Here is a 72,089-nt window from a genome sequence, read left to right as displayed (position 1 = left end):
AATATAAAAATAGAAAATAAATTGCTTGGTTTAAGATTTGATTTCCTGTTATGCACAGGTGACTCATACTTGCAATCCCTGCTAATCAGGAGGTTGAGATCTGAGGATCAAGGTTTAAAGCTAGCCTGAGCAAGAAAAGCTATGAGACTCTTATCCACAAATAACTACCAAAAATCCAAAAGTTGAGCTGAGGTCAAAGGCACAGAGTGCTAGCTTTGAGCAAAAATGAAGATCAAAGACACCTTCCAGGATATATGTGAAGACAGATAAATAAGATATTGACATATGTGTATATGTATATGAATATATAGATATAGGTATATATAAACATTCATGTATATATTTATATATTATAACTATATATATGTATATGAATACACACATATGCATATATATTTATTTGTATATATATATATATATATATATATATATTTCCTTAGGATTATGCAGAAGCATTTTAGTTTGAAGTGTTTCCCATTGTCATTTCTTGCCCCATATCCAACAGGATTCCTGTTTATAATTACCTGTGACCTTATCTTCAAGTATTTTTCCTTGATTTCCTAGGGTTGTTTTAAACTTTCATGTCTCACACTAATATCTGATCCACCTGGGATTTTATTTTGAAATTGTGAGATCAAGGAAATATATACTATATTCAATATGTAGATACCCAGTTTTCCCATCCCCAATTTTTGAAGACACATTCTTTTTTTTTAATTGTGAAAATACCATATAGAGGGGTTACAATTACATGGGCAAGATAATGAGTACGTTTATCAAGCATTGGTGCCGCTCCTTTGTTTCCCCTTCCCATTCCTCCAAAACTCCTCCCCCTGTGGCCCCCCGTAAACACTGCCCCCACCTGCACAAGTTGTATAGCTCATTTTTTTTTTTTTTAGATTTTACTTTATTTTATTTGTGAACATGTTGTACAGAGGGGTTACAATTGCATGGGCAGGATAATGTATACATTTCTTACCAAGCACTGCAGCCTCCTCCTTTGTTTACCCTTCACAACACTTCCCAGCCTCCCCCCTCCCCCCTCAATCCCCATCCTTCTCCTTCTCCCCTTCCTGCCTCCCCGACTCCGACTTTGTAAAGCTCATTTTGGACATGACAACTTGTACTTCTCACTGTTGCAACAGGTCCACCTGTATCCCTAAACAACTGGTTTTTCCCCATCTCCTCAACAAGTTATACTGACATCAAATATAGTGAAAGCAGGGATTATAGTATGGGGGAGGGACATACAAAGCAACAAAGAGATAATCTTATAGATGCATTAGAAACACATGCATGAAAGAAAAAAAACATTAAAATACATATCTAAGGGTTTATTTTCCTAACATCACATTATCTGACCTTTTCTGCTTATTCATACATATACTAGATATTGAAAATAAGGGAAACCATGGGACCTATGTTTCTTTGGGGCTGGCTTACTTCACTTAATATAATTTTTTTCCAAGTTTTTCCATTTCCTCACAAATGGGGCAATGTCATTCTTTCTGATGGAGGTATAGAATTCCATTGTGTATATATACCACATTTTCTTGATCCATTCATCTACTGAGGGGCATCTGGGTTGGTTCCATATCTTAGCTATGGTAAATAAAGCTGCAACAAACATAGTTGTGCTAGTAGCTTTAGTGTCGTCTTGTTTGTAAACATTTGGGTAAATGCCCAAAAGTGGGATTGCTGGGTAATAGGGGAGTTCTATGGGAAGTCTTTTGAGGAACCTCCATACTGCTTTCCAAAGTGGTTGAACAAGTTTACATTCCCACCAACAATGAAGTAAAGTTCCTTTCTGTCCACATTCCCTCCAGCATCATTTGTTAGAATTCTTGATTTTTGCCGTTCTAACTGGAGTGAGGTGATATCTCAATGTTGTTTTGATTTGCATTTCTTTTATGGCTAGGGATGTTGAACATTTCTTCATGTGTCTATTGGCCATCCTTCTTTCTTCTTCAGAGAAGTTTCTCTTTAAGTCTTTCGCCCACTTATTTATTGGGCAGTTGTTTCTTTGCGGATTTGTTGTTGGGGGCTTTAATTTTTTGAGTTCCAAGTATATTTTAGATATGAGACCCTTGTCCATTGTATGGCTAGTAAAGATCTTCTTCCAATCCGTAGGCTTTCTATTGATCTTGCTAAATATGTCATTTGCCCTGCAGAAGCTCTGCAACTTCATGCAATCCCATTTGTTCAACCTTTCTTTGATTAGTTGTGTTTCCGGGTCTCTATTCAGAAAATTTCGGCCTGAGCCAAGGAGACCTAGGGTTTCTCCTATTCCATCCTGTAATGTTTTCAGAGTGTCTGCTTTGAGTTCAAGGTCTTTGATCCATTTGGAGTTGATTCTGGTGCAGGGTGATATATAAGGATCTAGCTTTAGTTTTCTACATGTAGTTAACCAATTTTGCCAGCACCATTTACTGAAGAGGCTGTCTTTCTTCCATTCTATTTTTTTAGCTCCCTTATCGAAGATTAGATGACTATAGGTCTGTAGGTTCATTTCTTTGTTTTCAATTCTATTCCATTGATCCTGAGGTCTGTTCTTATGCCAATACCAAGCTGTTTTGATTACTATGGCTTTATAGTAGAGTTTGAAATTTGGTATTGATATTCCTCCAGCAGTGTTCTTTCCGTTGAGGAGCGTTTTTGCTATTTTGGGTCTTTATTGTTCCATATGAATTTTTGGTTTGCCTCTTCTATTTCCTTGAAAAATGAGGTTGGAATTTTGATAGGTATTGCATTGAATTTGTAGATAGCCTTGGGAAGTATTGCCATTTTCACGATGTTAATCCTTCCAATCCAGGAGCATGGGAGGTTTTGCCATTTTTTAAGTTCTGTGTTGATTTTCTTTTTCAAGATTTTAAAGTTTTCATCATAGAGGTCCTTCACTTCTTTGGTTAAGTTAATTCCTAGGTATTTTATTTTTTGTGGGGCTATTACAAATGGAGTTGCTCTCCTAATTTCAGCCACACTTTTCTTATTGTTGGCATACAGAAAAGCCATTGATTTTTGGGGGTTAATTTTATAACGTGCTTCTTTACCAAAGTTTTGAATCAGTTTGAGTAATTTGGGAGTGGAGTCTATGGTATTCTTTAAATACAAGATCATGTCATCTGCAAAGAGGGAGAGTTTTATTTCTTCTTTCCATATGTGGACCCCCTTTATTTCTGCATCTTGTCTTATTCCTGTACCTAAGCATTCTAATACTAGATTGAAGAGAAGTGGAGAGAGTGGGCATCCTTGTCTTGTTCCTGAGTTAAGAGGACATGGCTTTAGTTTTTCACCATTGAGTATAATGCTGATTGTAGGTTTTTCATATACAGCCTTTATTGTATTGAGGAATGTTCCATGGATTCCTAATTTTTCCAAAACCTTCATCATGAAGGGGTGTTGGATCTTGTCGAATGCTTTTTCTGCATCTATTGAGATAACCATGTGTTTCTTATTCTTGCTCCTGTTTATGTGATGAATAATATTAATTGATTTGTGTATATCGAACCAGCTTTGCATCCCTGAAATGAATCCTGTTTGATCGTGGTGTATGATTTTTTGGATGAATTGTTGAAGTCGATTGGCCAAAATTTTGTTGAGAAGTTTTGCATCAATGTTCATCAAAGAAATGGGTCTATAGTTCTCTTTCTTTGATGAGTCCCTACCTGGTTTTGGGATGAGGGTTATGATGGCTTCATAGAATGTGTTTGGTAGTGAGCTTTCTCTTTCAATTTCATTGAATAGTTGGAGGAGAATTGGTGTGAGCTCTGCTTTGAAGGCCTTGGAAAATTCCGCTGTAAATCCATCTGGTCCTGGACTTTTCTTAGCTGGGAGGTCTCTTATTGCTGTTTCTATTTCAGTGCTTGATATGGGCCTGTTAAGATAGTTTAACTCATCATGGTTTAGTTTTTGCATGTCAATATTTGCTAGGAAAAGGTCCATTTCTGTCAAGTTCTCAAACTTATTAGCATAAAGTTTTGAGAAGTATTCCCTTATAATGTTCTGAATCTTGGTTGATTCCGGGGTGATGTTTCCATTCTCGTCTCTCAGTTTATTAATTTGGGTGTGTTCTCTTCTTTTTCTGATAAGATTTGCTAAGGGTCTGTCAATTTTGTTAAGTTTTATGAAGAACCAACTCTTTGTTTTGTTGATTCTTTCTATAGTTTTTTTGGATTCTAACTCATTTAATTCTGATTTACTTTTGATTATTTCTTTCCATCTACTGGATTGGGCTTTATCTTGCTGCTCTCTTTCAAGGAGGTTTAGATGTGTCATTAAATTGTTAGTTTCTGATCTCTCCAATTTGTTGATGTAGGATCTCAGAGCTATAAACTTGCCTCTGAGTACTGCCTTTGCTGTGTCCCAGAGGAGCTGGTAATCTGTGTGCTCATTTTTGTGAATATCATGAACATTTGAATTTCATTTCTAATCCCTTCCATGACCGACTCATGATTCAGGAGTGTGTTGCTCAGCATCCATGTGTTACCGGACTTTCTTTGATGGCTTTTGGTGTTGATTTCTGATGTTATTCCCTTGTGATCAGAAAGAATGCACGGTATAACTTCATTGTTTCTGAATTTAGACAAGTTTGCTTTGTGGCCTAAAATGTGGTCTATTTTGGAAAAGGTTCGATGTGCTGCTGACAAAAACGTGTTTTCCGATGCTGCTGGGTTAAATATTCGGAAGATGTCTGTTAAATCTAGTTGATCTAGGTAGCTGTTTAGATCTCGGTTTCTCTGTTGAGTTTTTGCCAAGTTGATCTATCTAGTGGGGAGAGTGGTGTGTTAAAATCCCCAACAATTAATGTCTTTGGATCTATGTGGGATTTGAGGGAAAGTAGTGTTTCTTTGATAAATTTGGGTGCTCCGTTGTTTGGCGAATAGATATTTAGAATTGTAATATCCTCCTGAAGGAGAGATCCCATAATTAATATGAAGCGACCTTCTTTATGTCTTCTCACGAATTTTAATTTGAAGTCTATTTTATCTGATAATATGATTGCAACTCCTGCCAGTTTATGGGGGCTGTTTGCTTGGCAGATTTTGTTCCAGCCTTTAGCTTTGAAAATGTGTTTTTTTTTTATGGGCAAGATGTGACTCCTGCAGGCAGCAGATAGAAGGATCTTGTTTTTTAATCCAACTAGACAGTCTATGTCGCTTAATTGGAGAGTTCAGTCCGTTAACGTTAAGAGATAGGACTGAGATGTATTTGGGAGTTCCTGCCATGTTATCCACCTTGTTGGGTGCTGCAAAAACTGGGTTCTTCCTATGGTTCTTTGATTTTCAGTTTGGGTGCAGTTTCTTGGCCTTTATTGTGGTCTTGTTGGTTTTCTATGTGTAGGACATCTTTAAGAATCTTTTGTAGGGCTGGTTTGGTGGAGATGTATTGTTTCAAATTTTCTTTGCTATGGAAGGTTTTTATTTGGCCTTCAGTTATGAAGGAGAGTTTAGCTGGGTACAGTATTCTTGGTTGATAGTTGTTTCTTTTTAGGGCATGGCATACATCATTCCAGGCTCTTCTTGCTTTGATTGTCTCTGCTGAGAACGCTGAGGTTATTCCAATTGGCGTCCCTTTATATGTGATTAATCTTTTCTCCTTGACAGCTTTAAGGATCTTTTCCTTGGTCTGAGTTGATCCTGTGTGGATTCTAATGTTATGGTGGTATGTCCTATTCCGGTCTGGTCTATTTGGAGTTCTAAAAGCTTCTTGTATGTGAATAGGCCTATCTTTTTGCATGTTTGGGAAGTTCTCTGCTAGGATCTTGTTAAAGAAATTTCCTAGACCATTAACTTCTGTTTCTAGGTGCTCCTCTGCACCCATTATCCTTAGATTAGGTCTTCTGATGGTGTTTTCCAAGTGTTGGATAGATCTATTATATTTATTGGACTTGTCTTGGATGGTTGTATATTCTTTCTCTCTAATATCTAGGCTGTCTTCAATACTTGAGATTCGATCTTCTGCATGGTCTAACCTGCTGTCAAGACTTTCTACTTTGTTTATTTTTTTTAAATCTCTTTTCCTTCTAATTAGTCAACTTTGTTGGCTTCAAATTCTTTGTTGGAGCTTTGTTTTGGATCTTGTGTGAACTTGTTTACTTCCTTAATTTGATGTTCAGTGTTTATTCTCAAATCACTTATTTGATTGGTTATGGTTTCCTTGGACTCCCACTCCTACTGTTGGGTTCCATTCAGCATTCCCTTTGTGGTCTCCCTGACTTCCTTCAGCTCTTTGTTAATGGATTCCATGAATGCCTTTAGTGATCTTTGTGTATTCTCATCCTGCTCTCTCAATTCCTGTATTACTCTTTGCTTATCTTACTCACATTCATGCCATTCCTGTAGTTCTCTTTGAGTGTTCTCAGCCTGCTCACACCAATCCTGCCTTTCTCTTTGAGTATTCTGAAGCTGCTCATGCAAATCCTGTATCAGTTTTTGAGTAGCTTCCTCACTCTCATGATATTCCTATATAAACCTTTGGATGGCCTCCTCTCTTTCCCTATCACACTCAGAGTCCTTTGTAGGTTTTCAAACTTTTCCTGTATTGATCTTTGGTTTGCCTTCTCTCTCTCCCTATTATACTCATACAGAGTCCCTTGTATGTTTTCAATATTTTCATTTACCATGTTTACCAGCAGTGTTTGTAGCGCTATTTGGACTTCTCCTCTGGATTATTCATTATCTGTTCTGATTTGAGATACCTGGACTTGCCATTTGTCTTGTGTTTTTCCAGCTTACTCTGCCCATTTGCGATGAAGGTAACAACGGTCTTGTGCTAGAACACTATCTTAAGGCAAGCATCAACCAAAGTCTGTAGTTGCACAGTCAAAAGTTTGCATATACCATCTATTTCAACAGATATATCTATTCAACATCAAACTACTATATATTAATGGGCTACAAACTGCAAAGAAGAATTAGGCAAACCAAAAATTATTAGGTTTAGGGAGAGATGTGGGTAAAAATAGGAATAGAGAGATGTGGGAAGGCTCAGGGAGAGTTAAAAAAGTCTTGATCTCAAAGCGGGAAGTAGGTTGGATAGGATGAAAGTAGAGAGAGAGAAAAAAGAAGAAAGAGAAAGAGATAAAAAAGAGACAAGAAAAAATAGAAACACAACAATCAAAGAAAGGTTGGACAAATGGAATTACATGTAATTGCAGAGATTCTGCATGGCAATGGACATAGCTAGAAAGATCAATAGAAAGCCCACAGATTGAGAAAAGATCTTCACTAGCCATACATCGGACAAGGGTCTCATATCTAAAATATATTTGGTACTCAAAAAATTAAATCCCCCAACAACAAATCTTCAAAGAAGCAACTGCCCAATAAACAAGTGGGCTAAAGCCTTACAGAGAAACATCTCTGAAGAGGAAAGAAGGATGGCCAATAGACACATGAGGAAATGCTCAACCTCCCTAGCCATAAAGGAAATGCAAATCAAAACAACACTGAGATATCACCTCACTCAAGTTAGAATAGCTAAAATCAAGAACTCTAAGAACAACAGATGCTGGAAGGGATGTGGATAGAAGGGAACCCTATAGCATTGTTGGTGGGAGTGTAAACATTTTCAACCACTTTGGAAAGTAGTGTGGAGGTTCCTCAAAAGAGTCCACATAGAGCTCCCCTATGACCCAGCAATACCACTTTTGGGTATTTACCCAAAAGTTTACAAACAAGACCACACTAAAGCTACCAGCACGACTATGTTTATTGTAGCACTATTTACTATAGCTAAGAAATGGAACCAAACCAGATGCTCCTCAGTAGATGAATGGATCAAGAAAATGTGTTATATATACACAATGGAGTTCTATACCTCCATCAGAAAGAATGACATTGTCCCATTTGTTAGGAAATGGAAAGACTTGGAAAAAATTATATTAAGTGAAGTTAGCCAGGCACAAAGAACCATAGGTCCCATGATTTCCCTTATTTGCCATATCTAGTATATGTCTGCGTCAAGCAAAAAAGGTCAGATAAGGTGATGTTAGGGAAATGAACCTTAAGATATGTATTCAAATGTTTTTTTTTTTCTTTCATGTGACTGTTTCTAATGCATTTATATGATTATTTCTTTGTTGCTTTGTATGTCCCTCCTCCACAGTATAACCCCTGCTTTCACTGTATTTGATGTCGGTATAATTTGTTGAGGGGAAGGGGAAAAACAAATCATTTAAATAGGGATACAGGTGGATCCACTGCAACAATGAGATATACAAGTTTTTATGTTGAAAGGGAACTTTACAACTTTCGTGGGGGGTTGGGGAAGCGGGGAGGATTTGTGGGGGGGGGAGGATGGGAAAGGATGGGAAGGGGAAACAAAGCAGGTGGCTACAATGCTTGATAAGAAATGTACTCTTTATCTTGCCCATGTAATTGTAAGCCCTCTGTACTATATTTAAATATTAAATATTAAAATATAGATAAGATATAAATATATGTGTATAGGTATATGAATATATAGATACATGTATATATAAACATTTATGTATATGTCTATGTACATTATAAATATATATGCATATATTTATACACATATATATGCAGCACATATATACCCATATATATTTATTCATATATATATTTCCTTACTGTTATGCAGAAGCATTTTAATTTGATGTGTTTCCCATTGTCATTTCTTGCCCATATGCAACAGGATTCCTGTTTATAATTACCTGTGACCTTATCTTCAAGTATTTTTCCTAGTTTTCCTAGGGTTGTTTTAAACTTTCATGTTTCACATTAATATCTGCTCCATTTGGCATTTTATTTTGAAATTGTGAGGTCAAGAAAATAGCTTCTACATTCAGTATGTAGATACCCAGTTTTCCGATCCCCAATTTTTGGAGACACAGTCTTTTTTTTAATTGTGAAAATATAACAATGAGGGGTTACAATTACATGGACAAGTCATTGAGAACGTTTCTTATCAAGCATTGTTGCCTCCTCCTTTGTTTCCTCTTCCCATGACTTCCCTTCTCCCCCACCCCCACAAATCCTTCCCCCACTGACAAAGTTGTAAAGTTCATTTTCGACATAACAACTTGTACATATTGTTTTAGTGGGTCCACCTGTATCCCTATTTAAATAATTTGTTTTTTCCCTTCCCCTCCACAAATTATACCTACATCAAATACAGTGAAAGCAGGGGTTATACAGTGGAGAAGGAACATTCATTGCAAAAAAGAAATCATCTTATAAATAAGTTAGAAAAATCGCATGAAAGAAAACACATTTGAATACTTATCTTGGGGTTCATTTCAACTAACATCAACTTATCTGACCTTTTCTGCTTGTCTCAGACACATATGCTCATTTTGCAAATAAGGGAAACCATGAGACACATCTTTCTTTGGGCCTGGCTTACTTCACTTAATTAATTTTTCCAAGTTTTTCTATTTCTTAACAAATGGGGCAATGTCATTCTTTCTGGTGGAGGCATAGAATTTCATTGTGTATATATGCCACATTTTCTTGATCCATTCATCTACTGAGGGGCATCTGGATTGGTTCCATATCTTAGCTATGGTAATGCTACAATAAACAGTTGTGCTGGTAAATTTAATATCGTCTTGTTTGTGATTATTTGGGTAAATGCCCAAAGTGGGATTGCTGGGTCATATGGCAGCTCTATGTGGAATCTTCTGAGAATCTACATACTACTTTCCAAAATGGTTGAAGAAGTTTACACTCCCACCAACAATGCAGTAGGGTTCCCTTCTGGACACATCCTCTCCAGCAACTGTTGTTGTTAGAGTTCTTGATTTTTGCCATTCTAACTGGGGTGAGGAGGTATCTCAATGTTGTTTTGTTTTGCATTTCTTTTATGGCTAGAGAGGTTGAGCATTTCTTCATGTGTCTATGGGCCATCCTTCTTTCCTCTTCAGAGTAGTTTCTCTGTAAGTCTTTAGCACACTTATTTATTGGGCAGTTGTTTCTTTGAAGATTTGTTTTGGGGGGATTTAATTTTTTGAGTTGCATGTATATTTTAGATATGAGACCCTTGTCTGTTGTAAGGTTAGTGAAGATCTCCAATCTGTGGGCTTTCTATTGATCTTGCTAGCTATGTCTGCAACTTCCTGCAATTCCTTTTGTCCAACCTTTCTTTGATTTGTTGTGTTTCTGGGTCTCTACTTCTATTTAGAAAATTTTGGCCTGTGCCAACGAGACAAATGTTTTCTCTTATTCCATCCGGTAATATTTTCAGAGTTTCTGCTTTCACTCTGAGGTCTTTGATCCATTTGGAGTTGAATCTGATACAGGGTGATATATAAGGATCTAGCTTTTGTTTTCTACTAGTAGTTAACCAATTTTGCAAGCAGCATTTACTGAAGAGGCTGAAGACACATTCTTTTGACACTGGTAAATATCTAATGGCTACAGATATGTGAATTTATTTTGAGTCTTGTCATTGCTTCCATTATTCTCCAACTACCCAAAGATTGCTGGGGGTGAAAATTGGTGCAACTAATCCAAGTGAAATGACTTTGCAGGTAGCCTTGCATGAGCTGGATATCTGGAGGAGCTCTTTATCAAGGGAAGATTATACATATAAGTTCACTCTTTCATGATATTTCAACCTGTCTATAGGTTTAGAGACAACAACTAAGATGCTCTCAGTGTATCTTTGCTATCACGGAGACAAAAGACTTCACATTAATGGTGCTAATCTCTCAAATTGTTCTGAAATTACCCACTTTATCTCTATCAATCAAAGTATTTAGGCTTGTAGCTATGAGCCACTGCACCCAATATTTCTTTAGACACAATATTATTAAAATAACAAATTATGAGAAATAATTCTACATAAAGTTGAGTTTGATCTCCATTCTTTCCCTTCTCCTTCACATAAACCTTTAATGATCTGCCTCTAGGAGTTTTCCAGAAAAGTATTTTCACCTTCAGTTTGACCACAAGAATCAGAAGCTAAGCAGTTACTCTTCCCAAAGGACTGTTTTATAAAAGTCAATTAAATATTACTTCCTACTCCTATTGTGATTTTATTCTATCTGTTTGGTAAGTCAGTCAAATGAGTTAATGTGAGTGGTTTAAAAAAGAACTGCAGCAGGGGGAATCACAAAATTGACTTGGAACTAAGTAGTTTTGCTTGCTGCTTCCCATGGTGTTCATCCTAAGGATGCAATGTCCAAGTTCAAATATAAATCAATGCAAATGTTGCAGTTTTTGCAGTCCATAGGATTCAGATGGTCAAGACAGCCTTCAAGCAAAGAGTTCGTGCTGAAAACACAGGTGGACCAGCTGATTGATTCCCTCTCTTAGCACAAGTAGCCAGTGAGTTGTTTGACAGCATGAGGCTGGCATGTAAAGTCTGAGCCAGAGGCATCACCCTCCTATTGTAATATTTAGTGTCACTCAGGACCCCTACCACTTTGCCAAACATCACATATTTGACATCTCATAGGGAACACACATCCTAGGTAAACAACAACCTTGTGGCCATTAAATTCTCAGAAGTAATGATGATATTATTCTTTTTTTCAGTAACTGCTATAAAAAAATCTGAGAAGAGGAATCATTTGCATTTGCTACTGTATCTGGCCTTAACCAGATTAAAAAGGACCAATTTGTGAATATTGGAGAAAAGATTCACAGTTAAGACACAGGGACTACATACTAACAGTCCTAAAGATTGTTATGTCACAATTCCACCACCAGAGGACAAGCCAACTTCACAATCAACAATGACCCAGAGTTCAGATCTTGGAAGACATTGACACCATCACATTTCTGAGCATGCAGCCATGTGGCAGGTTAGATAAAGTACCTGAGAACAAGAATTCACATTTGCTCTATCTGGCAGGTTTTTACAGAGGTGGATATGATTTATTGGTCAGGTCCAGGCTGGCCTTAGCAGATGGAATAACTATGCAGGTTGCGGTCAGAAGCAAAGAGAGAACACCTGTGGATATTATCATGGCTTCTGTTGGTTAAATACTTATTGGGCAAGATAACATTGCAGTATATTTCCCTCCTGTTTTAGGGTAATAGCATGAATTCCCAAAATTACAAAGATTAATAACTTGGAGGAGCAAATTAAATATTTTGGCCTTGAGCCAGCAGATTAAGAATGGAAGAAAGGAAGAAAGAAAGGAAGAAAGAAAGGAAGGAAGGAAGGAAGGAAGGAAGGAAGGAAGGAAGGAAGGAGGGAGAGAAGGAAGGAAGGAGGGAGAGAAGGAAGAAAGGAAGGAAGGAAGGAAGAAAGGAAGGAAGGAAGGAAGACATTGAGAACAGGGCTGGTGCTCCCTCTTTGTCAATAGGAACCTGAGGCTGACAAGCTGGCTGCACAGCTGTCATGGTGCACATGTGCCTGAGACACTACTCACACTGCCATGATTATTTAGGTACTTGTTGCTGAATAGTGTCTATTTCATTTGTCCTATTTATAAGCACACCCTACAACGATGCTTCATTTTCCAGGATTCGTTAAATGGAGTAAGATCTCCAGTTCACCCAGATGTGTGAGAACAAACGCTGTCCTCTGAGGTGTGATAAACCATGTTTGCCCAGTCAGCATGAGTTTTCAGTAGGGGCAATAATTAAAGTGTCTTATAAGTGTATGTGGAAAGAGTTGGAGGTACAAAGAGTTTGAAATTTTAGTGCTATCCCAGAACCTGTTTATCAGAATCCTCAGCAATGAGCAACATATGCAATAGACTTAAAATTCACACACTTGATCAACAGGTTCTTGTTTCTGAGGAGAATCACGCTGGCTGAGAGGAGTCTCAGGATGACGGACATTTGCTGAATTTCCTTGAGATTAATGAGAATAGCAGGAAAACACCCAGCCCCCCCGAGCAGGCAAAACTGAGCTCCTTTCAGCTGGGTTCAATTCCAGTAAATGGTGAATATTTTTCCTCACTGAATCCAAGGCCACCATATGGCAGGGCATTTGTTACCTCAGGTTCTCAGCTCCATATTTCTGGAGGGTGACTGCTTCTCAGAGCAAGAAAGTCAGCCCTGCACAGAGGCTTCTGTTCCAAATCTATCCAGTATCTTCCAGAACCTGAGAGTTGAGGTCAGCCTTCACATCTCCACACTCAGGAAAACCACATGGATATTTAGAAAAATTCCTTCATAGTTTTCTTTTGGGCCTAACTTGTTCCTACCTCAACACAGTAAGATGTTCCATGGCATCTACCTTCATCCTACTTAGATGCATTGTGATAAATCACTAAGACTCTTAGAATTCCTAGATTCTGTGGTGTGCATCATGAAGGTAAACATGGCTGCTTTCATGGTGAAACTTGGCTGGGGTGTACAAGGAAATGCATGATATGATATCTGATTGGTCAAACTTCTATATATGTTTTATCCAGATCCAAATTTTTCTTTAGAGACAATTTTACTAGCTTGAGAAGAGATGAAGTCTCTCTCTCTCTCTCTCTCTCTCTCTCTCTCTCTCTCTCTCTCTCTCTCTCTCTCTCTGTCTCTCTGTCTTTCTCTCTCTGTTTGCCTTCTTTTTCTGTATCTCTCTCTTCTTCTCGTAGAGAGGCAACTGGATGTCTACTTCTCTGTTAAGGGATGATGTTTACACTAATTGGAAAGGATAAAGTCAGAGGCATATATGGTTGGGTAGCATTGATTTTTGTTGAAGTAATCATGTCTAGCATCAACACTTACACTTCATCCTAATGAACAGTGAGAGGAAATATCAAATGGCACAAAGGTAGCAAAATATGAGAGGTCTTACTACAGGGAAAGTTGTGGGAATAGAAGATACTAGTGTTTTAATAGTGGCAAATTTATGGGTCATAATCAAGAAATCAGTGTAAGCATGTATCAGCAAAATATCCTTCAACTATATCATAATGATCATCATGAAACTACTGTAAAGTAGTTTTCAATATACTCACTAGGTTTCATATTTTTTTACTTAAAGGAATTAAGTGGCTGGGTACCTGTGCCTCACATTTGTAATCATAGTTACTCAGTAAGCTTAGATGCAAGCTTTGCAATTTGAAACCAGCCCAGGCAGTAAAGTCCATGAGGCCCTTATTCATCTGTGTTCATCAGGGAAATTGGTCTGTACTTTTCTTTTATTTTTGAGGTTTTGCCTAGTTTGGGGATGAGATTGGGATAGCTCCTGAGCAGGCTGAGATCAACCAAAGAGAACTACAGGAATCGCGTGAACGTCAAGAAGATAATCTAAGAGTAATACAGGAATTGAGAGAGCAGGATGAGAATAGACTAAGATCAGTAGAGGCATTCATGGAATCCATAAAAGGACAGCTTCAAGAACTCAGGGAGACCACAAAGGGCATGCTGAATGGAGCCCAACAGAAGGAATGTGAGTCCAAGCAAACCATAACCACCCAATAAAAAGAGAATAAACACTAAACACCAAATTAAGGAAGTAAAAAAGTTAATACCAGATCTAAAACAAAGCATCAAGAAAGAATATGAAGCCATCGAAGCCAACCGATTAGAAGGAAAATTAATTTTAAAAAAAAGTAGAAAGTCTTGACAGTAGGTTAGACCATGCAGAAGATCGAATCTCGAGGATTGAAGTCAGCCTAGCTATTATAGAGAAAGAACATACATCTATGCAAGAGAAATCAAAGAAATATGATAGATCTATTCAACATTTGGAACAAATCATCAGAAGGCCTAATTTGAGGATAATGTGTGTAGAGGAGCACCTGGAAAGAAACAAAACAGAAAGAAAGGAAAGAAGGGGGAGAGGATTGGGTGGGGGGTGCAGGGGGAGGATGGGAATGGATGGGGAGGGCAAACAAAGGAGGAGGCTACAATGCTTCATAAGAAATGTATTCATTATCTTGCCCATGTAATTGTAACACCTCTGTACAGTATTGTAACAATAAAAGAGGAAGGAAAGGAGCAAGGAAGGAAGAGGGAATAAGGAAAGAGAAAAGTAACAGAATGGACACTAGAAACATAACTGTCTTTTCATAGATTTTATAAAACCAAGAGTACTTGAGATAATACCATACAAGTACCTTAGTATTTCCATTTATTGGTAAATATTTTCCATTAAATGTATTATTAATCAATTGTCTTTTTTATAACTTCAATTTCAACAGATGCTTTTAAATTACCTATAAAATTTAAACCACCTGACAATTATAGGGAAGAACTAAAGTTATTTCTTTGTCAATGGAAGGCATCTGCACTTGAGATATGGTACAGGATAAAGCAGTGTGGTAATGGAAGTTTACTAAAAATATACACATTCATATAAACTAAAATATTTATGAAAACCTAGAAGAAGGTAAGGTCAATTGTTTATATAGTTAAACTTGAAAATTTGCAAGCCTAATAAGGCCTAAAAAATTTTGTATAGAGCAATAACTTGTTTTATAATTTTTACTTTTTGTTTGTTTTCTTAAACTCAAAATATATTCTCAGCTACTTACTTTTATTTCTGTTTTTCATCTAGCATTAGCTAAAACAATTCACTAAATTATTGTTAATGACAAATTATCTTAGCAGCAAAGAAGAAAAACATTCTTAAAAAAACTCCTACCAAGCATTGCAGCCTCCTCCTTTGTTTACCCTTCACTTCCCTTCCCCGCCTCCCCCCTCCCCCCACCCAATTTACCCCCCTCCCCCCACCCAATTATACCCCCCTCCCCCCCTCACACCGACATTGTAAAGCTGGTTTTGACATGACATTTTGTACTTCTCATTGTTGCAACAGGTCCACTGCCCATGTAATTGTAGCCCCTCTGTACAGTATGTTCTCAAATAAAATAAAATACAATTAAAAAAAAAAAACTCCTACCAACTAAGTACAAGCTTAACAAAACAGAAGATTATTTTAAGCAGACAAAACCAAAAAGTTACCACACCAAAAACAAACAAAAATCATGAACTCAAAAAGCCAAAGCCAACATTCATATTCTCAGAGTGCTTCTGGGAAAACTGTCACCAGGACCACAACAAGAAAGTCAGTTTCCCTAGGGAGGTCCAAAATAGAATGAGCACTTCCCATTCTCATGCAAACTACAACAGTAATTTCCAAATACACCTACTTTTCTCAGCTTCTCAGAGTCTTAGAAACTAGTACCCAATTCACAGTAAGTGTGATATTTTTTGGTCAAGTGTTTCAAAGACAACATCAGTTTTGTTTCAGGAAAGAGCCTTTAAAGGCTGACAACTCACAAATGGCAAGGAAACAATGGAAGAACAAGGCCAAGGATACAAGCAGCAAGCCTTACTAGAGGGACAAATTTTGAATTCATAAGATACAGACCATTCCATTTTCTAGTCTCTCCCAAATAGCAAAGGCTGTTGGCCCTGATTAAAAAGAATGGAAAGACTTAGAAAAAATTATATTAAGTAAAGTAGCCAGGCACAAAGAAACATAGGTCCCAAGGTTTTCCTTATTTGCATTAACTTGTATATGAAGGAGACAAGCAGAAAAGGTCAGATAAGTTGATGTTAGGTGAAATGATCCCCAGGATAAATATTCAAATGATTTTTTCTTTCTTGTGATTGTTTCTAACATATTTATAAGATGATTACTTTGTTGCTTTGTATGTCCCTCCCGCATGGTTTAACCCCTGCTTTCACTGTATTTCATGTTGGTATATTTTGTGGAGGGGAAGGGAAAAAACAAATCTTCAAATAAGGATACAGGTGGACCCATTGCAACAATGAGATGTACAAGTCCTTATGTCAACAAAGAACTTTACAACGTTGGCCTGCAAGAGGGGTGCCATGGGGGTGAATGGGAAGGTATGGGAAGGGGAAACAAGGAGGAGGCAACAATGCTTGCCCATGTAAATATAACTCCTCTGTATGGCATTTTCACAATAAAAAAAGAAAGACAGTGGGAGGGAGAAGTAGGGGAGGTGAGAGAGGGAAGTGATAGTAAGAGAAAAAAAAAACAAAGGAAGGGGTAACAATCTTCAAAAATATGCACTCATTGGCTTACTCATATACAGCATCTTTACTGTGAATAATTTTTTTTGTCTTTTCTTTTTTGGTACTGGGGATCGAATCCAGGACGTTGCACTTGCTAGGCAAGTGCTTTACCACTGAGCTACATCCCAGCCCTGTGAAATAAAATTTGAAAAAGAAAGGAAAAATCCTAGCAAAACTAGGCTTGAAAATAGCCGAGAGGATCTTTGTACTCAAATTTCATGCAGATCTGGTGATACAGGAGCAAAAATCCTGAGTGTTTCACATCCAAACAATGAGCTTCCATATTATCCATATATTATCAACTGAGTTCTGAATTCTGTCTGATGTATTTTTGAATTAAGAGGTATACTACACAATGGTAGATGGATAGATATAGATTTAGATAGACAGATAGATTGATAGAAAGATAGACAGATGGATAGATAGATAGATAGATAGATAGATAGATAGATAGATAGATAGATAGATAGGGGAAAAACTGAATTGTCCTCAACATTGGCCCATACCTGTATCAGAAATGGTAAAGTTTAAAATCACTACGTACCAAACACTCAATCTGTTTTTGTATAGGATAGCTGTATAATGATAAGCACTTAGAATCCCATATAAACAGGATAAGCCAACACACAAGCCAGTTTTCTACAAGCATCAGGCTCTCTCCACGCACTAAACTCAGTCACACTTTCTGTACACACTCAGAGTTCCCAAGGGGTTCTATGTTCTGCACAATTTAGGATGTTTAGGAAGCAATGTGAAGAGAGGAAGAAACGTAGGGAAGGGGAAATGGACAGTAAAGACCATACAACAAGCTAAACACTTCCTGTTGCTGAAGATGACTGAATCTCAATGTCCCATGGAAATGTGGAAAATACCTGCAGGTAATTCTCCATAAGATGAGGGTATGAGGTACACATGCAACTCTCCTCGCATCAGCTCTGAGGAAATTCTGAGGGCGCTCATTCCTGATATGGTGTTCATTTTGGTGTTTAGGCAGAGGGCTCCTCTCTTGCTTCAAGATGACAGTGAGACACAAAATGTCTAGTAGAAGTATGCACAAATATATTGAATACCAGATACAAGCATTGCCTGATAATCCAGGTAAAAATAATGTAGAATTTTACATTCTCCCTGCAACAAGATTCTGGCTGGATTCTTTATAGCCAGATCCCATCAAAACACAAGATATACAAACTCACACCTATAGATACCTATAGCAAAGCTGGGGCCTGGGTCATCTTCTTACTAGTATACATGGGAACAAACAAATAAACACCAAAAAAACCTAAACAACAAGGAAAAACCATAAGCATGTATGGTGAATGGAGAATATAAGCAGAGTGTATAGAGATGTTTGCTAAAGTGAAGAGATCTGGCATAAGTAGTCTGACTTTCTTTGTGATAACTAGAATCATCAAAATGACAGACATGGCACAATAAAAACAATTCCAAATTAAGAAAAATATTATAGCCCATTGATTATGGAACAGCAAAGAAACCTACAGCACTGAAACTGGTGAGCGTGCGAGTGAGTCATATTGGAAGAATTATGCAGTGTGCTGCCTCCCCTCTATTACTTCTGATGAGTTATCATTTTACTTTTAAAAAGAACAGGACTATTTTAAATGCATAAAAACCTTTGTAAAACACAAACTGGAAACTGGATCTATGTGCAGACTGTGGCAGTGATAGGATGTTGCCTATTTGCCAAATTGACAACATGCAGAATTTTATTTTGGGTGCTATGGAGACTGAAACTCCAAACTTGCTGTCTGCTAAATGAGTCATTCCTCATCTGCGTTTGTTTTTCAGGCAGGGTATCATGCTATTTTAATGGCAATGCGCTTTCAACTTCTGACCTTGTGTTCATCATAATATGGAAGAATTGGATTTTTTTAACAAATATTCACTGACTTTTAAAATCAAGGATTACTTTGATTTGGGAAGGGGTAAAAGATGTTCCCTTTCTAATTGACCACTACCCAGACACTACCCTGAACTCCAGAGATTATAAATCAATTTAAGTTGAAATCCAGATAGAACTGAGACCGCTGTAACAATCATTTTGTTATGCATTATACAGCCCAGGGATGTTTACAGACACCATTAGGATTTCAAGGCTTTCTCTGGAAAGCCCTTGAGAATTTATTTGGCCATCAAGATGTTATTCAGAGAAACATCAGGTTCGGAAGCAAGTTCCTACAAACACCAGAAGTAAGGCAAGTAAGGCTGAATAGCAGTTGAAAATACATTTAATGGTCACATAGGTCAGAGAGATTTCAACCCCTCTCAGATCTAACACTTTTCTCAGGGACCAGAATATAAGCACAGTATCACTGAGGCAGTGTGGCAATGGTTTTGGTCCTATCTTCAACTTGATTTCAAATTACAATAAGTGAAAGTCATTAGCATTAAATAGAAATCCCTCATTTCCCAAATTGCCAAATTTCGCAGTCTCATTGAAATAATTATAAATTAGCTTTCATTGTCATCCAGAAGTCCTATCTTCTATCCCAACCACTTCAGGAATTTCACCCAGATATCTGTGCCTCCCACCCTCACACCTATATCAATTGGGAAACAAAGTGATATTTAAAATGAGACACAATGCTTCTAAATCATTATACCATCTATCTTTTCTTCACCCTTGAAGTTGCCCAGTCCTGACCAGTTGGGTTTAAGAAGTGTAGATGAGCCTCTCCATTCTCCAGGTAGTAGCAGAAAATTAGACACATGTAACAAGAAAGAGATACATGAGGACTAGGGAGTTTGAAAGTAAGTGATTTTCCCTGAATTTGATGTGGAATGATGAGGGCAATGGATATACGAATGTGCTGTAGTTCTTGGATAATATGAAACTGTAAGTCCAAGTAAAAATTGTACCTGGTGACATGGCAAATCACAAAAACAGAAGAAATGTTGAACTTTTCTGGTAGCAAAATGCTTTTGCTTCAGCCCTCTAACCATCTAACCAGAGGACATGCTTACTAAACCCTTGGTATAGTCTTTTTTCCTTTGATTTGAAAAATTTCCTATGTAGCAAAATTTTCCTTTATGTAGTAAAGTCAATAAGGAAGAGTTGGACTCAGCCTTTATACCTGCTGTTGGAAAAAATCACATTTTACTTTGTGTATATGTGTGTTTTAGAATACCTGAAGTATGATTTTCTTGAAAATTTAACAGCTTATATATCTCTTGATATGTGAATGAACTGTTAAATACATAGAGATATTAAACAAGTTAAAATATCCACAAATTCTATTCTTTCTATATTTTCATTTCTCTGAATGTTCTAAATATAAAGCATGAAATTATTGCTTTACGCTTCTCCCTTTCAAGTGTCATGACACAAAGATTGAAAAACTCAAGTGAAATGGTCATCATCCCTGAATGCACCAAGAGATCTATTCAAAGGATAGTAGAGTCATCACAGCTTCTTCTGTATGGGTGAAACACATTATCTGGGCTAACTATGTGGGCACCCTGGAAATATGAGAATTTCCTGAGTTGAGCTGTTCCTATAGCTGTTCCCAGCTTTACCCAGCTTTGCTGATTTGCATATGCTCAGAGCATAGTCAATTGCCCCAACGACTTCATAATAGGCTGCTCACACCCTGTGCAGCAGTCAGTCCCAGTCAGCACACAGCATGGACATGAGGACCCCTGCTCAGCTCCTGGGGCTCCTGCTGCTCTGGCTCCCAGGTAAGGAAGGACAGCACTCCTCCCATCTTGTGTGTTAAGTGCTGCCTAAGTCTTCAGGGAAGACCTCCTAGAACATGATTAACTTTGTGGACATTTGTATTTATGTATATAATGGCAGGTTTCAGATGTGACATCCAGATGACCCAGTCTCCATCCTTCCTGTCTGCATCTTCAGGAGACAGAGTCTCCATCACTTGCCGGGCCAGTCAGGGCATTAACTATTATTTAAACTGGTATCAGCAGAAACCAGGGAATGCTCCAAGGCTTCTGATCTATAATGCAAAGAATTTAGTCTCTGGAATTCCATCAAGGTTCAGTGGGAGTCAATCTGGGACAGAGTTCACTCTCACCATCAGCAGCCTACAGCCTGAGGATTTTGCCACTTATTACTGTCAACAGCATAGTAGTTTCCCTCCCACGGTGATATAAGCCATAACAAAAACCTCCCAGGGAAGCAGAAGTGAGAGGCTGGGCTGCCAAGCTGCTGATCCTTGGTGCCTCTATTTGCTGTTACAGCTTCTCATATGTAGCACAGCTATAGACACTTTAAAAGGTTTTCATTGAAATGTGAAGGCTCCTCTGAATCTTTGTCCCTTTTCTCCTCCTCTGTCCCAGATGCACAAACATGGCCATGTCTATTCTCATATAAAGTCCTCCTTTCTGCTTCACACAGTACAGAATCCAGACAAGAATGTCTAGGAAGGAATTGTTTTAATACAGGAAATTAGTCTAATCATTAGGTTGTTAACTCCTGGGTCATCAGAGAAGTTGGAAGGAGGATTGTGGAATTCTCTGGTTCAGTGAGGCTGTCCTAGGGTTTTGAGCACATAATCCTGTGATTCTCCAACCTGTGGAAAACATCTGGGTGAGCAGCTGATGCTCTCACCTAACCCAACTGCCTCTCGAGGGGAATTCTCCAGGCCTCACTTCTGATCACCTGGCAGCCTGCTTATGTGAAGAATTATGCAAGTCTCTCCAGTTCACCAAATCTCATCAAAGGATGACCTAATGATGAACACTCCAGAAAAAAAAGGAAGGAAAAGGGAGTTGAGCTTCCACACACAATCATAGTGATCATACTGATGTATTGAGATAGCTGACTGTCAACAATGCTCAGTTTGCCACAACTGTCAGAAATATTCCACCTAAGTGACTATGGAAATAAATTTGAGTAGCTCTGTCTCCTTTACTCTAAAAGAGATATTTTTCTATAATTTCTATAATTTTTCTAGAATTTGGAGGAGACCACCCTGTATAATTTTGTATGTGAGGATATGATAGTAAATATTTCAACATTTAAATCAATCTGATGGGGAAAATGTTAAAATATCTCAGCACTTATTATGATAATTATCATTGATTTTTTACATATGTTTCAAACCACTTTGGTATTTTTTCATTATTTCTGTCTTTCTTAGACACTAACCGCTTTTGCATATTGTGAATAGATGTTGTCTTTTAGAAGTATTTTAATATACTCATATTATGTTTGTTTCTAATCATGTTAGGATTGTGAATTTTACAGATAAACCTACTGTATTAAAATCAATAGAAGTGGAGCTGATGCTCCACTGGTAGAGTACTAGCTGAGGGACAACACCCAGTTCTGTAGTTCAAGACCCACTTCCAACAACAGCAATCAAAAATACAGTCATGAAGCTAGGCGCGGGTGGCTCAGGTCTGTAATCCAAACTACTCAGAAGGCTGAGATTTGAGGATCACAGTTCAAAGCCAGTCCAGGCAGGAAAGTCCAGGAGACTCATCTACATTAAACCAGAGTACAGGAAGTGGTAGAGTGCTTGCCTTAAACTGAAGAACATAGGGACAGTGTCCAGGCCAAGGGTTCAAGACCCACAACTAACAAAAATAATACAATCATGTAATTTTAAAAGAACTTTCCAATTTAACTTCCTCAAATTATTGTTCTTGAGAGAAGGAGGAGGGAGAAAGTGGGAAGGAGGATTAGGAGTAAGAGGTAGAGGAGAGCAGGATGAAATTTTCCCTTTCCGAAGACAAATTTTGACAATGTGCAGAGGAGAACATAGGCTGAAAAATTTGAGGATGTATGATCAAAGGTCAGAGGAAGTTCTTGTAAAATAAGCTGAAGATTGGAAGACATGTGAAAAATTGCAAAAACACGACTGTAACCAACCGTTGCTATAGGTGAAGTGGCATGAAACTCACACAAATATACCATGAAGCTGGTATAATTGGTAGTACTGGGGTTTGAATCTCAAGGTCTTTGATCCATTTGGAGTGGATTCTGGTTCAGGGTATATGTAAGGATTTAAATTCAGTTTTCATGTTTCTATACATGTATAACCAATTCTGACAGCACCATTTGTTGAAGAGACTATCATTCTTCCATCCTTTGTTTTTGGCTACCTTACCAAAGTTTAGGTGGCCATGGGTCTGCGAGTTCCTTTCTGGGGCTTCAATTCTACTCCAGTGTTCTACAAGCCTATTCATGTGCCTGTACCAAGCTGTTTTTATAAGTACAGCTTTATAATAGAGTTTGAAATATTGCTATTCCTCCAGCAGTGTTTCTCCTGCTAAGAATTGCTTTAGCTGTTCAGGTTTTCTATTATTCCACATGAATTTTTGGATTGTTTCTTCTTGTTGATTGAAATCTATTGTTGGGGTTTTGATGGGTATTGCATGGAATTTTAGATAGATCTTGGAAGTATTGCCATTTTCACATGTTAATCATCCCAATCCTTTATTATGAAGAGAGTGGAGAGAGCAGACCACCTTGTCATAATCTTTAGAGGACACAATTTTAACTCTTCACCATTTAGTATAATGCTGACTAGGTTTGTTATATATAACCTTTATTATATTGAGGAATGTTCCATATGAGTTTCTAGTTTCTCCAAAGCTTCCTCCATAAAGGACCATCCACAATTTTTATTTTTCATTTTCAACATAGAGTCCATGAGTACCATTGCTGCATTTGTTCACCTTTTGTGCCTACATTTCTGTGACTCTCCTTAGCCTCAGAAGATATATGAACTAATGAACAAACAAGACAAGAAAGGAAACACAGTAATACAGAAAATATGTCTTGTTTCCATGTTTTGAGTTCCTTTTTATAAATGTTATTTTGTATGGTCAGAAATAAGGATACAGGATGACCCATTGTAACAATGAGATGTACAATACACTATGGTGAAAATGAACTTTACAAATTTACTTGGGAGGTGGTTGGGACAAGTTGGGGAGGTGGGAAGGGAAAAGGATGGTAGGGGAAAAATAAGAGGTAACAATTCTGGATAAGAAATGAGCTCATTACAATACTGGATAGCAAATGGGCCCATTACCTTGCTCATGTAACTGTAATCCCTCTGTACAATATCTTTACAATAAAAATATATGTTTCAAGTAAAAATAAGTACACAGGCATTGTGTCTTTCTGTTGTTCTTTTAAGAATATCCTACTTTAGTCTCACTTTGTGTACATGCCTTGAGACCTATATTTTAGATATAGACTCCTCACATGAAAGAAAACATGCAGTACTTCTCTCTCTCTTAGCTTGGCATACCACACAAGAGGATTTGTCATACGTCCATCCATTTCCAGGCAAATGATACAATTTTATTTTTTCTAATGATTATGTACAATTCCTTTTAGAATAGGTAACACATTTCAACTGTTCATCTATTGTAGGGCAACTCAGTTTTTTCCACAACTTGGGTATTTTGAATAGTGTGGCAATGAACATGGATGTGGAAGTGTCTATATGGTATCCTGGCTTGTGAGGTTCAGTGCACATGCAGAGAGGTATGGCTGGGTTTCAAACAAAATCTATGTTTCATTTTGTGAGGAACCTCCAGCCTGTTCCAGAGTGGTTGTGTCGGTTTACATTCCCACCAACAGTGCAATAAGATTCCTTTTCCTTCACATTCCTGCCAACATTTATTATTTCAATTCACAATGTTGGCCAATCTTACTGGAATGAGATGGAATCTAGGAGTTGGTTTTATTTTTCATATCCTCTATGGAAATGTATGAAGAGCATTTCCTTATGTGTTCCTTTACCATTCTTACCTCATCTCCTAAGTTATCTATCCTTAGCTCTTTGCCCATTAACTAACTGATTTACTATTTTGGGGAGGGAGTAGTTTCTTAAGTTCTATGTATAGTTTGGATATTAGGCTTTGTCTGATATATTGCTGGTAAAGTTCTTCTCATAGTCTGTTGGCTATCTTTCTAGTTTAGTAACAATGACTTTGCTGTGCAGAAACTTTTTAGTCTGATGCAATCCCATTTGTCAAGTTTCTCTCCAATCTGGTATGCCTTTGAAACTCTATCCTAAAACTTTCTGCCGATGTCAATTAATTCTAGTGTTTCTCCCACTCTCTCTTGTAGTAATTTCAAAGTTTTAGGTCTAATGATGAGGTGTTTGATCTTCTATGAGTTGATATTTGTACATGGTGACAAACAGGGATGGATTTCTAGTTTCCTGCATATGGCTGCTCAGTTTTCTCAAAATCATTTATTGAAGAAGCTATCATTTTCCCAGGGTATACTTTAACTCCAAATCAAACCATATCAAATATATGGTTTTATTTCTAGGTCTTCTAGTCTGGTATGTTCATCTTTGGGATTATTTTTGTGCCAGGACCAAGATTTTTTTTAGTACAGCTCATAGTAGAGCTTGAGTCTTGGGATTGAGATTATATCAGCATTCCTTTTTTTTGGCCTAGAATTGTTTGGCTATTTATTCTATCTCGAAATCCTAATTCTTAATCCCTACGGTGACTGAGATCTGAGGATCATGGCCTAAAGCCAGCCCAGGCAAGAAAGTGCATGAGATTTTTATGTTCAATTAATCAACAAAAATGCTAGTTGTGGAGCTCTGGCTCAAATGGTAGGACACTAGTTTTGAACACAAAAACACAGGGACCGTGCCCATGTCTTGAGTTCATGTACCATCACTAGAATGCACAAACACACACACACACACACACACACACACACACACACACACACACAATCACCAAAAGTATGGAAATTATTAATTCTATTAATGTTTTTCATCTTTGTTAGGCAAAATTATAAAATGATTTGAAATGATTTGAAATATATTAAAACTGCTTTTCTGAGATCAAGTCTTGGTATAAAAAACTGAGTGCTAGGAAATGTACTTGCAAGGGGGTTTGAGATCAAGAGGAAAGAGGTAGAAGAATAAATAGAGGAAATGAGTAGAATCCAGTTTAAGAATGGAGCGCATATGCCACAGAAATGAGAAAAACAAGGGAGAGGGCAAGTCGAAGGGGGCTGATGCATTGTGTGCATGAATAGCGATGTTGTAATGACAAAACTTTCAAAACATAACTTAAACATTAACAAAAATGGGCTAGGAATGTGACTCAGTGGTAAAGTGCTTGCCTTGTATGCATGAGGCCCTGGGTTCGATTTCTCAGCACTACATAAGCAGAAAAAGCTGGGAGAGTCACTGTGGCTCAAGTGAAGAGTTTTCCCCTTGAACTGAAGAGCTGAGGGACAGTGCCGGGACCAGAGTTCAGGCCCCATGACCAACAAAAAAACAAAACAAAAACACTGTTAACAAACATGAAGATAAGTGTGGTGTGAGAGGAGTGAGAATTTTAAAAGGGATCACACTGAAGAGGTATTATGCTCATAAAATGGTTTGTGGAATGGCAACTCCTTTTACAATGTCCTAAAGACAACAAAAACATATTTTTTGGGTATAGAAAAGCTCAGAAATTGAGAGAGATTCCTAAATTTCTAAAATCCTAATCCTAAATTCCTCAATATCATGGTCACTTTGGCCAAAGTAAATAGCCTGAAAAGCAGAGATTTTGAATTTTGTACATAATCACAGGTGTAAAGCACAGACTTCATTTCCCATTTTGATCATGCTGAGACTAATGTAGATGATGTCAATCGCTTCTGGTCAGTAATAAGTGCTGAAGGATTTATCTATTGAGGAAAGTATAATTTTTTTTGTATTTGCTTACCTTTAGTGAATATATTGCTCATTAGATCATTTTTACCTGTTTAATATAATCCCTCACATTGTGTTTAAGATATGACTTGATGAAGTTTAACTACTTTGGTCACAGGGGTGAAAAAATTATATTTTTAAATTTTATTGTACTTATTAATTTTAGGCCAGTCTTGGGACTTATATTACAGCTTGGGCTCTGTTCTTGAGCGTTTTTTTACTAAAGGCTACTGCTTGAAGGTTTGAGACAAAGCTCTATTTCCAGATTTTGGTGTTTAAATGGAGATCAGAGTTTCACAGACTTGCCTGTCTTAGTTGGTTTCAAACTATGATCCCCACATCAATGCCACCACCTATATAGCTAGAATTATAATTATGAGTCAACAGTGCCTGGCAAGGAATAACATTTTAAAGAATATCCATTCCTATTTGAGAAACATACCATCTACCAAATTTTATATTTACTACATTAGAGGCCATACAGAACTTTCTATTGTCACCACTACAGGACAGCTCCAAAGATCTCTGTTGTATAAGAGGAGTGCAGATTTGTCAGCAGACAACAGGCTTCTCTCTGGATGCTGAGATCTGCACTAATCCAGGATATATACCTCATGATCTCTTCCAGAACAAGTCTGAACAGTTCAGAGTCAACCAGGCTACACTTTTAAAGGAGCCCTGGGTTCTGAAGAACCTTCAGACAAACCCATGTTCCATATATCCAATTTCAAGATAATGATCTAGTGTAGACTACAATTGACTGCACTGGAATATCCTGCTTATCTGCAGACTCCCATTTTGCTGTATGAATACTAAATGATGTCAGAACAATTGAACTTCATGTGTGAAAACCTTAATTTTGAAGGATAACACCAGAAAGAATCATGTCTATGCCTCTGGAGCTGAGAAAAAAGGAGAGAGTTAGGATGCAGAAAAGCCTTTCTGGCCCTTGTAACCAAGCCTTGCAGTGACCTTCAGAGCCTGGCTGCTTCTAAGAAATACGCTCTGCAGGTAAACAGTAGCAGCTGTGGCAGCCCAGACTCTCACTTCTGCTTCCCTGGGAGTTTTAGGTTATGTCTTGTATCACTGTGGGAGAAGTATTGTAACCTTGTTGACACTAATAGGCAGGCTGCTGAGTGTGAGAATGAACTCTGTCCTAGATCCATTGTAACTGAACCTAGGCTGGGTGGCTGATTCTAAACTGACTGCAAAGTAGATCAGGACCTTTGGAGCTTTCCAGGTTTCTACTGATTCCAGGATAAACTACTGCTAATGCTTGAATGGTATGGTAAGACATGGTGACTCTCTCTCCTTCCTGGAGATTAGAAGGGATGACAGAGACTGGGTCATCTGGATGTCATATCTGGCACCTTGCAGAGGAAACATGGAAATAAATACCCTTACTGATAAGCGTGTTGTAGGGGAACTTCCCTAGAATGTGAGATTGAATTCACCACACTGTGCTGAACAAATTTCCAGTGCTGTCTTTGTTACCTGAAAGTCAGAACAACAGGAGCTCCTGGAGCTGTGCAGAGAACCTCATGTTCATGATGTGTGCTGACTGAGAATAACTCCAGCATAGGATATGACTGGGTTGTGAAGAACTCCTCAAGTCAGTGGACTGTGCTTTGGGTATATGCAAATAAGCAGAGCCTGGACAGAGCTGACCACATTTCAGCAATTCAGTAAAGGCCCAGTGTCCCCAGGAATCGTCAGTCTTATTTGAGTAAATCAGCTTCAAATGCAGAAAACATGATTGTCTCTGGATGCTGAAGAACAGCACCTGTCAAGAATCTGTGGGTAGGATGCCATTTTTAGGTCTTCCAGGTCCACTGCATTCTGTTCCTGCTCACATTCCATTATGAAAGAGCCTGTCTGTTACAGTATAATCCCCAAAATTGCAACCTCTGACAGATTCTTCACATCTCCCACAGGTATTAATGATACCACAGATGATTACTCTTTGCCCTAATTCCATCATTATATTTGTGTGAAATTAGAGCAATATAAAAGCAATATTAGGCAATGTTAACAATTATATGTATCTTTGCCTGATCATTCCTGGATGCCAGAGATTACTGTCCTGATCTCTACATACTCTTTTTTTGTTGTTGCTGAGTTTGTGGTAAGACTCTTCAGACCTCAACTTCCTGTGTAGCTAGGATTACAAAAATAAGCCACTGGCCCCCAACTCTTTACCCACTGTTAATCTCATTTTCTTCAGTAGCAGGCATCCTGTTTATACCAAGTGTTCATTCATTCGCCTGAACTTACTATGATCCCAAATCAGCTAATTCTACCAGGTCCCAGTCTTTTAGTGCCTAAAGAAACACGTGTCTCATTGACTGTATTTCAGGCAACATGGCCCAAGATTGAGGACAAAAGCATGTAAAGGAATGAAAGTAAGTCTTTCTATGGGGAGTTTGGCCATACTGGAGTCCAAAGGGTATCCTCACATGGGAGCAGTGTTACTGTTGGCAACGTGATTCCAACTAATAAGAATAAGCAACAATATTTACTGTTAATAGGGGATCCCAGTGTTGGAATCAGACCAAGGTCAGGAGAGGAAGCTACCTATCAATGGGGCAGATGAACAATGATGATCACAGAATCATTGCAGAGAAAATCAGATCTTTGTGTTTGTGGATGTTGTCCATAATGGAAATATATATGATGGTGAAGACTATGAGTGGTTATCAATGGAAGCATACATCAATCTTACATTATTCATTGAAATAATTAGAGTCAAGATATTCACTCATAAATGTATTTCATTTCTACAGAAAGGCAATTGATATTAATTGTGTTTTGGAAATGCAATTAAAGGTATTAACATAAGCTTATATCTCTCTCATTCCATGTGTAGAAACATATGTACCCTTGTGCAGATAGAGAAGTATCTACACAGTTTTCCATTGCCTTGAAAATAAAATGACTTTTCAATCCCCAAAATATCAATATTCACTAACAGGTACTATTAATAGACAAATGTCTTTCCCTCCATTAGAAAACCAAGAAAAAAATGTAAGATGATGCTGATTTAACTTGAAACTAAGGACAAGCTCCAAGAAAGTGATCCTAGTACGAAAAAAATGAGACAACTAGTCAATGTCAGAAAAATTTAATTATGAGAATAAGATAAATGATTTAACCTATTAAGGAAAATATGAGGTAAGGAATTGATACTGATGTTTTAATGAGGAATAGCTTATTCAGGAGGTGAAATGGCTTCTCCTCCAAGCCTTATTTATTATAAAGGTGGAGAGTGATAATTCTGATACCATCTTCATCTTAGTTCAAAGTACAACTCACAGTCATAGGACACAGCAAATGAAAATAGTGGGAGATACTTGTTGGGTCTTCCTCCTTCCCACAAAAGACAGACGTGGTCCAAGGAAAGGTAAATGCTGCAAATGCCCCTTTCCCCAGCCTCCCTTGGCCCAGTAGACAATCAGACACAGCAGGAAGAAAACTCATTTATTAACAGAAAGCAGCCCTTTTTAAAGCCACAAAGGGTGGGTGGCATGGCAGGGGAGGAAGAGGAACCAATCACTGTCAAGGTCATACCCTATCATGCACCTAAGCTTTCACTGGCTGATTAAGCACTGATCATAAGGCAAATTGGGCTCTGCCCTCTCTACTCTCTCTCAGCACCATCTTTGCTGCCCATGTACTCTACAGTAAATTGGGCTCTGCCCACTCAACTCACTCTCAGTGCCATCTTTGCTGCCTGTGTTCCCCACAGATACTGAGGTGATTTTAAATCATTCAAGGTGAACTTCCAATATATATATTTACACTTCAGAACAGTCTGAGTTGGAGGAATGAATTGTGCACTCTGTCATTCTTCTATCAAGTAACATGAACATATTTCATGCTCTGACATCATATGTATGCATATTAATAAAGTTTTGAAATTATATGGTCACAATTGCATACTGTTAGTAATATACTTTTCTATGTTGATGTTGGATAATTAGAATGATTTAATATAAAACTATTTTGTATGTATAAACATAACTGGAGAATACAGATCATTACAGTTTTGATTCTGAACTTTCAGTACTCTTATACACAATCCTAATGAGATATGGTATTTTGTCTTTTACTAGTTTAAATCCTCTTGCTCATTGTTAACACACTTTTGCTCTCACCCTTGCTGAAGCTTTACACAGGATCTACAGAACCATGACTGAATGCTCAGAGCTCTAGTTACAGGATTCCAAAAAAAATTTTCTGGAGTGATTCAGATAAGTGAGGACATCAAGAAAGTGCCACTGTATACACTCCTCTTCATCCTGCTTCTGGGGGTTTAGACTGGACGTTTAGATGAGTGATATCCTTAAGAACTAAAATTTGATTTGGGGCATATAGAATAAAGCAAATATCTATATTAGTCTGAACATTGATACATTGGAAAACCACTTACCCATACACATTTAAATGTGACCAATGATGCAATGTGTGGCCATTCTCTATTCCAGATGGAAAGTTTCTTTAAAGAATTGATGATTATTCTACCTCTAATCTCTGTGACTATATGTATAGGAAAGAGGGTCACCACGAATATCAAGTCAAGCCAGTCTTTTAAAGAGCTCCAACCAGAATTATGGCTTAGCCTAGGACCAGAAGGAAATAGATCATGCTCCTACAGGATCATCTGTTTCCCATTTTCTTGGATGTCTGGGTGGCTGATGGGTTTCATAGAGAGTATTTGGAACAGATTTCACACTGACCATCACCAGCCTCCCTGTGATTCACATAACCAACTATTATTCTCCACAGTTTTGTAAACTTCCCTCTCAGCACTTCAGCTTCCACCACAAACTTCACAGAGAATGAATCAGAGATTTTGCTGCTGCTACTGTGTCCTCTCTGCTCAGTCCTGCTTTCTCCCATGGTCATTGTTTGCATCACTGGCTGTGATCCTGCATAATCACGGAAGAATATGTAGTGACAAGGGAAGATGGAGTAGAACAATATCTAGAGAGTATTTGAAAATAGGCTTCATCATGAACATTATTATGTGACATGATCCCTTCTCTATCTATTCAGAATGTTTCTCATCTTTGGAACTGTTACATAACAGGGAAACTGAGGCTTCAAATCCTTGGAGAGATAGGGTTAGTGCCCTGACAAACTGTCTTTTCCCTGTGCCCAATGAAAAAGAAATTCTCATGTTCTTATTTTTATACTTTATTGCATTTTCTTCTGATATTCCATCAGATGCAGTTACCACATCTTTGCTTATTACTCCAATGGTAATAGACAAGGAGAAGAAAGGTGGGCAAAATGCCCCAGTGTTCTTACTAATTTAAACTCAAGGGAAGTTGACCTTAGTATCTAGTAGCTTATTTCAAAATTATTTGGTTTGACACCTACATGTCGTCTGTGTCAATTCACTTTATATCTTTGTGACTTTTAACAGGTAGTCCAAAACCTTTTCATCCCTTTCTATTTGTAGAAAATGTAATAAGCCACTAATAATTTTGTTTGATGTATATTTTTTCAGATACTAATTTCTTCTTCATTATCTATACCACTGAATTTTAACTTAAAAAGCTTTACAGTAATTTTAACTAATTTGGAGGTCCACACTTCTTTTTTTTTTTTTAATTGTATTTTATTTTATTTGAGAACATACTGTACAAAGGGGCTACAATTACATGGGCAGGATAATACATACATTTCTTACCAAGCATTGCAGCCTCCTCCTTTGTTTACCCTTCACTTCCCTTCCCCGCCTCCCCCCTCCCCCCACCCAAATTTACCCCCCTCCCCCCACCCAATTATACCCCCCTCCCCCCCACACACCGACATTGTAAAGCTGGTTTTGACATGACATTTTGTACTTCTCATTGCTGCAACAGGTCCACCTGAATCCTTAAACGACTTGTTTGTCCCCATCTACTCCACATAATCTTCTACTTTCAATGGTTTGCATTCCAATGGATCAATAATTGTTATTCTTTATTTCTTTCCACTGTCTCCAAAGCAATGTGTGTTCAGTAGCAATCTAGATTCATATTTTCAATGCTTATGTTGCCCTGGGTGATTGATACCTAGTACTAATAATCTTCCTTGATACCAATCAGAGGTACCAAGCAGCAATTTCCAGTAGCCATGTATAAATATATATGTACATACACACACCCACACACACAAACACACACACACACACACACACACACACACACACACACACATAACCTAATCAGAAGAGAAAACAAACACTACATAACAGTATATCATAAATATACAATTATTATAAAGAAAGGATTTTGTTACATGTAGTTACCCATCAGCAGAATAATGGAAGTGTTCAGAGGAATGTAAGGGAGTGTGGCTACCTAAAATGCTTCTGCAGGATATTTGTAATAGATGCATTTTTTTTTGTCATTTGTGGGGCTTGAACTCGGCCTGGGTGCTCTCCCTCAGCTGTTCAGCTCAAGGCTAGCTCTCTACCACTTTAACCACAGTGCCACTTTGGTTTTCTAATTGGTTTATTGGAGATAAGAGTCTCACAGACTTTCATGCCTGGGCTGGCTTTGAACCGTGATCCTCAGATCTGAGCCTCTTGAGTAGCTAACATTACAGGCCATTCAGGCCATTTTAATATAAGCAACTGGTGCCCAGTTTGTATTATATGCATTTTTGATGAATAATATATCCACCCTACAATGGATTTATCTAGATGTAATGATAATGTTTAGCATAATTTTCACTCTATGCTTAAATTTTTTAAAACCTTGTAATCAACATTCTTAATAACATCTTAATAGACTCGATATATGTTTCTGTATATGTATTTTGTATGTGTATGAAAATAGGTGAAGAATTCCTCCCTAAGTTGATGACCACCAACAGTGGGCATCATTCACAATGTTGGCTATTTTTTTTAATTCATGGCAATTTATTTTCATTAGTTCATCTATTTCCTGATCTCTCAGATTTATTTGAAAAGTTGCTTATGTCAAATCTTTAATACATTGGTAACTGATTTCCTCCACACATTGGCAAAATGTGTCTTTCCATTTTTCACATTTATTTTATTGTGATTATTAAGGTGAATTACAGAGGTATTATAATTATTTGAAGCAGATGAGTACAGTGATAATGGATAATGAGATAATATTGTACTATATCTTCTGTTCCCTCATTCTCTCCCAGTCCCACCCTCATGTCTCCACCTATGAAACATATAAAGTTGCGTAGTTCACATCAATGCATGTGCAGTGAGCTCCACTGCTGCCCCAATTCATAATTATTACATCGAATTCTATACAGTTCTGTATTCCTTCAACCCTTCAGAGTATGTACACTTGAATTCACCATAGCTGAATGAAACAGAATCATCAAAAATTAAAAGAAGTAAGACAGATCTTTTGTTCTGTATCATTGATTTCATTTAGATATATGACTATATACAGAAAATTTTACATAAATATGAAGAAACATGTAGACATTCTGCCTAATTGTTTCTCTCCTAAGAGTATACTCTTTTGGTCTGATTTTGTGTAGATATTTAGAATCTTGTATGATTTATCATATCCCAATGCTGTCTTTTCATAAACCATCTACACATAGATTTCTCTTGGGCTCTGACTTAGACCAAAACCACCCTGCCCTCATTTTGACCATTCCTTCCAGCAGGTGGCAGGATTTACACACCAGTATCCAGTGAAGAACATTAGGGGTAAGGCTGGCAACCTTGTAACAATAGGCTCTTTATATATTTAGCCAGTGATTTCTCCAGGCCCTTCACCTGCAGACCCATGGAACACCAGAGTCAGCCTGTGGAAGTTTCAGATAGTAGAAATTTATTCTCTTCACAGGTAGAAAAAGCTCTCACACGCCTCTGGCCCAAAGCAATTTTTCTGGTTAGGAGGATGAGCTATCAGTCTGTCTTGCTCTCCTCAACACCTGTTACATACAGCTTCTCTGACCTGATCTAGCTTCGAGATTGCTAATATTCCCAGACAGAAAGGAAGAGTCTGGGTATCATCCTATTTATTTGTCAGGGTGAGAACATAATGAAGACCCAGAGAAGATATCATAACACTGGAAGATCAATGAGAAAGAAACAACATGATATATAAAGCCATTTGCTCAATATCCTTTCTCTTACTCACTGATTTTGACCACCTTCCATGTGAGACTACATGCTTCTTAATTATTAGTGTTCCACATGAGCAAGCAGATTTTGGATAAATTAATCGCCTTGCTTTTTTCAATTATTGTATGTCATCATAAGATTATTAAACATAGCACATACATTGATAACATGTGGTCTTAAGTTCAAGATTAAATTGTCTGACTGGAGATAGTGGCATATCAAAAATACTGAGGTAATTTTGGTCTTTTCTGGTAGCAACAAGCATTTGTTTCAGCCCCTTAGCCATCAAACCACAGGAAATGGCTTACTTAGGACATTGTTTAATTGCTTTCCTTGCTTTAAGTGTTTTATAATTTACATAGTAAAGCCAAATAAGGGCAAGTTTGCCTCAGCCTTATACCTTATCTAAAGAAGAATCCACATTTCTGGGGTTTGGGGGGGTGATGGTTAAGGAGCTTTAACTCTGAGCCTAGGCACTATCCCTGAGCTCCTCAGCTCAAGGTTAGTGCATTACTACTTGAGCCACAGTGTCACTTCCATTTTTTCTGGTGGATAATTGGAAATAGGATTCTCATGTATTTTCCTGTCCAGACTAACTATGAACCACAATCCTCAGATCCCAGCCTCTTGAGTAGCTAGGATTCAAGTTGTGAGCCACCGAGGCCCAATTAGAATCCACATTTTATTTTATGTTTATATGTGTGTTTTGGAATAGACTGAGACATAAAAACAGCTTATATCTCTCTTGCTTTGGCACTGACATGTTCCCATGCATAAAGATATTAAACCAGTTTAAAATGTCCAGAAACTCTATTCTCCCATATCCTTACTTCCTCCATATACGGAATATAATACATTCATTTTGCCTTTATCTTATCCTTTTCAAAGTCACTACAGAGAACTGAGATTAGGACACACAGGAAAAGCAGGTCCTCATACCTGCAGGCACCAGTAGATTTACGCATAGGACAGCAGAATGATTGTGACTTGTCCTGTTTGAATGAATCATATTCTCTAGTCTAAAACCAAGATACGTGGGCATCATGTACCTATGATGATTTCCTGAGATGAGTCAGCATTTGCAGGAATATCCATCTTTGTCCAGCCCTGCTGAATTTCGTTTGCCTACATCACATCCTACTGCCATAATGAAGTCATAATAAGTTCTTCACACCTGTGCAGCAGTCAATTCCAGTCAGTACCCAGCATGTACATGAGGACTGCTACTCATCTCCTCCTGCTGCTCCGCCTCCCAGGTAAGGAAGGATAAAACTTCTCTCACCCTGTGTGGTCAGTGATGCCTGTGGATTCATGGAAGTCCTGTAATAACATGAGCAATAATGTGGATATTTGCTTTTATTTTTCCAATGCCAGGTACCAGTTGTGACATCCAGATGACCCTGTCTCTATCCTCCCTGTCTGCATCTCCAGGAGATACAATCACCAACTCCTGCAGAGCCAGTCAGGGTATTCGCAGGGTATCAAACAGGTATCAGCAGAAACCAGGGAATTTCCCAAGCTCCTGATCAATTACACGTCAAGGCTGGCCTCTGGGTCCCATCCAGGTTTAGTGGCAGTGGATCTGGGACAGATTATTCTCTCACCATCAGCCTGAATATTTTACTACTTATTACTGTCAACAGCATATCAGTTACACTCCCCCAGTGATATGAGCGATGATAAAAACCTCCCAGGAAAACAGAAGTGAGAGGCTGGACAGCCCAAACTGCTTTGCCTAGTTCTTCTACCTGTTGATAGTGCTTCTCAGAGGCAGCCAGATTCTAAAGGAAGAATTGTCTGCAATCTAGCATTCTGTTCTTCTTAGCCCCAGCAAAATACCCATGGCACTGAGTCTGTGATTTAATAGTTGAAACCAATTGTTACATCTGAGGAGTGCCCATAAATTATTTTGGACATTCCACTTCACTAAAATATAAAATAGCTTATTTTCAATCAGTTTCTTTATAGAAACTAAAACAGCTGCTCAGATAAAAATGGTCTTTTTGAGGTTTTCTGAATTGCCATCTTAAAGAATATACACACATTTTACATTGGCCCCTGATCTTCAGCAAGTCAATGTCTTCCTTTCCTCTCCAAGCACATCTGTGTTAACTGATATTTCAATTTCTTACTTCACAAATATCCATCTTACAGAACAAAACATTTCTATAGATGGTCCTTCAACTGTTATAAATGTCCTAACCCCTGCCTCATTCAAGCCAGCCTGGATCAGAAGCTTAGGAGCTTTCCTAGTTTTGGTTGATGTCAATATACCAGCTGGTGTCCACCTGACTCAGGAATCAACTACATGGATAATAAAGACCTCCAAATTCTTTTGGCAAGTCTGTCCTCTTCAACTTAATTTTGATTGGTTAGAAAAGGTTTATACTACTCTTTCTCTGGACAAACATAAAAATACAAGAGCAAGATGATCTCAAAGACAAGGAGAAATGAAATAATTTCAGAAAAGTGAGCACACTTTGAGAGTTAGTATTTCAAGAAGCTCATGCAGGCTCTGAAGTGTGTGCTCAGAATTGTGAATGTAAAAGTAGGAATTAAGAGGCCTCACATCCTAGCACAATTTTCAGTCCAATTTGTTTGTAATATGTAATGGACTCAGAAATGAAGATAAAGAGGAGTTCTGACAAAATGGCCTTCTATTGGCATCCTCACAGAACCAAAGACCAGGAGGGAGAAGGACCCAGGACCAGCACCACATCAGCAGTGTTGAACTTGGGTTCAGAGTACTTCAGAAGCAGAGAGGACTAATTTGGTGCCCTCTCCCATGGCTCACTATAGCAGAATCAAAGGTATTAACCCTTGTGAGGAAAAATATCATTCCACAGCCCTCATTCACCTATAAAAGGTTTTAGAATTTTTAAAAATATAATTCATATAAAGCTTATGAAATGTGACCAATTTATGTCAATATTCTTTTAATCTATATGCTATCAATGCAAATTCAAAAAGAAGCAGACAAAAAAATCCATTTAAAACTACATGGATTCTTGCAATAATAGGATGTGACTTGTTTAATACATTGAGTGACAAAGTATAGAATATATTTATTTTGTTGACGCTTCCTGACTCCTACACATGAGCCATTCCTCATTCATTTTTATTTTTTAGACAGGTAACATGCTCGTTCCTTAATTGGGCTGGCAATGCACTTTCAACTTCAGACTTTGTATTCTCGTAATATGGAAGAATGAGTTTGGATCTTTTCACTGAAACTTAACATCTAGGATGAACTTGGTTTAGGAAGGGTTCAAGATTTCCCTTTCTTCCATAATCATAAACTAAGCACCATTCTGAGCCCCACCGATTGTAAATAGATATAAGTTGAGATCTACCTAGAACAATGACTTAAACGAGAGGTTTCACTGCAGTTCTAATTTCTTTATGAACTGTACAGTCAATAGATGTTTACAAATATCACTGGGGTTACAAAGGGAGTCTCTCTAGAAATCTCTTGAGAATGTACAATACCATTAAAATATTAGAAAAGAATCAGGTTTTGAGACAACTTCTACAAATGCCCACAGACAAGGCTGGACAGTAGTTAGAGACACATTCACTGGATCTAAACACCAGGTCACATGAATTCCACAGAGCCCTGATCCTTTCTTGAATAGAGTACTTGCATCCTGCACAGGAAGTTGTCCATAACACAGTACCATGGGGCTATGCAACCTGTCCTTAGTCCTGTTTCAATCCCATTCCATATTCCAATGGATGAAAATCATTGGTCTAAAAACCACAGACCTTATTTTCCTTTTTTGTATTATTATTATTAAGTTTTATTATTGTGAAAATACCATACAGAGGGGTTACAATTACATAAGCAAGGTAATGAGTGCATATCTTATCAAGCTTTGTTGCCTTCTCCTTTGTTTCCCCTTAACATACCTGCCCTCCCATTTTCCCCACCCCTCTGCCAAAGTTGTAAATTTCATTTTTGAACATAATGGCTTGTATATCTCATTGTTGCAATGGGTAATTTTACTGGCTTGAGAAGAGATCAAGACTCTCTGTCTCTCTCTCTTTCTGTGTGTGTTTGTGTATCTATGTTTGTCTCCCTTTTTCTGTGTTTCTCTCTTTTTCTCATAGATAGGCAACTGGATATACTAGTTATCTGTTAAGGGATGATGTTTTAACTCATTTGGAAAGGATAAAGTCAGAGGCATGTATGGTTGGGTAGCAGTGATTTTTGTTGAAGTAATCATGTCCAGCATCAACACATCACTTCATGCTGAAGAACAGTAAGAAGTAATATCAAATGGCATAAAGGTATGAGAGGTTTCAGTACAGAAAAAGTATTGGATACCGAATGTTTCAATAGTGGCAAATTTATGAGTCATTATCAAAAAATCACAGGTTTCCTTGTTATGGCTGCTTTTGCTCTGGGCTCCAGGTGAGGTGGGCGGAAAGGGTTATTCACACTCATCATGGCCATTGCTGCTCTCTGATTTGCATGGTTCTCAACCTGTGTGATTCAGGTCTTTGTTGCTCAATTTTCTGTTATTAAAGTGTCTGCCCTGACAAGTTAAATCTGTCACTAATGCAATATGCCTTCATTGGGATGGTCTCAGTACATCTGTGGCCCTTCTTGACATAGGATTACCATTCCAGGCTCCACTGGAGACATTGTACTGACTCAAACTCCTGCATCTCTGGCCCTGTGGCCTCAAGCCATGGACATCATTACCTGCAGAGCCAGTGAGAATGCTGATAATGAATTTTGGAGAGTTTCAGATATTGGTACCAACAGAACCCATGACAGCCTCCAAAACCACTGAGCTATGGAGGATACAACAGGAAAAGTGGGGTCCCAAACCGGTTCAATGGCAGTGGGTCTGAGACAGATTTCAACTTCACCATAAATCCAGTGGAGGTTGAAGATGCTGCCAATTGCTAAGGTCAGGAGAATAACAATTTTCCTCTCACAGTGCTCTAGCTCAAAGAAAATATTCTTCAGAAATCTGCTCACTGAGGTTCACTGTCCCAGGTGGTTCTCTTCCACTGAACAAACTTCGACCAACACTCTCTAGATTTGTTTGTATAAAGTGGTCAAATTATAAGAAAGAAAATGCAACAACTGGAGTGTGTATGTGTGTGTGTGTGTGTGTGTGTGTGTATGTGTGTGTGTGTGTGTGGTGTGTGTGTGTGTGTGTGTGTGTGTGTGCATGTGTACAACAAAATCAGATGATCATTTGGTGTTTTCTTTCCTACCTAAGAACCACTTAGGAATTTTATACTTTGTACTTTTTTCTAGATGAGCAAGGCCCTTGCAAAGAAAACAATTCTGAATTTTAAGAAATACTTATTCTCAATGTGATTCATCTTACCTCCAATCACAATGTCAGCTATGTGGAGGACAAAATTAGGAGGACCAGAGTTTCAGAACATCCCAGGAAGGTCACAAGATATATTACTGGAATCAAAGACATGAGAGCACATGCCTGGATTCTAATATATGGGGGAAGCATAAGAAGTGTGCTGCCTGAGACTGGGCTGGGAAACTCTGTGAGACACAAGAACGGAAAAATAAACAATACTTCATAAGAAATGTACTCATTACCTTACCCATGTAATTGTAAACCCTCTGTATGGTATTTCACAATAAAAAAATAACTTAAACAAGTAGAGTGTAAGATATGACTCAAATGATAGAACATGTTTATGTCAAGAGTTCAGAACATATTGGTATTAATTTAATTAACTATTTCCACTAGTAGGTGGAAAATCATTTCAAAAACAAAAATCTCTGAATAGACAAAAGTCTACCTCTCTTCCACATGTAGGCTGATATTCATATATTAATTTTAATTTTGAATTTATATTAAAAGAACACTGTCTTGCTCAGAGACCTTAGAAATGTGAGACAGTATTCCTACATAATGTTATTCAGGTATTCTTATATTCATATCATTCTGGAATCTAGATTCTATCTAAATTAATATAGACTAGAAAGAGGCCATGTCCTCTTTCTATCATACTTTCTGTATTCATATTCACCACCTTCTCTCAGCAACTCTCAGCTTCTTTTTACAATTTCATGAGTTACTCTAACATTGCAGGTACAATATTTGCAGAGAAAATTACAAAATAAAGGATAGCTTGGAAGTCATAGTAATATCATGTCAAAAAAGAAAGAAACAAAACAGAAAGAAAGGAAGGAAAGAAGCAAGGAAGGAAGAGGGAAAAAAAGGACAGAGAAAAGTAACAGAATGTACTCTACAAACATAAATGCCTTTTCATAGATTTTACAAAACCAAGAGTACTTGAGATAATACCTGGCAACTACCTTGGTATTTCCATTTATTGGTAAATATTTTTCAATTAAATGTATTATTAATAAATTATCTTTTTATAACTACAATTTGAACAGATGTTTTTAGATACATATAAAATTTAATCCACCTGACAAATATAGGGAAGAACTAAAGTTATTTCTTTGTCAATGGAAGGCCTCTGGACTTGAGATATGGTACAGGAAAAAGCAATGTGGTAATTGAAGACTACTAAAAATATACATATCCATTTAAACTAAAATATTTATATAAACCTAAAACAAGCAAAGGTCACTTGTTTCTATTGTTAAACTAGAAAATTTGCAAGCCTAATAAGGCCAAAACAAAATTTTATACAGCAATAACTGGTTTTTCAAATTTTTACTCTTTTGTATGCTTTTTTAATCTCAAAATATAATCTCAACTACTTACTTTTATTCATTAATTATTGTTAATGACAAATTATCTTAGCAGAAAAGAAGAAAAAGATTCTTAAAAACAATCTCCAACCAACTAAGCAGAAGCTTAACAAAACAGATGATTATTTTAAGCAGACAAAACCAAAAAGTTACCTCACCAAAAACAAAAATCATGAACTCAAAAAGCAAAAGCCATCACTGATAATCTCACAGTGCTTCTGGAAAAACAGTCACCTACAATATTCAGGACCACAAGAAGAAAGACAATTTCCCTACGGAGCTCCAAAATAGAATGAGCACTTCCCATTCTCATGCAAACTACAACAGAAATTTCCAAATACACCTACTTTTCTCAGCTTCTCAGAGTCTTAGAAACTAGTACACAAAGCACAGTAACTGTGATATTTTTTGGTCAAGTGTTTCAAAGACAACATCAGTTTTGTTTCAGGAAAGATTCTTAAAAGGCTGACAAGTCACAAATGGCAAGGAAACAATTCAGGAACAAGGCCAAGGATACAAACAGCAAAACTTAATAGAGGGACAAAGTTTGAATTCATAGGATACAGACCATTCCATTTTCTAGTCCCTCACAAATAGCAAAAGGCTGTTGGCCCTGTGTAAAAAGAAAGGAAGAGAGAGAAGTAGGGGAGTTGGGAGAGGGAAGTAATAGTAGGAAATAAAAACAGAGGAAGGGGTAACAATCTTCAAAAAATATATACTCATTACCTTACTCGTATACAGCACCTTTGCAGTAAAATAAAAATTTTAAGTAAGGAAGAAAGGAAAAATCCCAACAGAAAACTAGGCTTGAAAATAGCAGAGAGTATCTTTGTTCTCACATTTCATCCAGATCTGGTGATACATGAGCAAAAATTCTGAGTGTGTCACATCTAAAGAATCAGCTTCCACAATGTCCCTATATTATCAACTGAGTTCTGAATTGTGTCTGATGCTTTTTTGTATTGAGTTATACAATGATACATGGAGAGAGAGAGAGAGAGAGAGAGAGAGAGAGAGAGAGAGAGAGAGAGAGAGAGAGAGAGAGAGAGAGAGAGAGAGAGAGAGGAGAGAGAGAGAGAGGGATAAAGGGAAAAAAACTGAATTGGCCTGAACATTGGCACATACCTGTATCAGAAATAGTTTAAGTTTAAACTCACTACATAGTAAACACTCATTCTGTTTTTCTATAGGACAGCTGTGTAATGATAAGCACTTAGAATCCTATATAAATAAGATAAGCCAACATTGGCCAGCAGTTTCTACTAGCGTCAGGCTTTCTCCATACACACAAGTCAGTCATACTTTATGTATGCAATCAGAGCTCCCAAGGGGTTCTAGGTTCTGCACAATTTAGGATGTTTAGGAAGCAATTTGATGGGAGGAAGAAATGTAGGGAAGGGGAAATGGACAGTAAAGACCATACAACAACTAAACACTTCCTGTTGCCGAGGATGACTGCACCTCAACATCCCATGGAAATGGGGAAAATACTTTCAGGTTATTCTTCGTAAGATGAGTGGATGAGATATACATGCAACTTTCCTCTCATCACCACTGAGGAAATTCTGAGGGCGCTCATTCCTGATATGGTGTTCATTTGGGAGTATAGGCAGAGGTCTCCTGTCTTGCTTCAAGATGTCAGTGAGACACAAAATGTCTAGTAGAAGTGAGCACAAATATATTGAATACCAGATACCATGCATTGGCTGATAATCCAGCTAAAAATTCTCCCTGCAACAAGATTTTGGCTGGATTCTTTATAGCCAGCCCATCAAAGCATAAGAGACACAAACTCACACCTAGAGATGCCTACAGCAAAGCTGGGTCCTGGGTCATCTCCTTACTAGTACACCTGGGAATAACCAAATAAATACCAAAAACCCTAAACAACAAGGAAAAAGCATAGGCACTTATAGTGAATGGAGAGGATAAACAGAGTGTATAGAGATGTTTGCTAAAGTGAACAGATCTGGTATCAGTAGTCAGACTTTCATTGTGATAACTAGAATCATCACAAATGCCAGACATGAGCCGAGCACCCGTGGCTCACGCCTATAATCATAGCTACTCAGGAGGCTGAGATCTGAGGATCAGGGTTCAAAGCTATCCCTGGCAAGGAATGTACTTTAGACTTATCTCCAACAAACCACTAGAAAACCGCAAGTGGTGTTGTGGCTGAAGGGGTAGAGTGCTCACCTTGAGCTGAAGAGCTGAGGGATAGTGCCCAAGCCCAGAATTCAAGCCCCAGGATCAACAACAACTACAACAAAAATGACAGACATGGCACAATATAAACCATTCCAAATTAAGAAAAAAATTGTAGACCATTTATTATGGAATAGAAAAGAAACCTACAGCACAGAAAGCTGGTGAGCCTGCGAGTGAGTCACATTGGAAGAATTATGCAGTGTGCTGCCTCCCCACTATTACTTCTTCTGATGAATTATCATTTTACTTAAAAAAAGAACAAGACTATTTCAAATGCAAAAAGTCTTTGTAAAACGCAAACTAGAAACTGGAATTATGTGCAGAGTATGGTATGATAGGATGTTGCCTATTTGCCAAATTGACAACATGCAGAATTTTGTTTTGGGTGCTATGGAGACTGAAACTCAAAACTTGCTGTCTGCTACACAATTACTCTGTCACATGAGTCATTCCTCATCTGCCTCTGTTTTTCAGGCAGGATAGCATGCTTTTACTTTAGTTGGTTTGAAAATGAACTTCTGATTTTTCACATAATATGGAAGAATGAGATTGGATTTATTTTTTACAAATAAAATCAAGGACTAAATTGGTATGGGAAGGGTTACAAGATGTCCCATTCCTCCATGACCACTAGCCAGACACCACCCTGAACCCCAGATTATAAATCGGTTTAAGTTGAAACCCAGATAGAAGGTAGACCGTTGTAAGTATCATTTGTTTATGAATTATACAGCCAATGGATGTTTACAAACACCACTGGGATTTCCAGATTTTCTCTGGAAGTCACTTGAGAATTTATTTGGTCATTAAGGTGTTATTCAGAGAAACATCAGGTCTGGAAACAAGTTCCTACAAACATCAGAAGTAAGGCAAGTAAGGCTGAATAGCATTTGAATATACATTTAATGGTCACATAGGTCAGATTGATCTCAACCCCTCTCAGATCTCACCCTTTTCGCTTCCCCAGCAACAGAATAAAAGCACAGTACCACTGAGGCAGTGTAGCATTGGTTTTGGTCCTGTCTTCAACTTGACTCCAAATTACAATAAATGAAAATCATTTGCATTAAATTAATAGCCCTATTTCCCAAATTGCCAAATTTAGCATTCTCATTGAAATAATTACAAATTTCCCTTCATTGTTATCCAGAAGTCCTATCTTCTATCCCAACCACTTCAGATAGCAGTGCCTTCCACCCTCACACCTAGGTCTATTGATAAACAAAGAGATATTTAAAATGAGACACAATGCTACTAAATGTTTAAAATAGCTATCTTTTCTTCACCCTTGAAGTTTCCCAGTCCTGACCAGCTGGATGTAAAAAGTATGGATGGGCCTTCCATTCTCCAGATAGTAGCAGAAATTTGGACACATGGAACAAGAAAGAGATACATGAGGACTAGGGAGTTTTAAATTAAGTGATTTGCCCTGAATTTGAGGTGGATTGATCTGAGGGCAATGGATATATGAATGTGCTGTAGTTCTTGGATAATATAAAAATGTAAGTCCAAGTAAGAGTTGCACCTGGTGCATTGAGAAATCCAAAAACTTAAGAAATTTTTGACTTTTCTGGTAGCAACATACTTTTGCTTCGGCCCTCTAGCCATCTAACCATAGGATATGTGTCCTAAGACCCTTGATAGTTTTTTTCCTTTGCTTTGAAAATTTTCCTATGTAGTAAAATTTTCCTTTATGCAGTAATGTCAAAAAGGAAGAGTTGGACTCAGGCTTTATACCTGAATCACAGGTTACTTTGTGTATATGTGTGTTTTAGAAGACCCTGAAGCTTGAATTGCTTGAAAACTTAAGAGCTTATATATCTCTTGCTATGTCAGTGATAAGGCTTCAATGCATAGAGATAGTAAACCAGATAAAAATATCCAGAAATTCTATTCTTTCCATATCTTCACTTCTCTGTATGATCTGAATATGAAGCACTCAATTATTTCTTTACTCTTCTCCCTTTCAAATGTCATGACATAAAGCTTGAAAACCTCAAGAGAAATGGTCATCATCCCTGATTGCACCAAGAGATCTATTAAAAGGAAAGTAAACTCATCACAGCTTCTGCTGTATGGGTGAAACATATTCTACGGGCTAAACTATGTGGCCACCATGGAAATATGACAAATTCCTGATTTGAGCTGATCTTATAGCAGTTCACAGCTTTACTAAGCTTTTCTCATTTGCATATGCTCAGAGCACTGCCTACTGCCCCAATGACTTCATAATAGGCTGCTCACACCCTGTGCCACAGTCAGTCCTAGTCAGCACACAGCATGGACATGAGGACCCCTGCTCAGCTCCTGGGGCTCCTGCTACTCTGGCTCCCAGGTAATGAAGGACAGCACTCCTCCCATCCTGTATTCAGTGCTGCCTGGGTCTTCAGGGAAGGCCTCCTATAACATGACTAACAGTGTGGATAATTGTGTTTATGTTTCCAATGCCAGGTTTCAGATGTGACGTCCAGATGACCCAGTCTCCCTCCTTCCTGTCTGCATCTCCAGGACACAGAGTCTCCATCACTTGCCGGGCCAGTCAGGGCATTAGCGATTATTTACACTGGTATCAGCAGAAACCAGGGAATGCTCCAAAGCTTCTGATCAGTTTTGCAAAGAATTTAGTCTCTGGAATTCCATCAAGGTTCAGTGGGAGTCAATCTGGGACAGAGTTCACTCTCACCATCAGCAACCTACAGCCTGAGGATTTGGCCACTTATTACTGTCAACAGAGTAATAGTTTACCTCCCACAATGATACAAGTCATAACATAAACCTCCCAGTGAAGCAGAAGTGAGAGGCTGGGCTGCCCAGCTGCTGATCCTTGGTGCCACCAACTGCTGTTAGAGCTTCTCATATGTAGCACGTCTATGAACAATTTTAAAGGTTTTCATTGAAATGTGAAGGCTCCTCTGAATCTTTGTCCCTTTTCTCCTCCTCTGTCCCAGATGCACAGACATGGCCATGTCTCTTCTCATACAAAGTCATCCTTTCTGCTTCACACAGTAAAACAGAAGCCAGACAAGAATGTCTAGGAAGGAATTGTTTTAATACAGGAAATGAGTCTAATCATTAGGTTGTTATCTCCTGGGTCATCAGAGAAGTTGGAAGGAGGAGTGTGGCATTCTCTGGTTCAGTGAGGCTGTCCTAGGTTTTTGAGCACATAATCCTGTGATTCTCCACCCTGTGGAAAAAGCCAGGGTAAGTGGCTGATGCTCTCACCTGACCCAACTGTCTCTCCAGAGGAATTCTCCAGGCCTTGCTTCTGGTCACCTGTCAGCCTGCTTATGTCAAGAATTATACAAGTCTCTCCAGTTCACCAAATATAATCAAAGGATGACCTAATGATGAACTCTTTAGGAAAGAAGGGAAGGAACAGGGATTTGAGCTTCCACACACAATCATAATGATCATAATGATGGATTGAGTTAGCTGACTGTCAACAATGGTCAATTTTCCCCAACTCTCAGAAATAGTCTACCTAAGTAATAACATTACAACTCACTTAAATTTGATTGTAAGTTGTTTCTACCAATCTGGGATTATGAACTTTTAAAAAAAATAACAAAATCAATGAATTCGTTTGCAGAAAACTATCAGAAGCTGGAAATTGTATGAAACATCACAAGTTGTTCATGATCTTACATGCCAACAAACAACTGAAATAATTTCTTGATAAAGCAAATCAGATGCAAAACAATATTACAACTCAAAAAAAGGCAAATACTTTATAGTTTTAAGATTTGTTTTCCTGGTGCTAGGAAGGTGGCTCAGTGGTAGAGCGCTTGCCTTGCATGACTGAGGCCCTGGGTTTGATTCCTCAGCACCACATAAGCAAAAAGAAAAAAGCCGGAAGTGGCGCTGTGGCTCAAGTGGTAGAGTGCTAGCCTTGAGCTGAAGAGCTGAAGGACAGCGCCCAGGCCCAGAGTTCAGGCCCATCACTGCACCCCCCCCAAAAAAAAAAGATTTCTTTTCCTTCTATGCACTAGTGACTCAAATCTGCCATCCTAGCTACTCAGGAGGTTGAGATCTGAGGATTGTTGTCCAGAGTCAGCCCAGGCTGGAAAGTCCTTGAGACTCTTAGCTCTAATAAATCACTGGAAACAGGAAGTGGCACAGTGGCTCCAGTGGTAGAGTGTTTGCCTTGAGCTGAAGAGCTGAGGGACAGTGCCCAGGGCCAGAGTCCAAGCCCCACAACCATAAAAATAAAAAGGGAAGAAGGGAAGGGAAGGAAGGGAAGGGAAGGGAAGGGAAGGGAAGGGAAGGGAAGGGAAGGGAAGGGAAGGGAAGGGAAGGGAAGGGAAGGGAAGGGAAGGGAAGGGAAGGTGAAAAGGAAAGGAGAAAAAGAAAGAAAAGTTTCAATGCATAAGTACTTAATAACGAAAACACATTGATTTTTTTTTCCAGGAAGAATGAATGAGAGTGAATAAAAGATCTAAGTAGATACAAGAATGTTTCTACATATATATATATATATATATATATATATATATATATGAAATACTCTATTACATCTGTTGCTTCTGTGCATTATAACTTCTGAATATAGTCATAAAATTGTCTTCTACCATCAAATCATCTCCCAAACTCTGCAGGCAACTTCAGGTTTCTCTTTTCTAGTCTAGGAAACCTGTGGATGCAAGGCCTGTGGTGATTCACTGAGTTGAGCCAATCCTGCAGAGGTGCCCAGTTCTGCCTGCCCCTGCTGATTTGCATGTGCCCATAGCACAGCCCACTGCCCTGAGCACTTCATAGTCTGCTCACACTCTGTGCAGGAGTCAGTCCCAGTCAGCACACAGCATGGACATGAAGGTCACTGCTCAGCTTTGGGGCTCTTGCGGCTCTTGCTCCCAGGTAAGGAAGAACAATTCTTGTGATTTACTCAGCCTAGTACAGTTGGGGCTCTCTGATACTGCAAGGAAGGCCTCATGTAACATGATTATCAAGGAGGGTATTTGTTTTCTGTTTCCACTGCCAGGTGCGAGATGTGACATACAAATGCGGAGTCTCTATCCTCTCTGTATACATCTCTAGGAGACAGAGTTTCCATGGATTACAGGGCCGGTATGGGTATTAGCATTTCTTATTTATTTATTTATTTATTTTGAAAATACTGTACAGAGGGGTTACAATTACATGAGGAAGGGGTATTAGCATTTCTTTAGACTAGTTTCAGCAGAAATCAGGGAAAGCTCTTAAGCTCCTCATGTATGGTGCAAAGTAATTACCATTCTGGTCCCATCCTTATTCAAGGACAGTGCATCTGGCCCGGAGTTTACTCTCACCATAAGCAGCCTGCAACCTGAAGATTTCTCCACTTATTCCTTTCAAAATCATAGTAGCTACCCACTCACAGTGATACAAGCCATAACATTAAACTCCCAGGGAAGTAAGGTGAGAGGCTAGGCTGTCCCAACTGCCCTTCCTGGTGCCTCCACCTGATGACACAGCTTCTCAGATACAACCAGAACCTGAAGGCCACTAGAAGATTTTAGTAGAATCATCTTGGCAGAATTCCCTGTAGTCTACCTCTCTGTCTGCAGCAGTACACACTTGGCAATACCTTTCCTGATTCAATAGAGCACACAAATCATAACAAGGGAGGAAACTTTGAGAGTGTTATTTGGGGTTCTTTTGTAAAATTGAGACATGCAAGTTAATTCAAGCAAGTAGTGTTTCTTTTTAATAGAAGAAATTATTATCCTATAGCCATTCCAAGACTGGCTTATGTTATTGAGTGAAGCTAAACACAGAACTGAAGAATTCTCTGGTGTCCCTCAGACCCACATCATCTACTTGTGAAACTGGAGGCCTTACTTAGGGCTTTCCCTGTCTAGAAATCTAGGGGTGAGTACCAATGCTCTCAACTGTTTTAGATTGATCTTGACAGGTGATCCTCCATTCCTCCCCTCTGCCCTAGCATCTGCCTGCAGGTTTCAGTACATTATAATGTAGTCTATTCTAACTGTCCACGTTCAGTAGGATTCATCAGGCAGAAACTCTACAGGAAATACTGATGTTTTCCACAAATAAATGATTTGAAGAATCTGCACAGCACAGCAAAACAATATTATACCAATGTATCCCCACTCCATTCTTTTGTTAGAAATCACCAGGTTGTATATGGTGGACCAGTTCCTTACTCCTTTTCTTTTTGGTTTGTTTTCAGTTTGGTTCTTGTCCTGGGGCTGGAACTCAAGGAAAGACCTTGCTTCTTCCTTGAGCTTTTTGTGTTCAAAGCTAGCATTCTACCACTTGATCCACAGCTCCACTTCTGATTTTTTATACTCTTAATTGGATATAATTGTCTCATACACTCTTCTATTCAGGCTGGCTACCAACATCAGTCCTCAGATCTTAGCCTCAAGACTAGCTAGGATTACAGGAATGAGCCACTAGTACTTGGCTACTGACATTTTTATTGTTATTATTAAGGAGCTGCACAGAGGGCTTACAATTCCATGAATCAGAAGATGTGCTTTACCTGTTTGAGCTTTCAACTTGACTATTTTACTGTCTGCACTTACTGCATGTACACTGACTTAACCACAATGCTCTAAGACAAAAATGAAAATAAGGTTGGAAAACATAAGGGCAGATTTCTGAGCTTAATACTTTCTGGGCTATCCTGAGTGTCTTAAATTGCCATGGAAATTCTAGATTTGCATTTTGTACTTTAAATATTCTTTTAGGGAATTTTAATTTTGCATAGTTTGATTCTGTTTCAACCTAGAGAAAATGTAAAATGATGGTTTACTCCAATATATGACTATGAAAATACATTTGAGTAGCTGTGTCTTCTTTACTCTAAAAGAGATATTTTCCTATTCACTGTGTTTGCAGAGACTCTAATAAGATATTATTATATCCTATGATTTATTTTAATCATTTTAATATATTTGTACAAATTTCATCAGTAAAAGAAAATACCTGGATTCTTCACTTCTAATTTAATGTCTTCTTTTACCTCTTGCTTTATAGAATTTGGAGGAGAACATCCTGTATAATTTTGTATGTGAGGATATGATACTAAATATTTCAACATTTAAAACAATCTGATGGGGAAAATGTTAAAATATTTCACCACTTATTATTATACTTGTCATCGATTTTTTACATATATTTCAAACCATTTTGGTACTTGTTAATTATTTCTGTCTTCCTTTGACATTAGTAGCTTTTGAATATCGTGAATAGATGTTGACTTTTAGATGTATTATAATATACTCATATTATCTTGCTTCTAATCATGTTAGGATTGTGAATTTTACAGATAAACCTACTGTATTAAAGTCAATAGAAATGGAGCTGATGCTCAACTGGTAGAGTACTAGCTGAAGGACAACACCCAGTCCCTGAGTTCAAGACTCACTTCCATCAACAGCAGTAAAAAAATACAATCATGGAGCTGGGAGCAGGTGGCTCAGGTCTGTAATCCAAGCTACTCAGGAAGCTGATATGAGGATCACAGTTCAAAGTGATTCCAGACAGGAAAGTCCAGGAGACACTTATCTCCAATCAACCAGAATACAGGAAATGGTAGAGTGCTTGCCTTTAGCTGAAGAGCTGAAGAGCACAGGGACAGTGCCCAGGCCAAGGGTTCAAGCCCCACAACTAACAAAAATAATGCAATCATGTACTCTTAAAAGAACTTTCCAATTTAACTCCCTCAAAATATTGTCCTTGAGAGGAACAGGAGGGAGAAAGTGGGAAGGAGGATTAGAAGTAAGAGGTAGAGGAGAGCAGGATGAAATTCTCCCATTCCAAGAAAAATTTTGACAATGAGCAGTAGAGATCGTAGGCTAAAAAATTTGAGAATGTATGATCAAAGGTCAGAGGGAGTTCTTGTAAAGTAAGCTGAAGATTGGAAGACCTGTTAAATATTGAAGAAACAGGACTGTAACCAATCGTTGCTATAGGTGAAGTGGCATAAAACTCACACGAATATACTGTGAAGCTGGTCAGATTGGTTGTACTGGGGTTTGAAGCTCAAGGTCTTTGATCCATTTGGAGTGGATTCTGGTTCAGGGTGATATATAAGGATTTAAATTCAGTTTTAATGTTTCTGCACATATAGAGCCAATTCTGACAGCACCATTTGTTGAAGAGACTGTCATTCTTCCATCCTTTGTTAATCACATTGTTAATCCTCCCAATCCTTTATTATGAAGAGAGTGGATAGAGCAGACCACCTTGTCATAATCTTTAGAGGAAATAGTTTTAACTATTCACCATTTAGTATAATGCTGACTGTAGGTTTGTTTTATATAGCCTTTATTATATTGAGGAATGTTCCTTGAGTTCCTAGTTTCTCCAAAGCTTCCTCCATAAAGGACCATCCACAAGATTTATGGCTCATTTTCAACATAGTGTCCATGAGTACCATTGCTGCATTTGTTCACCTTTTGTGCCTACATTTCTGTGACTCTCCTTACCCTCCCAAGTTATATGAACTAACAAACAATACAAGAAAACAAAACAGTAATAAAGAAAATATGTCTTTTTATGTTTTTGAGTTCCTTTTTATAAATGTTATTTAGTATGGTCAGAAATAAGGATCAGGATGACCCATTGTAACAACGAGATGTACAAGACACTATGTTGAAAATGAACATTATAACTTTGCTGGAGGGTTGGTCTGGAGGAGTTGGGGAGGTGGGGAGAAAAGGAATGGTAGGGGAATAAATAAGGGGGTAAAATTTCTGGATAGGAAATGAGCTCATTACCTTGCTCATGTAACTGTAATCCCCCTGTACAATATATTTTCAATAAAAAATATATGTTTCAAGTAAAAAATAAGTTCACAGGCATTGTGTCTTTGTGTACATGCCTAGAGACCTATATTTTAGCTATAGACCCCTCACATGAAAGAAAAAATGTAGTACTTCCCTCTCTGAGCTTGGCATACCACACAACATGATTTTTCTTAGGTCCATCCATTTCCAGGCAAATGACATAATTTTATTTTTTCTAATGATTATGTACAATTCCTTTGTAAATAGGTAACACATTTTAACGGTCCATCTATTGTAGGGCATCTCGGCTCTTTTCACAACTTGGCTATTTTGAATAGTTTGGCAATGAACATGGATGTGCAAGTGTCTATATGGTACACTGGCTTGTGAGGTTCAGGGCAGATGCAGAGAGGTATGGCTGGGTTTCAAGGAAGATCTATGTTTCATTTTGTGAGGAACCTCCAGACTGTTCCAGAGTCGTCGTGTCAGTTTACATTCACACCAAAAGTGCAATAAGATTGCCTTTCCTCCACATCCCCGCCAACATTTGTTATTTGAATTCACAATGTTGGCCAATCTTACTGGAGTGAGATGGAATCTAGGAGTTGGTTTTATTTTTCATTTCCTCTATGGCCAGGGATGATGAGCATTTCCTATGAGTTCCTTTGCCATTCTTACCTCATCTGCTAAGTCATCTATCCTTAGCTCTTTGCCCATTAACTAACTGAATTACTAGTTTGGGGAGGGAGTAGTTTCTTAAGTTCTTTATATAGTTTGGATATTAGGCTTTGTCTGATGTATTGCTGTCAAAGATCTTCTCATAGTCTGTTGGCTATCTTTCTAGTTTAGTAACTATGTCCTTTGCTGTGCAGAAACTTTTTAGTCTGATGCAATCCCATTTGTCAAGTTTCTCCCCTATCTGGTATGCCTTTGAAACATTATCCTAAATCTTTCTGCCTATGTCAATGAGTTTTAATATTTCTCCTATTCTCTCTCTTGTAGTAATTTCAAACTTTCAGGTCTAATGTTGAGGTCCTTGATCTTCTATGAGTTGATATTTGTACATGGTGATAAACAGGGATGGATTTTTAGTTTCCTGCATATGGATGCTCAGTTTTATCAAATTCATTTATTGAAGAAGCTATCATTTTCCCAGGGTATACTTTAACTCCAAATCAAACCATATCAAATATATGATTTTATTTCTAGTTCTTCTAGTCTGTTCTATTCATCTTTGGGATTATTTTTGTATCAATACCAAGATTTTTTTTAGTATAGCTCATAGTAGAGCTTGAGTCTTGGGATTGAGTTTATATTAGTATTCCTTTTTTGCCTAGAATTGTTTGGCTATTTATTCTCTCTCGAAATCCTAATTCTTAATCCCTCAGCTGACTGAGATCTGAGGATCAATGGCTCAAAGCCAGCCCAGGAAACAGAGACTATGAAATTTTTAGCTCCAATTAACAAAAATGCTAGTTGTAGAGCTGTGGCTCAAGTGGTAGTGCACTAGTTTTGAACACAAAAATGCAAGGACCATGCCCAGGTCTTGAGTTCAAGTACCATGACTCGAATGCACAAACACACACACACACAAACAATCACCAAAAGTATGGAAATTATTAATTGTACTAATTTTATTTCATCACTGTTAGGCAAATTATGAAACTGTTAGAAATGATTTGAAATATATTAAAACTGCTTTTCTGAGATCAAGTTAAGGTGTAAAAATCTGAGTGCTAGGAAATGTACTTGAAAGAGTGTTTGAGATCAGGAGGAAAGAGGTGGCAGAAAAAATAGATGAAATGAGTAGAATGCAGGTCAAAATGCAGTGCATATGCCACAGAACTGATAAAAACAAGGGAAAGGGCAAGTTGAAGGGCGCTGACATATCTCAAAATGCATTGTATGCATGAATCACTTAGTTGTAACGGCAACAATTTCAAAACATAACTTAAAATTTAACATTCATGGGCTAGGAAGGTGGCTCAGTGGGAAAGTGCTTGCGTTGCATGAATGAAGCCCTGGGTTCGATTTCTTAGCACCACATAAGCAGAAAAAGCCGGGAGTGTCACTGTGGCTCAAGTGGGAGAACGTTCCCCTTGAACTGAAGAGCTGAGGGATAGGGCCGGCACCCAGAGTTCAGGCCCCACCACCAACAAAAAATAAAACAAAACAAAGAAAAATTGTTAAAAAAAAAACATGAAGCTACATGTGGTGTGAGTGGGTGAGAATTTTAAAAGGGATGACACTGAAGAGGTATTGTGTTCATAAACTGGTTTGTGGAATGGCATGTATAAAATTACATGTAATTTTATATAAACATGAATAAGCATGTAGACATTCTGTCTAATTGTTTCTCTCCTATGAGTATTCTCTTTTGGTCTGATTTTGTGCAGATATTTAGAATCCTGTATGATTTATCATATCCCAATGTTGTCTTTTCATAAACCATCTACACATAGATTTCTTTTGGGCTCTGACTTAGACCAAACCATGCTGTCCTCAATTTGACCATTCCTTCCAGCAGGTGGAAGGATTTACATACCAGTATCCAGTGAAGATCATTAGGGGTATGGCTGGCAACCTTGTAACAATAGGCTCTTGATATATTTAGCCAGTGATTTCTCCAGGCCCTTCACCTGCAGACCACTGGAACACCAAGTCAGCCAGTCGAGGTTCAAGATAGTAGAAATTCATTCTCTTCACATGTAGAAAAAGCTCTCACAGGCCTCTGGCCCAAAGCAATTTTTCTGGTTAGGAGGATGAGCTCTCAGTCTGCCTTGCTCTCCTTAATGCCTGTTACAGATAGCTTTCTGACCTGATCTAGCTTCGAGATTGCTAATATTCACAAACTGAAAGGAAGAGTCTGGGTATCATCCTATTTATTTGCAAGGGTAAGAACATAAAATAGTAAAGACCTAGAGAAGATATCATAAAATAATGAAGACCCAGAGAAGATATCATAACACTGGAAGACCAATGAGAAAGAAACAACATGATTTATAAAGACATTGTATCAATGTCCTTTCTCTTACTCACTGATTTGGTTCTGACCACCTTCCATGTGAGACTACATGCTTCTTAATTATTAGTGTTCCACATGAGGAAGCAGATTTTGGTTAAATTAATTGCCTTGCTTTTTTGAATTATTGTATGTCAACGTAAGATTATTAAATATAGCATGTACTTAGATAATGTGTGTTCTTAAGTCCAAGATTAAAACCTCTAGTGATGATAGTGGCATATCACAAATACTGAGGTAAGTTTGGTCCTTTCTGTTAGCAAAAATCTTTTGTTTCAGCCCCTTAGCCATCAAACCAGAGGATATGGCTTACTTAGGCCATTGTTACAATTGCATTCCTTGCATTAAGTGTTTTTATAATTTACATAGTAAAGCCAAATAAGAAAAAGTTTGCATCAGCCTTATACCTGATCTAATGGAAAATCCACATTTCTGGGGGAGGGGGATGGATGAGGGGCTTGAACTATGAGCCTAGGCACTATCCCTCAGCTCGTCAGCTCAAGGCTAGTGCATTATTACTTGAGCCACAGTGTCACTTCCATTTTTCTGCTGGATAATTGGAGAGGATTCTCATGTATTTTCCTGTCCAGATTAGCTATGAACCATAATCCTCAGTTCCCAGCCTCTTGAGTAGCTAGGATTACAGGTGTGAGGCACCGAGGCCCAGTTAGAATCCACATTTTATTTTATGTTTATATGTCTGTTTTGTAATAGACTGACACATAAAAACAGCTTATATCTCTCTTGTTAGGGCAGTGAGATGTTCCCATGCATAAAGATATTAAACCAGTTTAAAATGTCCAGAAACTCTTTTCTCTCCATATCTTCACTTCCTCCATATATGGAATATAAAACACTCATTTTGCCTTTATCTTATCCCTTTCTACAGTCATTACAGAGAATTGAGATTAGGACACACAGGAAAAGCAGGTCCTCATCTCTGAAGTCACCATTAGATTTACTCATAGGACAGCATACTGATTGTGACTTGTCTTTTTTGAATGAATCATATTCTCTAGTCTAAAACTAAGATACGTGGGCACCATGGACCTATGATGATTTCCTGAGATGAACCAGCCTTGCAGGAATGTCCATCTTTGTCCAGCCCTCCTCATTTGCATTTGCCTAGCTCACATCCTACTGCCACAATGACTCCATAATAAGCTGTTCACACCTGTGCAGCAGTCAGTCCCAGTCAGCAAACAGCATGGACATGATGACCACTGCTCAGTTCCTGGGGCTCCTGCTGCTCTGCTTCCCAGGTAAGGAAGAATAATACTTCTCTCACCCTGTGTGCTCAGTGATGCCTGTGGCTTCAGGGAAATCCTGTAATAACGTGACAAATAATGTGCATATTTGCTTTTATGTTTCCAATGCCAGGTACCAGTTGTAACATCCAGGTGACCCAGTCTCCATCCTTCCTTTCTGCATCTCCAGGGAACAAAATCACCATCTCCTGCAGAGCCAGTCAGGTATTAGCAGGGTATTAAAATGGTATCAGCAGAAACCAGGGAATTCCCCAAGTTCCTGATCTATTAAACGTCAAAGCTGGCCTCTGGTGTTCCATCCAGGTTTAGTGGCAGTGGATCTGGGACAGATTATTCTCTCACCATCAGCAGCCTTCAGCCTGAATATTTTACTACTTATTACTGTCAACAGCATATCAGTTACACTCCCCCAGTGATATAAGCGATGATAAAAACCTCCCAGGAAAACAGAAGTGAGAGGCTGCACAGCCCAAACTGCTTTGCCTAGTTCTTCTACCTGTTGATAGTGCTTCTCAGAGGCAGCCAGATTCTAAAGGAAGAATTGTCTGCAATCTAGCATTCTGTTCTTCTTAGCCCCAGCAAAATACCCATGGCACTGAGTCTGTGATTTAATAGTTGAAACCAATTGTTACATCTGAGGAGTGCCCATAAATTATTTTGGACATTCCACTTCACTAAAATATAAAATAGCTTATTTTCAATCAGTTTCTTTATAGAAACTAAAACAGCTGCTCAGATAAAAATGGTTTTTTTGAGGTTTTCTGAATTGCCATCTTAAAGAATATACACACATTTTATATTGGCCCCTGATCTTCAGCAAGTCAATGTCTTCCTTTCCTCTCCAAGCACATCTGTGTTAATTAATATTTCAATTTTTTACTTCACAAATATCCATCTTACAGAACAAAACATTTCTATAGATGGTCCTTCAACTGTTATAAATGTCCTAACCCCTGCCTCATTCAAGCCAGCCTGGATCAGAAGCTTAGGAGCTTTCCTAGTTTTGGTTGATGTCAATATACCAGCTGGTGTCCACCTGACTCAGGAATCAACTACATGGATAATAAAGACCTCCAAATTCTTTTGGCAAGTCTGTCCTCTTCAACTTAATTTTGATTGGTTAGAAAAGGTTTATACTACTCTTCCTCTGGACAAACATAAAAATACAAGAGCAAGATGATCTCAAAGACAAGGAGAAATGAAATAATTTCAGAAAAGTGAGCGCATTTTGAGAGTTAGTATTTCAAGAACTCATGCAGGCTCTGAAGAGTGTGCTCAGAATTGTGAATGTAAAAGTAGGAATTAAGAGGCCTCACATCCTAGCACAATTCTCAGTCCAATTTGTTTGTAATTTATAATGGACTCAGAAATGAAGATAAAAGAGGAGTTCTGACACATGGACTTCTTTGGCATCCTTACAGAGCCAAAGACCTGGAGGGAAAAGGAAACAAGACCAGCATCACATCACCAGTGAACTTGGGTTCAGAGTACTTCAGAAGCAGAGAGGACTAATTTGGTGCCTTCTCCCGTGGCACAAAATAGCAGAATTAAAGGTACAAATCCTCATTCCATAGCCCTCATTCACCTATAAAAGGTTTTAAAATTTTTAAAAATGTAATTCATAATAAATGTAAAGCTTATAAAATGTGGTCTATTTATGTCAATATTCTTTTTATCTATATGCTTTCAATGCAAATTCAAAAAGAATAGCAGACAAAAAATCCATTTAAATCTATAAAGATTTTTGCAATAACAGGATTGGACATGTTTAATACATTGAGTGACAAAGTGGATAATATATTTATTTTGTTGAAGCTTCCTGACTCCTACAAATGAGCCATTCATCATCCATTTTTATTTTTCAGATAGGTAGTATTCTTGTACCTTAATTGGGCTGGCAATGCACTTTCAACTTCAGACTTTGTATTCTCATAATATGGAAGAATGAGTTTGGATCTTTTCACAGATATTCACTGAAACTTAACATCCAGAATGAACTTGGGTTAGGAAGGGTTCAAGATTTCCCTTTCTTCCATGATCATAAACCAGGTACCACTCTGAGCTCCACCAATTGTAAATAGGTATAAGTTGAGATCCAGCTAAACTTAAAAGAGAGGTTTCTACATCAGTCCTAATGTTTTTATGAACTGTTCAGTCAATAGATGTTTACAAATATCACTGAGAAGAGAAACTTCTCTGAAGAAGAAAGAAGGATGGCCAATAGACACATGAAGAAATGCTCAACATCCCTAGCCATAAAAGAAATGCAAATCAAAACAACATTGAGATATCACCTCACTCCAGTTAGAATGGCAAAAATCAAGAACTCTAACAACAACAGATGCTGGAGGGGATGTGGACAGAAAGGAACCTTACTTCATTGTTGGTGGGAATGTAAACTTGTTCAACCACTTTGGAAAGCAGTATGGAGGTTCCTCAAAAGACTTCACATAAAACTCCCCTATGACCCAGCAATCCCACTTTTGGGCATTTACCCAAATGTTTACAAACAAGACCACACTAAAGCTACCAGCACAACTATGTTTACTGCAGCATTATTTACCATAGCTAAGATATGGAACCAACCCAGATGCCCCTCAGTAGATGAATGGATCAAGAAAATATGGTATATATACACAATGGAATTCTATGCCTCCATCAGAAAGAATGACATTGCCGCATTTGTTAGGAAATGGAAAAACTTGGAAAAAATTATATTAAGTGAAGTAAGCCTGGCCCAAAGAAACATAGGTCCCAAGGTTTCCCTTATTTGTAATATCTAGTATATGTATGAGTCAAGCGGAAAAGGTCAGATAATGTGATGTCAGGAAAATGAACCCTTAGATGTGTATTTTAATGTTTTTTTTTTCATGCATGTGTTTCTAACGCATTTATAAGATTATCTCTTTGTTGCTTTGTATGTCCCTCCCCCACAGTATAACCCCTGCTTTTACTATATTTGATGTCAGTATAACTTGTGGAGGAGATGGGGAAAAACCAGTTGTTTAAGGATACAGGTGGATCTGTTGCAACAATGAGAAGTACAAGTTGTCATGTCCAAAACGAGCTTTACAACGTCGGAGCGGGGGGGGCGGGGTTGTAAGGGGGGGGAAGGAGAAGGATTGGGATTGGGGTGGAGGGGGGAGGCTGGGAAGGGATGTGAAGGGTGGTAAACAAAGGAGGAGGCTGCAATGCTTGGTAAGAAATGTACGCATTATCCTGCCCATGTAATTTTAATTCCTCTGTACGGTATGTTCACAAATAAAATAAAATTAAATTAAAAAAAAACAAAAAAAACAAATATCACTGGGATTACAAAGAGTCTCTCTCTAGAAAGCTCTTGGGAATGTACAAGACCATTAAGGTATTAGAAAAGAATTAGGTCCTGAGACAAGTTTTACAAACACCCACAGGCAAACCTGGGCAGTAATTAGAGACACATTCACTGGATCTAAACCCACAGGTCTGGATTCCCCAGAGCTCTGAATCTTTCTTGAATAGAGTACTTGCATCCTCCACAGGGAGCAGACCAGAACACAGTACCCTGGGACTATGCAACCTGTCCTTAGTCCTGTTTCAATTGGATTCCATATTCCAATGGATGAAAGTCATTGGTCTTAAAATTAACAGAACTCATTTTCCTTTTTAATTATTATTAAGTTTTTATTGTGAAAATACCATACAGAGGGATTACAATTGCATGAGTATAGTAATGCGTATATTTATTATCAAGCATTGTTGCCTCTTCCTTTGTCTCCGCTTCCCATCCCTTCCCATCTTCCCCCCCTTCCCCCTCCACCCCATCTCTGCCAAAGTTGTAAAGTTCATTTTTCATTTTTTCTTTAATTGTGAGAATACTGTACAGGGGAGTTACAATTACATGGGTAAGATAATGAGTACATTTCTTATCAAGCATTGTTGCCTCCTCCTTTGTTTCCCTTTCCAATCCTTTCCCATCTTCGCTTCTTCCCCCCTCCTCCCCTCCCCTTTGGACAATGATGTAAAGTTTGTTTTTCAACATGATGTCTTGTATATCTCATTGTTGCAATGGGTCTTTTTACTGGCTTGAGAAGAGATCAAGATGCACTTTCTTTCTCTCTCTCTCTCTCTCTCACTCTGTGTGTGTGTGTGTGTGTGTGTGTGTGTGTGTGTGTGTGTGTGTGTGTGTATGTATATTTGTCTCTCTTTTTCTATGTCTCTCCCTTTTTCTCATAGAGAAGCAACTGGAGATATATATATATATATATATATATATATATATATATATATATATATATATATATATATATATATATTAGAGGTCCACACTTCTTATACATAAGTAATGTTCAACTTACGATGGTTTGCATTTCAATGGATCAATAATTGTAATTCTTTTTTTCTTTCCACTGTCTCCAAAGTAGTGTGTGCTCAGTAGCAATCTAGATTCATATTTTCAATGCTTATCTTTCCATGGGTGATTATACCTAGTACTAATACTCTTTCTTGATACCAATCAGAGGTACCAAGCAACATTTTCCAGTAGCCAGATATATATATATACATATATATATATATGCATATATACATATATATATATAGACTAATCACAAGAGAAAACAAGCACTACATAACAGTGTATCATAAATATACAATTTTTATAAAGATAGGCTTTTTGTTAGATGTATTTGCCCAACCGCAGAATAATGGAGGTGTTCAGAGGCATGTAAGGTAGCATGGCTACGTAAAATGGTTCTGCAGGATATTTGTAAGAGATGCATATTTTTTGTCATTTGTGGGGCTACGTAAAATGGTTCTGCAGGATATTTGTAAGAGATGCATATTTTTTTGTCATTTGTGGGGCTTGAACTTGGCCTGGATCCTTTCCCTCAGCTGTTCAGCTCAAGGCTAGTTCTCTACCACTTTAGCCATAGTGCTATTTTGGTTTTCTAAGTGGTTTATTGGAGATGAGAGTCTCACAGACTTTCCTGCCTGGGCTGGCTTTGAACAGTGATCCTCAGATCTGAGCTTCCTGAGTAGCTAACATTATACACCATTCAGGCCATTGTAATACATGCCACTGGCACTCAACTTGTATTATACATATTTTTGACCAATAATATATCCAACCTACAATGGATTTATCTAGATTTTATGATAATGTTCAGCATAATTTTCACTCTATGCTTAAATTTTTTTAAAACCTTGTAGTCAACCTTCTTTAACATCTTAATAGCCTCTATATATGTTTCTGTAGATGTATTTTGTATGTGTATGAAAATAGGTAAAGAATTCCTCCTTAAGGTAATGACCACCCACAGTGCGCAGCATTCCCAATAATAGCTATTCTTTTTTATATTCATGGCAATTAATTTTTATGACTTTATCTATTTACATATCTCTCAGATTTAGTTGAAAAGTTGCTTATGTCAAATATTTAAACATTAGGAAATTGTGTCTTTCCATTATGTTTTTCTCCATTTTACACAAGGTTTATAAGTATTACTGATCTTTTAAAAATATTTATTTTATTGTGATATTAAGGTGAATTACAGAGGGATTATAATTAAAGAGCCAGATGAGTACAGTGATAATGGATAATGTGATAATTTTGTACTATCTCCTCTGTTCCCGCACTCTCTCCCTGTCCCACATTCATGTCTCCATCTATGAAATATATAAACTTGTATAGTTCACTTCCATGCATATCCAGTGAGCTCCCCTGCTGCCCCTATTCACAATTATTGCCTCAAATGCTATACAATTCTGTATTCCCACAACACTCCTGAGTATGTACACTTGAATATACCATATATGAATAAAACAGAATCATCAAAAATTACAAGAAGAAAGAAAGATCTTTTGTTCTGTATCATGGAGTTCATTTAGAAATATATGAATATTTACATGTATTTTATATAAATATGAAGAGGCATGTAGCCATTCTAATTGTTTCTCCTAAGAGTATTCTCTTTTGCTCTGATTTTGTGTAGATATTTAGAATCCTGTATGATTTATCATATCCCAATGCTGTCTTTTCATAAACCATCTATACCTAGATTTCTCTTGGGCTCTGAGTTAGACCAAAACCAAGCTGTCCTCATTTTGACCATTCCTTCCAGCAGGTGGCAGGATTTACACACCAGTATCCAGTGAAGATCATTAGGGGTAAGGCTGGCAACCTTGTAACAATAGGCTCTTGATATATTTAGCCAGTGATTTCTCCAGGCCCTTCACCTCCAGAACTCTGAACACCAGAGTCAGCCTGTGGAAGTTCAAGATAGTAGAAATTTATTCTCTTCACAGGTAGAAACAGCTCTCACACGCCTCTGGCCCAAAGTATTTTTTGGTTAGGCCTTGCTCTCCTCAATACATGTTACAGACAACTTCTCAGACCTGATCTAGCTTCGAGATTGCTAATATTCACAGACAGAAAGGAAGAGTCTGGGTATCATCCTATGTATTTGCAAGGGTGAGAACATAATGAAGACCCAGAAAATATATCATCACACTGGAAGCCCAATGAGAAAGAAACAACATGATATATAAAGCCATTGTCTCAATGTCCTTTCTCTTACTCACTGATTTGGTTCAGACCACCTTTCATGTGAGACTACATGCTTCTTAATTATTAGTATTCCACATGAAGAAGCAGATTTTGGATAAATTAATCACCTTGATTTTTGAATTATTGTATGTCATTGTAAGATTATTAAACATAGCATGTACATTGATAACATGTGGTTGTAAGTCCAAGATTAAAACGTCTAGCTGGAGATAGTGGCATATCACAAATACTGAGGTAATTTTGTTTTATTCTGGTAGCAACAAGCTTTTGATTCAGCCTCTTAGCCATCAAACCATGGGACATGGCTTACTTAGGACATTGTTATAATTGCTTCCCTTGCTTTAAATGTTTATATAATTTACATAGTAAAGCCAAATAAGGGAAAGTTTGCCTCAGCTTTATACCTGATCTTAAGGAGAATCTACATTTCTGGGGGTGGGGGGAAAGGCTGGTTGAGGGGCTTGAACTCTGGGCCTAGGTGCTATCCCTGAGCTCCTCAGCTCAAGTCTATTGCATTACTACTTGAGCCACAGTGCCACTTCCATTCTTCTAGTGGTTAATTGGAGATAGGATTCTCACAGAATTTCCTGTCCAGACTAGCTATGAACCACGATCCTCAGATCTCAGCCTCTTGAGTAGCAAGGATTACAGGTGTGAGCCATTGGCGCCCAATGAGAATCCACATTTTATTTTATGGCTATATGTGTGTGTTGGAACAGACTGAGATATAAAAACAGCTTATATCTCTTGCTGTGGCAGTGAGAATGTTCCAATGCATAAAGTTATTAAACCAGTTTAAAATGTCCAGAAACTCTATTCTCCATATATGGACTATAAAACATTCATTTTGCCTTTATCTTATCCTTTTCTAGAGCCATTACAGAGAATTGAGATTAGGACACACAGGAAAAGAAAGTCCTCATCCCTGCAGGCACCAGTATATATATGCATAAAAGAGCAGACTGATTGTGACTTATCCTGTTTGAATGAATCATATTCTCTAGTCTAAAACTAAGACACATGGGCACCATGGACCTATGATGATTTCCTGACATGAGCCAGCCTTACAGCTATATCATCTTTGCCCAACCCTGCTGATTTGCATTTGGCTAGATCACATCCTACTGCCACAATGACTTCATAATAAGCTGTTCACACCTGTGCAGCAGTCAGTCCCAGTCAGCACACAGCATGGACATGAAGACTGCTACACATCTCCTGGGGCTCCTGCTGCTCTGCCTCCCAGGTAAGGAAGGATAATACTTCTCTCACCTTGTGTGGTCAGTGATGCCTGCAGCTTCAGTGATGTCCTGTAATAACATGACTAATAATGTGTCTATTTGCTTTGATGTTTCTAATGCCAGGTGCCAGATGTGACATCGAGATCTCCCAGTCTCCTTCCTCCCTGTCCGCATCTCCAGGAGACACAATCACCATCTCCTGTAAAGCCAGTCAGGGTATTAGCAGGATATTAAACTGGTATCAGCAGAAACCAGGGAATTCCCCAAAGCTACTGGTCTATTACACTTCAAATTTGGCCTCTGGGGTCTCATCCAGATTCAGTGGAAGTGGATATGAGACAGATTATACTCTCACCATCAGCAGCCTTCAGCCTGAAGATTTTGCCACTTATTACTGTCAACAGCGTATTAATTACCCTCGCACAGTGATACAAGCCATTATCAAAACCTCCCAGGAAAGCAGAAGTGAGATGTTGGCCTGCTTTAGCTGCTTTGCCTAGTTGCTCTACCTGTTGACACTGCTACTGAGATGCAGCCAAATTCTAAAGGAAGAATTGTCTGCAATCTAGCATTCTGTTCTTCTTAGCCCCAGCAAAATACCTATGGTACTGAGTCTGATTTAATAGTTGAAACAAATTCTTATATATGAGGAGTGCCCATCAATTATTTTGGACATTCCACTTCACTAAATTATAAAATAGATCATTTTCAATTAGTTTCTTCATAGAAACTAAAAAAAAACAGCTCAAATAAAAATGATCTTTGTGGTTTTCTGAATTGATGTATTAAAGAATCTACAATACAATTTATATTGGCACTGATCTTCTGCAAGTCAGTGTCTTCCTTTCCTCTCCAAATACAACTCTGTTAAGTGATATTTCAATTTCTTACTTCACAAGTATCCAGCTTACAGAACAAAACATTTCTATAGATGATCCTTCAACTGTTATAAATATCCTAACCCCTGCCTCATTCAAGCCAACCTAGATCAGAAGCTTAGGGTCTTTCCTAGTTTTGATTGATGTCAATGTACCAGCTGGTGTCCACCTGACTCAGGAATCAACTGCATGGATAATAAAGACCTCCAATTCTATTGGCAAGTCCGTCCTCTTCAACTTAATTTCCATTTGTTAGAAAAGGTGTCTACTACTGTTCCTCAGGAAAAACATAAAAATACAAAAGCAAGATGATCTCAAGGACAAGGAAGAAATGAGATAATGTTAAAAAAGTGAGCACACTTTTTGAGAGTTAGTGTTTCAATAAGCTCATGCAGGCTCTGAAGTGTATGCTCAGAATTATGAATGTAATAGGAGGAATTAAGAGGCCTCACATCGTAGCACAATTCTCAGTCCAGTTTGTCATTAATAATGTACACAGAAAAGAAGATTAAGATGAGGTCTGACACAATGGCCTTCTATTGGCATCTTCATAGAGCCAAAGACCAGGAGGGAGAAGGAACCAGGACCAGCACCACATCAGCAGTGTTGAACTTGGGTTCAGAGTACTTTAGAAGCTGAGAGGACTAATTTGGTGCCCTCTCCCATGGCTCACTATAGCAGAATCAAAAGTACAAACTCTTGTGAGGAAAAATCTCATTCCACAGCCCTCATTCACCTATAAAAGGTTTTAGAATTTTTAAAAATATAATTCATATAAATGTAAAGCTTATGAAATGTGGTCTATTTTATGTCAATATTCTTTTAATCTATATGCTTTCAATGCAAATTCAAAAAGAGAAGCAGACAAAAAAATCCATTTAAAACTACACAGATTCTTGCAATAAGAGGATGGGACTTGTTTAATATATTGAGTGACAAAGTAGAGAATATATTTATTTTGCTGAAGCTTCCTGACTCCTACCCATCAGTCATTTCTCATCCATTTTAATTTTTCAGACAGGTAGCATGCTTGTACCTTAATAGGGCTGGCAATGCACTTTCAACTTCAGACTTTTATTCTTATAGTATGGAAGAATGAGTTTGGATCTTTTCACAAATATTCACTGAAACTTAAAATCCAGGATGAACTTGGGTTAGGAAGGGTTCAAGATTTCCCTTTCTTTCATGATCATATACAAGGTTACACTTTGAATCTCACCTATTGTAAACAAATATAAGTTGAGAAATAGCTAGACTTAAAAGAGAGGTTTCTACTGCAGTCCTAATTTTTTATGAACAGTACAGTCAATAGATGTTTACACATATCACTGGGATTGCAAAGAGACTCTCTCTAGAAAGGTCTTGAGAATGTACAAGGCCAACAAGATATTAGAAAAGAATCAGGTCTTGAGACGAGTTCTACAAACACCCACAGGCAAACCTGGACAGTGGTTAGAGACAAATTCACTGGATCTAAACCGCAGGTCACATGGATTCCACAGAGCTCTGAATCTATCTTGAATAGAGTACTTGCATCATCCCCAGAGAGGAGACCAGAACACAGTACCCTGGGACAATGCAACCTGTCCTTAGTCCTGTTTCAATTGAATTCCATATTCCAATGGATGAAAGTCATTGTACTTAAAATTAACAGAACTCATTTTCCTTTTTTGTTATTATTAAATTTTTTTATTGTGAAAATACCATACAGAGAGGTTACAGTGCCATGGACAAGATAATGAAGACATTTCTTATCAAACATTGTTGCCTTCTCCTTTTTTTCCCCTTCCCATCCTTTCCCTTCTCCCCAACTTCCCCTCTCCTCCCCTCCTCCTCGGCCCAAGTTGGAAAGTTCATTTTTCAACATAATGTCTTGTACATCTCATTGTTGCAATGGGTCCACTTGTATCCCCATTTAAACAATTTGTTATTTACCTACCCCTCCACAAATTATACCAACATCAAAAACAGTGAAAACTGGGGTTATACCGTGGTTAAGAACATACAAACAACAAAGTAATCATCTTATAAATATGTTAGAAACAATAGCAAGAAAGAAAAACGATTTGAGTCCTTATAATGGGGTTCTTTAAGACTAATATCAATTTATCTGACAATTTATGCTTGTCTCAGACATATACTAGTAATTGCAAATAAGGAAAACCATGGGACCTATGTTTCTTTGGGCCTGGCTTACTTCACTTAATATATTGTTTTCCAAGTCTTTCCATTTCCTAATGAATGGGGCAATGCCATTCTTTCTGATGGAGATATAGAATTCCATTGTGTGTATATACTAAATGTTTTTGATCCATTCATTTGCTGAGGGGCATCTGGGTTCATTCCATATCTTAGCTATGGTAAATAATGCTGCAATAAACATAGTTGTGCTGGTAACTTTAGTCTGGTCTTGTTTGTAAACATTTGGGTAAATACCCAAAAGTGGGATTGCTAGGTCATAGGGGAGCTTTATGTGAAGTCTTTTCAGGAACCTCCATAGTGCTTTCCAAAGTGGTTGAACACGTTTACACTCCCATCAACAATGAAGTAAGGTTCGCTTCTGTCCACATCCCCTCCAGCATCTGTTGTTGTTAGAATTCTTAATTATAGCCATTCTAACTGGGGTGAGGTGGTATCTCAATGTTGTTTTGATTTGCATTTCTTTTATGGCTAGGGAGGTTGAGCATTTCTTCATGTGTCTATTGGCCTTCCTTCTTTCTTCTTCAGAGAAGTTTCTCTTCAAGTCCACTTATTTATTGGGCAGTTGTTTCCTTGAGAATTGGTTGTTGGGTGATTTAATTTTTTGAGTTCCAAGTATATTTTAGATATGAGACCCTTGTCCCTTGTATTGCTAGTGAAGATCTTCTCCCAATCTGTGTGCTTTCTATTGATCTTGCTAGCTATGTCCTTTGCCATGCAGAAGCTCTGCAACTTCATGCAATCCCATTTGTCCAACCTTTCTTTGATTTGTTGTATTTCTGGGTCTCTATTAATAAAATTTTGGAAGTTCCGGGAAGATGGCGGAGGAGAAGCTAGAATCTGAACAAGCTCTCGCATAGAAAGCAGCTTTAGAGTTCCAGTGAACAGTCCTAAGCCAGAGAATCATACCAAGTGTGCCATCACAGGACAGAGAGTTAGACAAGAGAGGGGAACCCAAGGCAAAAAGAAGCACCTGAGTGCTCGCCAGCAGCCGCCACGGCGGCGGCGGCAGCGGCGGCAGGGTGGCAAGCAGCAGAGACCACAGCCGGGGGCCATACCTGAGCGCTCACACAGAGAGTCCGGGATGAAGGAGCCAGACGCAGCGGGCGAGCGGATTCTACTCAAAACCAGCAAGAACCAACAAAGAGCGGACATCTTCACCCTGCAGCTTGCAGACCAGAAACGACCCAGGATCCAAGACTCGGCACCAGAGACGACCCAGGATCCAAGACTCGGCGTGAGTACAAGCCCGACATCCTAAATCCTCAGGGAGCAGAGGAAGGAAGGCCACCCCACCCCCCCAGCACCGGTGATCTCCATCTTGGATACCGACAAAGCTCGGAGTTGCTGCTAGCTCCAGCTCAGGCCTTGGAATAAAATGAGTCATTTAGCAGGTCACAAGAACTTAACGCCGAAGTGACCTGCCAGACTCAGCTCCATCCAGGGAAAAGTCACCCAGCTCAGGCGCCAGCCATCGGAGTGCCTAGCCTCACTGGGTAACCAGAGCCAGAGGCTGCCCCTCCCTCTAGCAGCCACCACAATCAATTGAAAACCAGAAACCCTGAGAATGGCTCCAGGCTGGGCGCTGTGAGCTTTATCACAAAATAGCCCCAGGGAAAAGCTACTGTTTGTTGAAAGGCCTCAACTCTACCCAGAACCTAGCCTCATCACCACATCCCCCTCTTTTGTGACTCTCAAAGCAGACCACCCTCCCAGAAAACTAACCTGGGAGGGGATCTCAAAATCTTGGGTAAAGCAGAGCATTTTTCTGCCTCTTCCAACCAACCGACTTAAGAAACCAATCAAGCCACAGGACCTCAAGCTGACCAGAGACTCCAACAAGAGACTGGTTGCAGACAAGGGAGATACAGGATTCTTCCCACTCCTCCCCCCCAAAAAAAAAAAAATCAAAAGACTTTTTTTTTCCTTTTTTTTTTCTTCTTCTTCTTCTTCTTTTCTTTTTTTTTGCTTGTTTTTTGTTTTTTGTTACCTTATATATATATATATATATATATATATATATATATATATGTATGTATATAAATTTTTTCCGTTCTAAAACTTTTATTAATCTTTAATTTTTGCCTCTTCTGAAAAAATAATTGTTTTCCAGTAACTTTTTTTTCCCATCTTATAATTTTTATTTCAGAATTAGGTGAATGAGAGTTTTCCTTTCTTTTCTTGTCTTCTTTCTCTTTTTCTTTCTTTCTTAATAATCTTTTTGTTTTTTATCTAGCTCTACTGAACTTCTGATCTTTTCTTCTCCCTTTCCCATCCTTAAAGCTTTTCACATCTCCTCTATGTCCCTCCCCTTCTCTGAACATATTCACATTCCTCTCTAAATAGACGGTCTTTTAACCTCTATAATAACATTAATTTTTATGTTTCTATTCTTTTTCTGGTCTCCCTTTATTCCCCTTTCCGTCTCTTCTTTTTCTCTCTCTCTCTACTTGCATCCTACCCAACCCATTTCCTGCACTGTGATTAGGACATAGTTAACTCTCCCTGTGCCTCCCCACACCAATCTATTCCTATTTTTTACCCACATCTCTCCCTAATCCTAATAATTTCTGGTTTTCCAAATTCTTTTCTGCGGTTCGAAGTCCTTTAACATATAGTCGTTTGATGTTGAGTAGATGTATCTGTTGAACTAGATTGTATCTGTAGACTATTGACTGTACAAATGCAAACTTTGGTTGATGGTTGCCTTAAGATAGTGTTCTAGCACAAAACTGGTGCAATCTTTATCTCAAATGGGCCGAGTAAGCCGGAAAAACACAAGAAAAATGGCAAATTCGGGTATCTCAATTCCCAACCTTGATAATCAGGGATTAGAACAGATAAAGAATAATCCAGAGCAGAGTTCCCAAATAGCTCTACAAACACTAATAGCAAACAGGATAAATGAGAAGTTTGACAATGTACAAAGGACTCTGTATGAGCGTGATAGGGAGAGAGAGGAGGCATCCCAGAAGTTTATACAGGAATATCATAAGCATGAGGAAGCTTCTCAAAAACTGATACAGGATTTGCGTGAACAACTTGAGAATACTCAAAGAGAAAGGGAGGAATGGCATGAGCAGGCAGAGAACACTCAAAGAGAACTGCAGGAATCCCACAGAAGGGAGGAAACTAATCAAAGAGTAATTCACGAATTAAGAGACCAGGTAGAGAATACACAAAGATCACTAAAGGCATTCATGGAATCCATTAACAAAGAGCTGAAGGAAGTCAGGGAGACCACAAAGGGAATGCTGAATGGAACCCAACAGAAGGAATGGGAGTCCAAAGAAACCATAACCAATCAACTAAGTGATTTGAGAACAAACACTGAACACCAAATTAAGGAAGTAAAGAATTTCATACAAAACCTAAAACAGAGCTTCAACAAAGAACTTGAAGCCATCAAAGCTGACCAATTAGAAGGAAAAGAGATAAAAAACAAAGTAGAGAGTCTTGACAGCAGGTTAGACCATGCAGAAGATCGAATCTCAGGGATTGAAGACAGCCTAGATATTATAGAGAAAGAACATACAACCATCCAAGACAAGTCCAAGAAATATGATAGGTCTATCCAACACCTGGAAGACACCATCAGAAGGCCCAATCTAAGGATAATGGGTGTAGAGGAGCACCTAGAAACAGAAGTTAATGGTCTAGGAAATTTGTTTAACAGGATCCTAGCAGAGAACTTCCCAAACATACAAAAAGATAGGCCTATTCAGATACAAGAAGCTTTTAGAACCCCAAATAGACCAGACCAGAATAGGACATGCCAAGGTCACATTATAATCCACACAGGATCAACCCAGACCAAGGAAAAGATCCTTAAAGCTGTCAAGGAGAAAAGGTTAATCACCTATAAAGGGAAACCAATTAGAATTACCTCAGATTTCTCAGTAGAGACAATCAAAGCAAGAAGAGCCTGGAATGACATATGCCATGCCCTAAAAATAAACAACTATCAACCAAGAATACTGTACCCAGCTAAACTCTCCTTCATAACTGAAGGCCAAATAAAAACCTTCCATAGCAAAGAAAAATTGAAACAATACATCTCCACCAAACCAGCCCTGCAAAAGATTCTGAAAGATGTCCTACACATAGAAAACCAACAAGAACGCAACAAAGGCCAAGAAACTGCACCCAAACTGAGAATCCAAGAACCATAGGAAGAACCCAGTTTTTGCAGCACCCAACAAGGTGGATAACATGGCAGGAACTCCCAAATACCTCTCAGTCCTATCTCTTAACGTTAACGGACTGAACTCTCCAATTAAGCGACATAGACTGTCTAGTTGGATTAAAAAACAAGACCCTTCTATCTGCTGCCTGCAGGAGTCACATCTTGCCCATAAAAACAAACATATTTTCAAGGTTAAAGGCTGGAACAAAATCTACCAAGCAAACGGCCCTCATAAACAGGCGGGAGTTGCAATCCTAATATCAGATAAAATAGACTTCAAATTAAAATTCGTGAGAAGAGAAAAAGAAGGTCGCTACATACTAATTAAAGGATCTCTCCTTCAGGAGGATATTACAATTCTAAATATCTATTCGCCAAACAATGGAGCACCCCAAT

General features: G+C 38.2%; 1 long non-coding RNA gene and 3 gene segments (V, D, J or C); all 4 read left to right on the top strand.

Annotated features, from left to right (window-relative positions):
* Window positions 1-20,522: 20,522 nt before the first annotated feature.
* Window positions 20,523-21,055, top strand: LOC138825177 (immunoglobulin kappa variable 1-9-like). The segment is given in 2 exon segments: window positions 20,523-20,609; window positions 20,728-21,055. Coding segments are annotated over 2 exon segments (366 nt in total).
* A 7,898-nt stretch (window positions 21,056-28,953) lies between these two features.
* On the top strand, window positions 28,954-40,279 carry LOC138825178 (uncharacterized). The gene is made up of 6 exons (XR_011371364.1): window positions 28,954-28,983; window positions 35,716-35,953; window positions 36,072-36,186; window positions 37,373-37,507; window positions 39,330-39,616; window positions 39,973-40,279. It is a non-coding gene; the product is annotated as an uncharacterized lncRNA (long non-coding RNA).
* A 5,591-nt stretch (window positions 40,280-45,870) lies between these two features.
* On the top strand, window positions 45,871-46,519 carry LOC138825176 (immunoglobulin kappa variable 1-9-like). The segment is given in 2 exon segments: window positions 45,871-45,952; window positions 46,069-46,519. Coding segments are annotated over 2 exon segments (378 nt in total).
* A 1,874-nt stretch (window positions 46,520-48,393) lies between these two features.
* LOC138825174 (immunoglobulin kappa variable 1-16-like) lies at window positions 48,394-65,690 on the top strand. The segment is given in 7 exon segments: window positions 48,394-48,471; window positions 48,596-48,681; window positions 56,394-56,636; window positions 56,755-56,846; window positions 62,747-62,789; window positions 64,062-64,435; window positions 64,554-65,690. Coding segments are annotated over 2 exon segments (432 nt in total).
* Window positions 65,691-72,089: the final 6,399 nt, after the last annotated feature.

Source organism: Dipodomys merriami, unplaced genomic scaffold (assembly GCF_024711535.1).
Source record: "Dipodomys merriami isolate MVZ:Mamm:240054 unplaced genomic scaffold, mDipMer1.0.p SCAF_136, whole genome shotgun sequence".
Classification (NCBI taxonomy): Eukaryota; Metazoa; Chordata; class Mammalia; order Rodentia; family Heteromyidae; genus Dipodomys; species Dipodomys merriami.
This window is presented reverse-complemented; position numbering and strand designations above follow the sequence as displayed.